General features: G+C 34.7%; 3 protein-coding genes and 2 long non-coding RNA genes across 10 annotated transcripts; 2 read left to right on the top strand and 3 right to left on the bottom strand.

Moving 5' to 3' along the window:
• Positions 1-16,060: 16,060 nt before the first annotated feature.
• LOC131603859 (protein NRT1/ PTR FAMILY 1.2-like) lies at positions 16,061-19,244 on the top strand. 3 transcript variants are annotated; one of them, XM_058876298.1, is made up of 5 exons: positions 16,061-16,353; positions 16,472-16,557; positions 16,648-16,865; positions 16,970-17,511; positions 18,184-19,209. In XM_058876298.1, the coding sequence occupies exons 2-5, from the start codon at positions 16,482-16,484 to the stop codon at positions 19,073-19,075; spliced, it is 1,728 nt and encodes a 575-aa protein (XP_058732281.1). In that variant the 5' UTR covers positions 16,061-16,353; positions 16,472-16,481; the 3' UTR covers positions 19,076-19,209. The 3 variants fall into 3 exon arrangements, with proteins under 3 accessions (XP_058732281.1, XP_058732282.1, XP_058732280.1); XM_058876299.1 differs by lacking the exon at positions 16,061-16,353 and having other exon boundaries at positions 16,360-16,557; positions 18,184-18,656; positions 18,985-19,244; XM_058876297.1 differs by lacking the exon at positions 16,061-16,353 and having other exon boundaries at positions 16,360-16,557.
• A 1,213-nt stretch (positions 19,245-20,457) lies between these two features.
• LOC131603857 (uncharacterized) lies at positions 20,458-21,672 on the bottom strand. The gene is made up of 3 exons (XR_009284536.1): positions 21,538-21,672; positions 21,131-21,376; positions 20,458-21,005 (listed from the first exon to the last, which is right to left on the bottom strand). It is a non-coding gene; the product is annotated as an uncharacterized LOC131603857 (long non-coding RNA).
• Positions 21,673-23,621: 1,949 nt separating this feature from the next.
• LOC131603856 (probable CCR4-associated factor 1 homolog 11) lies at positions 23,622-30,677 on the bottom strand. The gene is made up of 2 exons (XM_058876295.1): positions 29,843-30,677; positions 23,622-24,514 (listed from the first exon to the last, which is right to left on the bottom strand). Exons 1-2 carry the CDS (start codon positions 30,641-30,643, stop codon positions 23,699-23,701), a joined length of 1,617 nt encoding a protein of 538 aa, XP_058732278.1. The 5' UTR covers positions 30,644-30,677; the 3' UTR covers positions 23,622-23,698.
• A 6,362-nt stretch (positions 30,678-37,039) lies between these two features.
• LOC131603854 (putative E3 ubiquitin-protein ligase LIN-1) lies at positions 37,040-52,195 on the bottom strand. Of its 4 annotated transcripts, none has more exons than XM_058876292.1 (15): positions 43,324-45,340; positions 42,923-43,159; positions 42,732-42,817; positions 41,491-42,651; positions 41,044-41,188; positions 40,629-40,883; positions 40,200-40,506; positions 39,802-39,929; positions 39,610-39,726; positions 38,923-39,054; positions 38,728-38,850; positions 38,350-38,460; positions 38,093-38,239; positions 37,664-37,909; positions 37,040-37,538 (listed from the first exon to the last, which is right to left on the bottom strand). In XM_058876292.1, exons 1-15 carry the CDS (start codon positions 44,113-44,115, stop codon positions 37,521-37,523), a joined length of 4,005 nt encoding a protein of 1,334 aa, XP_058732275.1. In that variant the 5' UTR covers positions 44,116-45,340; the 3' UTR covers positions 37,040-37,520. The 4 variants fall into 4 exon arrangements, with proteins under 4 accessions (XP_058732275.1, XP_058732274.1, XP_058732277.1 ...); XM_058876291.1 differs by having other exon boundaries at positions 37,041-37,538; positions 43,318-45,340; XM_058876294.1 differs by lacking the exon at positions 43,324-45,340 and adding an exon at positions 52,049-52,195 and having other exon boundaries at positions 37,042-37,538.
• On the top strand, positions 51,502-52,480 carry LOC131603858 (uncharacterized). The gene is made up of 2 exons (XR_009284537.1): positions 51,502-52,131; positions 52,255-52,480. It is a non-coding gene; the product is annotated as an uncharacterized LOC131603858 (long non-coding RNA).
• The last annotated feature ends 5,069 nt before the right edge of the window (positions 52,481-57,549 follow it).

Genomic DNA, 57,549 nt, shown 5'->3' with positions numbered 1-57,549 from the left:
CGACGTTGGAGTCGGATTCTGTGATAAGTGACAGTGGTAAGGAAACCGGTTTGCAGTATACAGTCGAGTAGGTCAGAGCATCTCTCCTACTCGGAACATCTTCCCAAGTCGGAGGGAGTATCCAGTCATCACCTCGGTGACCAGCTACTATAGTCAGTTGCGACGGTTACGAATATGAAGGAGCGCTGGGACCGTTACAGAGTGTTATGCCTCTTAAAGGAGGGTGATAGAGGTTACGACAATTGCCATTACTGAGGGTCTCCAAGAGTCACTTCATTAAAGTTGCAGTTCATCATTTCAGAGGTATAAACAAGGGCTCTCATCTGAGGGATAAGCAAGACATATTCACTCTTGATCTCACGCATACTCCCATCGTGTAGCTCGAATTCCTTAATCAATCCAATCACCTTCTCAGGTTAACCTATACAGTTGTAACCTCATCAAGTTCGCTTCTGGGAGGTAGTCCAAACGTGTTTTACAGGAACTTTCTCAGGCCACACTACTACACATCCACTCTCATTCTCGAAATGTATGAACCTTCGTCCGGCAGCGATGATCCTCCACTAGACATGACACAAATACTGGTCATGGTGGAGACCTTGAGACAACATAATAAGAACCTCCAGGACAACGTCCAAACATTACAAACTCAAATAGGGTATGACGACGCCTTCGAGGAGGAGCCTTTGGACCTCCAACCCTTGGCAGAAGCTGTTTGGGAGGATGCAGTGCCGAAGAACTTTAAACCCTTGCCCTTTACATCCTTCGATGGCAAGAGCGCCCCTTAGGAGCACGTCATTTCTGTCAACATCCAGATGGCCATAGTCGAAGCTTCCGACTCTCTGAAATGTAAGCTGATGGCAGGGACTTTCAAAGATATCGTCCTGCATTGGTACATGAGTTTGCCGAGGTCCTCTTTCACCGGATACCAAGATTTAACTCGCAATATGGTTCAACACTTTGCGGCTATCAAACTTAGAAAGGTGTCCACCACCAGTATGTTCAAAGTGTGTCAGGGACCATCCGAGTCTCTGCGGGAGTACATGACACAGTTCAACGAGGAGACCATAAAGGTTTCTCACCTAAATCAGGAGATGTTCGTTGGGGCTTTCCAAAATGGTATGAGAGCGGGTAATTTCAATGAGTCTCTGGCTCAAAAGCTGGCTTTAACATGGACGAAGTGATGAACAGGGCTGAATGATACATTAAGGGTGAGAAAAAAATATGGAGAAATGACACTGGGATGCAAAGGAGAGACCTCCCAGCAGGTCGGAGAAGGGTACTTGAAAGGAGAAACAACGACACTTGACGCGTGATCGGAGCCTAGCATGCCCAAGTCGGAGGCCTTTCGATAGCAACTCGAAATCCTTTACCCCACCCAACATTAGAAGAGCCAACATATTACGTGAAGTAGATCACTTGGGACTGGTAGCCAGACCTCCCCGAGCTCAATTAGTCGGCGCGGTAACGGGAAGAGAGGACGACCCTTGGTGCTCCTTTCATCGCATGAAAGGTCACCACATATAGGATTATCTACAACTCAAAAAGGAAATCGAAACACTAATTCAACGCGACAAGCTGTTATCATCCGTTAAGGATGACGGTTCGTCACCAGCTAGAAAGAGAAGTCCTTCTCGGAAGGAGACTGGGACGGAAAAGTCATATACTAAGAAGGGCAAAACCTCAGGAGAAGTGCGCGAAACGCGAGTGCATGACATACTTTGAACACCTTTGCTGGGGGTGGTGAGACCAGCTCGGCAAGGAAACACTATGTTCGGACGGTGATGCACGTGCCATAGGAGGTATCCACTGAGGATGAGGATGGAAAAAAAACTCAGCTGCTGTAAATTTCTCAAGCAAGATGCGATGGGTGTTGTCATACCCCAAAATTTGCCCATACAATTTCTCTTACACAAATACAAATCAATACACAAAGCTCCAAGACACACTCTTCTATACAAGGCTCTAAAACCAGGGTCTGGCTCATTCAAAGGAAAATCAGTGAATCAATGACTCCAAGACATCTCATATGGCTCAATATATCTCACACTATCTCCATGACAAGTATCAATACCTATCTCAAAGCTCTGGTCATTCAAAAGTTCAGAAAGTCAACAGTCGACTGGTTGACCTAAAAGGTCAACTGTGGTCAAAGTAGAGCCAAAACTCCAAATATCTCCAAATGGGCCCATACTTCTTTGATCCAAACATGATTCTAATCTTATTAGAAGACTCATGACCCAATCCCATGCCATTTTATTATTTATTTTATTTATCTTGATTTTTAATTCATTTTAAAATTCAATTTAATTAATTAAATAATAGAAAATCAAAGATTTGATTTTTAGGTCTATTATGTGATGAGAATATCAGGATAATTAAATCAGATTTTGTGATTAAAAATATTGGGAAGAGAATATTGAAATTGGACAAAAAATTAGAAAGATTGGAGGCATATTTCAATCAATTCTTCACAATTTGCAAATCAAGATTCAAGTAGATTCTCTCCACATTTGTTTACCCTAATTCATGTAACTATAAGTATGCAGCTTGGACAACGCATTAGGGGATTTTTTGGGACACGATTTCTGCAGCCAAAGACCACAACCGAAGCACAAAAACTTGAAGAAAATCTCAAACTCGTTTTCCAATTTGCAGGGTGATTCAAAGCTTTTGGAGGATTCAAAAACATTCCTAGGAAACAACTGATCGTTTTCCAATCACAATCGAGACCTAAGGCATCAAGAAACACATCCGAGAAGTCACGGTTTTGAAGCAAGATAGCTATGGCAATGCTAAAAAACCGTGGCCAAAAAGCGTGGCCTTTTCAACGAAGAAGACGAAGCAGGGGGCGCGCAACGTTTTTAAAATTCTGACTTAATTATTTTGTTTATATTCTTCTTTGAGTGGGTCAAGTGACAGCAAGAGATGCATGGCCTAGTGGATTGACGGATGCGTTAAAGCCATCACTTGGAGGGACTCTGTTCGATCCTTCCCCCAGACTTTTGCATTTTATTTTCTTTCTTCATAACCTTTCTAATGCAGGTCCGGTGGGAGCATGCGCACGCTCTTACCATGTGGACTCAGATCCATGCCATCAGGTCTCCACCAAGGTAAATCTGAAGGCCCAGGAAGCTGCAAGAACACCATGTACCTCCAGGCTGCTACCACACCGGATTACAAGCTGAGATTTCTAATTTCTTTTATCATTTTTTTTTTCTTTTTTAAATGACTCTTTTGTTTATATGTTTTGTATAAATGTTTTATATATATCTATAAATCTCTAAAAACTCTTCAAAGAAACTTTTTTTCTCTTTAAACTTTTTATGTAAGAAACATAATTAATTATTATTAATAATTTGTTTTTGTTTTGTTTAAATTAATTTAATTTGCCTAAATTAGTTGTTTAATTTTTATTAATTCATATTAATTGAGTTAAAAATAAGTATTAGGTTTGAGATATTTAATCAAAACCTTATTTTCACCGATTTAATTAATTAGGTTGAAAACCAATAATTAATCTGGCTTTCTTTTTTTTTATTAACCATGGTTAACTTGTGCCTTAATCAGGATTTACGAGGACCATTCCTACACTGAAAACTTTCTGTTTCTTTGTGCCTTTTCAGGGTTATCGACATGGTTCACTCCGAATACGCGCCTGATTCAAAAACCCAAAGTTAAGTATTTTACTTAATTTAATTTAACTTTCTGTTTGGTTTATTTTATATAAGGGTTTGTTTCGCCTTCATCTTGTTTCTTTTCAGGGTTAACCTTAAAGGCGCCCTATCAACCATATCAGATCAAACCAGAGCTAAGTACCTTTGCCTATGTTATTATTTTAAATTTATCTATTCTTTATTTTAGGGTTAATCTTGTTCGCCCTCGAATTAGCCATACACTCACCCTCTTTTGTTTGCCATCTTTTCCTTTTCAGGGTTTGTCAAATACCAAAGCTACGTGTATTGGTAACCCTAACTCTAATATTTTCTGTTTTAATTTTTTAATTATATCCCGCTGGTTTCAATTCCCCTCTCCTCCGCTGGTTACAATTTCCCTTCCCCATTATTATTGTTATACTATTGTGTGGTTAGTAATCTTAGGGAGTGCAAGCCTTAAATCAATGTAGATAATTAATTATAAGATAATTTTCTGAATATAATCACGTGATTGTTGCACACACGCACGCTTTTGGGGTAACCTCTCTGTTGCCTTGTTGCCTGTTGCCTGTTGCCTGTTGCCTTTTGTGTTTTTTTTTTGCAGAATAAGCCATGTCCCTCGAATATGAGGATACCTCAGCCATGCTGCCTCGATAACTAAAGGTCATGCGACCCTAAATGATGCTGCCTTCGATACACAAATATGACCTCGACCCTCGGAAGTTGCCTACGGAAAAAGGCTGAGGTATCTTCTGGCTGCCTACGAAAAGGCTTATTCTGATCCTTACCTTAGACTACCTGCCCTTCTATGGCATGGGACAGTCTTATGGCAAAGGATGCTTCGATGACCCTTCAACCTCCAAACGAAAGGCTTCCTGCCCTCTTATGGTAAGGATAGACCCTTTCATTCTGAAAGGCTAAAAAGAGACCTATCATCTGAGTTTAAGGTAATTGCCCCTAATTGCCTTGCAATGCTCAAACCTTTTTATTATATTCTTTCTCATAATTTTTCAAAAGGGCAACGCTTATTCACAAGCTAAAGTCCCTATCTCTTTCATCTACATTTTCTAAACAAACGAGCAAGCAAAGCAATTAAGAGCCCATGGAAAACCATGGATGCAAAGGGTGCCTTACACCTTCCCTTTGCATAAATTACCCCCCGAACTCAGATTTCTTAAAAGGTTTTTTTTTTCTGTTTCTTTTTGCCTTTCCGAATATAGTTTGGATAAAATAAAAGTCGGTGGCGACTCTTGCTTACCGCGACATTTCGATCGATAAAGTCAGTTCACCGTATTACAGAACTGGCGACTCTGCTGGGGATTAATTTCGATAAAAGAGGGGTTACCTTAAAAGTTTAGGATTCACCTTAAATGTTTTCTATTGTTTGCTTTGCTTGCTTTATTTTTGCAGAGCTGTTTTGGGTATCTTGATGTGTGAAAGATCCTAACCCGGATCTGAGAACCTTAAGTAAATGGCATGAGATCAAGGAGACTGCACAGCGTATACTGATGTGGTTGATCTGATGGCCATCGTTAGTGTGACACATTGGTTTGTCCTGGTGTTCCTTGGGATCCGACCTGAGGAAATGCTTGGCTGCCGCGTGGTGTCATTAAGCACTAATTCGCCCTTAGAACCATAGTTGAACTCGGCCTTGGCCTATAGAAAGTAGCGAGATAGCTGGCTTTGGTTCCGACTGAAGTTGGTTGATACTCGAAGCTACACTCATATGGACTGGACTTTCAGGACCTTTTCGGTCGGCGATTCGATTGCCGAACTGAGATAAGCGCCTTCGAGAAAGGTCAATGATATGAGCTCCCTAGAACCCGATCTTTATATAGGACAGGTTTGAACCAACTAAACTTCAGGGGGAGGGTACATACCTGTGGACCACGTGCAAGCCTAACCTTAAGGCAAAAATGTGTGACTTGTGTGACTTACTTGTGTGTGCTACTAACCCTTCTATTTCCTTGCAGGATTTGCTTGTAGGACTTTTCGTCCTTATTACCTTATGCCTTACTTAATGCATCACATGTGCATGACATCATGACATCATGACATCATAAGCATAACATGATTTAACTAACCCTTTCAAGGATCCTAGGAATTTAGGGCGCACGATTTCAGGTACTCTTATCAAGGACTAAATTCCTATCAAGGGGCAAGAGGATTTATTTTCCTCTAGCCACATACATTCCAATTCAAAGACACAAGTGCCTATTAAGGGGTAAGAGGATTTATTTTCCTCTAGCCATGTACCTTCAAACTAAGAAGTATCCCGAATCGGAGGCTATGACCCACTCGATATGGTGAGCTTGATTCTTAAAGAAGGACGCTTAAAAATGAAAGCCAAGGTTCTTCAGACGAAGCTGTGACTAATTAAATTCCTAAAGTTGCTAACTAAATTCCTTAAAGATCCTTGAAAACATTTCATTTGCATTCATAACATTGCATAACAGGTTTCCTATGATGGGTTTCTCATCCTTCCTCGCTGTTTATTTCAGCATCATGAATCTCGAACAATCAGTTAAGGATCTTCAAGCTCAAAACACCGAGTTCCAAGCCTTGATTCTGAATTTGTCCAAAGGGCAAGAAGAGCTGAAAGCCATGTTGACTAAAAAGAAGAAGAAAAAGGGTAAGAAGACTCGAGTAAAAAAGCTTAGACCAATCTTGCAACTCAGGGATGCTGAAACCTCTGAAGACAGTGATGAGGATGAGCAAGATGATAATGCTAGTATCAAAACCGATGCAAAAAGTAACCACGATTCTGCCAAACTCTCTGAAGAAGAGGAGGACTATTACCATGAGGGCGAGCATCCCGATGACAAATACAAGATGTTAGAAGAGCGTCTGAGAAGTGTGGAAATTCAGAAGGTACCCGGGCTGGATTTTGAAGAGCTTGGACTTGTGCCTGGGGTCATTATTCCTCCAAAATTCAAAACTCCCGCCTTTGCTAAGTATGATGGAGTCTCTTGTCCTAAACTACACTTGAGGTCTTATGTAAGGAAGATTCAGCCTCACACTACTGATAAGAGGCTCTGGATCCATTTCTTTCAGGAAAGCTTATCTGGAACTCAACTCGAATGGTACTATCAACTGGAAAGTACCAACATCCATACGTGGGAAGATTTAGTTGTTGCTTTCTATAAGCAATACCAATATAATTCCGATCTCGCACCAACTCGCATGCAACTACAAAGCATGTCCATGGGACCTAAAGAAAGTTTCAAGGAGTATGCTCAAAAGTGGAGAGATCTAGCTGGAAGAGTCAAACCCTCCTTAGTTGACAGAGAATTGGTCGATATATTTATGAGTACACTGACTGGTCCTTTCTATAGTCATTTATTGGGGAGTTCATCATCTGGATTCACTGAACTCATACTGATTGGGGAACGTGTCGAGAGTGGTATTCGAAGTGGTAAGATTCAAATGGCTACATCTTTAGATACTACAAAGAAGCATTCTAATGGGAGGTCAGATTCCAATGTTGTGTATGGGCAAAAAAGTATAAGCCATGATCAATCTATTGGGGCAGTTCTGAGCTCCACACCGGCGCCTCAACAGGGTCGTCAAAACAAACAAGATAAACCCAGACGTCAATTCACAAAGATCAATATGTCGCTAGCTCAAGCCTTACAACATCTGCAAAAGGCAAATTTGATCACTCTGAGGGATCCTCCTAAAAATCCTAACACTTCTGCTCCTAGTTACAAACCCAACGCGAGGTGCGCATATCATTCTAACAGTCCTGGACATGACACGGAGAATTGTTGGCCGTTGAAGAATAAGATCCAAGATATGATCGACGCTGGTGAAATTGAGTTCGACCATCCTGCAACTCCTAATGTGATCACTGCTCCCATGCCTAATCACAACAAGATTGCTAATACTATGGATGGCTAGAAGGATGAACTTTTTAGATCATTAGATTTACTTTTGTTTGCAATTTCTATTCTGTTTGTTTAAACATTCGACTTATGATAGACATTATCTATTTTAATAATTATCATCAGTGCATTGCATATGTTTGTCTTGAATACATTATTTCGTTATCATTCATTTCGAATCACGTATTTACTTTGCATATGTTTTGTGTTTATTCAACTCCTGCTAAGCTGTAAGCCTTTTGAGGGAGGATGACGAAAACGATACCGCAACCTCATACAGTATGCTTTTGAACGGACTATGTTGACGATGTGCAGGCATTATTTCAACTCCTAAACAGTGGAGATATAAGGATGATAATCCCTCGTTAACCCTTTTGAGCCTAAGTTGTAGGAGTTTTCTTTCTTGAATATTTCAAAACCTGTGATCATAACCTGGGGCATGGTAGTTCTCAGTTAATTTGGTTGTGCATTCTATTTTAAGAGAACCATTCAGTACACCTTTCAACAAAGGTTTCAATCACAAACGTTCAACCGCACGCATCAAAGAAGTGTTGGAAATGTCAATCAAAAGACAATGACGGTTCATCAATCAAACAAGGCAGTCGTTATCTTTCAAAAAGGAAAGAACGAAAAACATATATACAAAGAAAAGCCTGCTAAGTCAAAAATAAAAAAGATGACTTAGGCAAAAATCAAGGCATCCCGCTGACTGTAAGCTCACAATAGACAGTTCAGGCAAAAGTTAGGGATATCAAAAAGATGAAAAAAGAGAAGTCAATAAATTCTTGAACAACACAAAGTTGTGACTACCAAAAGGAAGAAATAACTGCCATATCAGAAGTTCTCATTACTTGCGAACCATCAACATTATCGAAGGCGCAAATCCATAGATCTCTTGGAACTTGAATGCATAAGTCGAATTAACTGAGCTTAGGATCGAAGAACATCACGAAGAGGGGTGGGTACAAATAAACTTTGAGCCTTTATCCTTTGTTTCTTAAACCGTGAACCAAGCCACGTTACAACCTTTGAAAGTCCTAATTGAAACATGGTTAGTTCGAAAGCATACTGTTACCAAAAAGGTATCCTGACTCCTTAAGGTTTACCATAAATGCCAAGTTGATGTCACGTTTTTACAAACGGTATGTTGTTATAAATATCATGTTCTTACAAATGTCATGTTTTTACATCTCATGCTTTAATGTTTTTCAAAAACTCAAGACAAACGTATGCACTGCATCTCATGAATTCATTATTAAACAAATTTTGCTACATAATTTCAAATGTTAGCAACAGAGAGAATTTGCACAGGATACAACTAATGACTGAAAGTTATCCCGACAGACAATATTACTCCAAGAAGCAATGTCTCCTACGTATACAAGGGGGCATGACACGTTTTTCCCAATCAATCTGGGGCAATCAAGTCAAGATTCCAAGAATCTCTCAAAAGCCAAACAGTCAGGGGCATCATCCTAAGTTTACGATTACTAGGGGCATGTCGCCTACAATATACACTTCATAAAGTCCTCACTAGCAGGGGAAAATCTATGAAAGTCCAGTTTGACATCTGATCAATACTTAGTGGTGTGTCCTAACCTAATCCAGGAATGGTAGTTACTATAATACTGGGGGCAACTTTCACCCATGTCTCCCCACAGAGATGGGTTCACAAGATCATATCCCCACAGAGTAATCATTAAGAAGATGTCTTCAAACGCTCTCGACAAAGACATGGCTCCCCAACAAAGTTTACATCTTCAACACTGTTGGTTCTCCAACACTTTGCTCTTCGCCAACATGGTTTATTAATGTCTTTATTCCCAATCAGGGTACATCAAGCTACTGATCATCCCCAAGCAAGAATCATAAATCCCCAGCTGTACTTCTTCAAGACAAGATCAAACGTCAAAATCCCAATGATACAGAGATTTATTTTCTCAAGATACTCCAAATAGCATAACTCATGTTCATACATCATATATCATAGTTAATTCATAACATACATACGTCTCATGACATATGCATAACACTCTCATTCTTTAAAAAAAAAAAATTACAATACATACATCACGACATTGCATAAAACTAATGTTTCTTTTGCAGTATACTTATACATCTTCTAGATATAGTGCAGATATAATCAATTCAAACGATTTAATTCTGACACTCATTCAAGACAGAGATTTAGTTCTGACACCTAATTTTGGATACCTTCCAAAAATGGTTCAGATATAATCAAGACAGAGATTTACTTCTGGCACTTAATTTTGGATATATTCCAAAGATAGCTCAGAGATAATCAATACAAAGATTTAGTTCTGATACTTAATTCCGGGTATTCTCCAAAGATAGTTCAGAGATAATCAAGACGAAGATTTAATTTTGACACTTAATTTTGGGTATCCTCCAAAGATAGTTCAGAGATAATCAAGACGAAGATTTAATTCTGATACTTAGTTCCGAGTATTCTCCAGAGATAGTTCAGAGATAATCAAGACAAAGATTTAGTTCTGATACTTAATTCCGGGTATTCTCCAAAGATAGTTCAGAGATAATCAAGACGAAGATTTAATTTTGACACTTAATTTTGGGTATCCTCCAAAGATAGTTCAGAGATAATCAAGATAGAGATTTAATTGTGACAATTATTTCGAAAATAGTTCAGAGATAATCAAGACGACGATTTAGTTCTGATACTTAGTTTCGAGCATCCTCCATGAATATTTCAAAAGACTTAGATCTAATTCAATTACCACGAACGGTGCTGACATGATCAATCTCCAATAAATTTTCTCTCAAGGCCTGGATGGCATCTTTAAGCCCATCTCCGACAAAAGTCCCTACTTCAGCTAGGGCAAATTTCTTGGTATTCTAGTGTTCAATCATCTTCCACCTTCAGATACCGACTGGCATACAAACCACTCTACATCTTCAGGTTTAAGATAATTGAACAGGGGCAGCTGTCATACCCCAAAATTTGCCCATACAATTTCTCTTACACAAATACAAATCAATACACAAAGCTCCAAGACACACTCTTCTATACAAGGCTCTAAAACCAGGGTCTGGCTCATTCAAAGGAAAATCAGTGAATCAATGACTCCAAGACATCTCATATGGCTCAATATATCTCACACTATCTCCATGACAAGTATCAATACCTATCTCAAAGCTCTGGTCATTCAAAAGTTCAGAAAGTCAACAGTCGACTGGTTGACCTAAAAGGTCAACTGTGGTCAAAGTAGAGCCAAAACTCCAAATATCTCCAAATGGGCCCATACTTCTTTGATCCAAACATGATTCTAATCTTATTAGAAGACTCATGACCCAATCCCATGCCATTTTATTATTTATTTTATTTATCTTGATTTTTAATTCATTTTAAAATTCAATTTAATTAATTAAATAATAGAAAATCAAAGATTTGATTTTTAGGTCTATTATGTGATGAGAATATCAGGATAATTAAATCAGATTTTGTGATTAAAAATATTGGGAAGAGAATATTGAAATTGGACAAAAAATTAGAAAGATTGGAGGCATATTTCAATCAATTCTTCACAATTTGCAAATCAAGATTCAAGTAGATTCTCTCCACATTTGTTTACCCTAATTCATGTAACTATAAGTATGCAGCTTGGACAACGCATTAGGGGATTTTTTGGGACACGATTTCTGCAGCCAAAGACCACAACCGAAGCACAAAAACTTGAAGAAAATCTCAAACTCGTTTTCCAATTTGCAGGGTGATTCAAAGCTTTTGGAGGATTCAAAAACATTCCTAGGAAACAACTGATCGTTTTCCAATCACAATCGAGACCTAAGGCATCAAGAAACACATCCGAGAAGTCACGGTTTTGAAGCAAGATAGCTATGGCAATGCTAAAAAACCGTGGCCAAAAAGCGTGGCCTTTTCAACGAAGAAGACGAAGCAGGGGGCGCGCAACGTTTTTAAAATTCTGACTTAATTATTTTGTTTATATTCTTCTTTGAGTGGGTCAAGTGACAGCAAGAGATGCATGGCCTAGTGGATTGACGGATGCGTTAAAGCCATCACTTGGAGGGACTCTGTTCGATCCTTCCCCCAGACTTTTGCATTTTATTTTCTTTCTTCATAACCTTTCTAATGCAGGTCCGGTGGGAGCATGCGCACGCTCTTACCATGTGGACTCAGATCCATGCCATCAGGTCTCCACCAAGGTAAATCTGAAGGCCCAGGAAGCTGCAAGAACACCATGTACCTCCAGGCTGCTACCACACCGGATTACAAGCTGAGATTTCTAATTTCTTTTATCATTTTTTTTTCTTTTTTAAATGACTCTTTTGTTTATATGTTTTGTATAAATGTTTTATATATATCTATAAATCTCTAAAAACTCTTCAAAGAAACTTTTTTTCTCTTTAAACTTTTTATGTAAGAAACATAATTAATTATTATTAATAATTTGTTTTTGTTTTGTTTAAATTAATTTAATTTGCCTAAATTAGTTGTTTAATTTTTATTAATTCATATTAATTGAGTTAAAAATAAGTATTAGGTTTGAGATATTTAATCAAAACCTTATTTTCACCGATTTAATTAATTAGGTTGAAAACCAATAATTAATCTGGCTTTCTTTTTTTTATTAACCATGGTTAACTTGTGCCTTAATCAGGATTTACGAGGACCATTCCTACACTGAAAACTTTCTGTTTCTTTGTGCCTTTTCAGGGTTATCGACATGGTTCACTCCGAATACGCGCCTGATTCAAAAACCCAAAGTTAAGTATTTTACTTAATTTAATTTAACTTTCTGTTTGGTTTATTTTATATAAGGGTTTGTTTCGCCTTCATCTTGTTTCTTTTCAGGGTTAACCTTAAAGGCGCCCTATCAACCATATCAGATCAAACCAGAGCTAAGTACCTTTGCCTATGTTATTATTTTAAATTTATCTATTCTTTATTTTAGGGTTAATCTTGTTCGCCCTCGAATTAGCCATACACTCACCCTCTTTTGTTTGCCATCTTTTCCTTTTCAGGGTTTGTCAAATGCCAAAGCTACGTGTATTGGTAACCCTAACTCTAATATTTTCTGTTTTAATTTTTTAATTATATCCCGCTGGTTTCAATTACCCTCTCCTCCGCTGGTTACAATTTCCCTTCCCCATTATTATTGTTATACTATTGTGTGGTTAGTAATCTTAGGGAGTGCAAGCCTTAAATCAATGTAGATAATTAATTATAAGATAATTTTCTGAATATAATCACGTGATTGTTGCACACACGCACGCTTTTGGGGTAACCTCTCTGTTGCCTTGTTGCCTGTTGCCTGTTGCCTGTTGCCTTTTGTGTTTTTTTTTTGCAGAATAAGCCATGTCCCTCGAATATGAGGATACCTCAGCCATGCTGCCTCGATAACTAAAGGTCATGCGACCCTAAATGATGCTGCCTTCGATACACAAATATGACCTCGACCCTCGGAAGTTGCCTACGGAAAAAGGCTGAGGTATCTTCTGGCTGCCTACGAAAAGGCTTATTCTGATCCTTACCTTAGACTACCTGCCCTTCTATGGCATGGGACAGTCTTATGGCAAAGGATGCTTCGATGACCCTTCAACCTCCAAACGAAAGGCTTCCTGCCCTCTTATGGCAAGGATAGACCCTTTCATTCTGAAAGGCTAAAAAGAGACCTATCATCTGAGTTTAAGGTAATTGCCCCTAATTGCCTTGCAATGCTCAAACCTTTTTATTATATTCTTTCTCATAATTTTTCAAAAGGGCAACGCTTATTCACAAGCTAAAGTCCCTATCTCTTTCATCTACATTTTCTAAACAAACGAGCAAGCAAAGCAATTAAGAGCCCATGGAAAACCATGGATGCAAAGGGTGCCTTACACCTTCCCTTTGCATAAATTACCCCCCGAACTCAGATTTCTTAAAAGGTTTTTTTTTCTGTTTCTTTTTGCCTTTCCGAATATAGTTTGGATAAAATAAAAGTCGGTGGCGACTCTTGCTTACCGCGACATTTCGATCGATAAAGTCAGTTCACCGTATTACAGGTGTGCTGGTCCACGAGTACGACCCAATGGTGATAAAGGTTTATATACGGGAATGAAGTTTTAAGCGGGTATTGATTGGCTTGGGCAGCTCTGCAGATGTCTTATACTAGGATGCTTTCAAAGGTATGGGTATGGACGCGTCTGAGATGCTTCCTTTCAAAGGCACGCTTGTCGGCTATACGAGCGAGCAGGTGCTAGTGCTTGGGCATATGCTAATATTGAGTGTGTTCGGAAGTGGAGACAATGCCAAGTCGGTGAAAGTAAGGTATCTCATTGTGAACGCTGCTTCTCCTTACAACATTATAATGGGAAAACCAATTTTCAATGCTCTCGAAGCCGCCTTATCCACATTGTATCTAACGATGAAGTATCCGTTATGCGGTGGAGGAATTAGTGTGATTAAGGGGGATCAGGGATTGGCTCGCAAATGTTATAATGACAACTTGAAAATGAAGAAAAAGATAGGAGAAAACCCTTCCAAGGAGGTCAACTTGGTGGATCTCGACACCATGGAGGATCCTGCGCCTGATAGTCTGACCCCTGTGGGGGTTCTGAAGAAGGTGCAAATCGGAGCTGAGGAGTTTCAAACCACGCAAATCGACTCTGGCTTAATGGCCGACGAAGGATTAGGTATCACTCAAATACTAAGGCGGAATATGGATTTGTTTGCCTGGAAGCCTTTCGACATGCCGGAAATTAACCCAGACATCATGTGTCACCAGCTGTTCATCTATCCAAATCATAAAATGGTTTCCCAGAGAAAGCAGGAAAATATAGGCGAGAAGGAGCAAGCCATTGTTGAAGAAGTCGGAAAGCTGCTCAGCGCAGGATTTATTCAGGAGATAAAATACCCCACTTGGTTGTCCAACATAGAAATGGTCAAGAAGAAGACGAGGAAGTGGCGAATGTGTGTGGATTTTACGGATCTTAACAAGTCCTGTCATAAGGATCCTTATCCTTTACCACATATTGATAGGTTAATTAACAACTCGTTAGGGTTCAGATCGTTCAGCTTCATGGATGCGCCTAAAACGACCTCCATGACAAGTCGAAGTAACTATTATTACGTGGTGATGTCGTTCGCTCTCAAAAACGCTGGGGCTACTTATCAGCGGATGGACATGGTGTTTGATTCCCAAATAGGGAGAAACTTAGAGGTTTACATAGACGACATGGTGATCAAGACGCCGGACGGACATAATCATATCAATGACCTGGAAGAAACATTCAGTTTGGTGCGTAAGTTTAACATAAGACTCAACCCGGACAAATGTACTTTCGGGGTATAGGAAGGCAAGTTTTTGGGGTTTATGCTTACTCACAAGGGGGATAGAGGCGAACACACAATCATAGACATGTGGAGCCTGACGTCGAAAAAAGAGGTATAACTGTTGACCGGCAGGCTGGCCGCCCTTTCTCAATTCCTATCTTGTGCAGGTGACAAGTTAATACACTTTTTCTCGACTATCTGAAAGCAGGGCCGATCCTGACTTTTAAGAGGCCCGGGACAAATAATAAATGTGGACCCCTAATAAAATAACTGAGCAATTACTTTTAAATTTTAATTTTTTTATTCTATTTTTAAATTAAAGGTTAATGATTATATATAAATATAAAAACGCAACCGAGCAAAGAATTTGATTAACTTGGTTGATCATTGTAGAACTTATTTTTCAATAGCACGAATTCGATTTCATCTTAAGGATTAGATTAAATTTTTAGATTAAGTTTATGATTCCAATTCTTTTTTGTGAGACACAAAAGTTTTAACATATATAAAAATTGTGTGCGTGTGTGTGGTCTAGCGGTGAAACGCTTGGGTCCTGAGAGTGTGCTTCTCTCAAGGTCTCACGTTCGAAACCCGCGAGGTCCTGGGCTATGGGTCTGCTTGCCCTGGCCCAGGGCCGACCCTGTCTAAAAGTCGGCAGAGTTCAACTTAACGAAGAATGCGAGAATTCCTACACAAGGGTGAAATAGTTCCTGTCATCACCTCCTATCATTGTCCGACCTGAGGTTCACTCTCCCTTAATTCTATAGCTCTTTGTGTCGAATAAAGCTATTTGTTCAGTACTTGTTAAGGAGGAGACAAAGGGGAGAGAGGCCGATATCTTGTTACTAATGTTTTCATATATATCATATCATTTGGTCAGGTTTATTCTCTGCTTCTCTCTTTTCAGCATTCACCAAAAGGTTAAAGATCAAATGAAATAAATTAATATTTTTCTTTTACCAAAATTATTTTATTACAACATATATTTTATTTTGCTTCGACCATTGGAACTTTTGATTGGTCCTTGGATATACATCAACTTAATCTAACCTCTACATTCTACTTAAACGTTATAAATAATTATTAAATATATTAAATACAACAAAACGTAACGTACTTTCCCTTGAACATATATTAGTTTAAGGTGAACCATAGATAAAGTTTTAGAAACCAAAATTCTTCAATTAAAATGAACTTAAATTAATTATTCAACTGGTGCAAAACTAAACTTACTTTGTTGGAAATGACACATGAATTTTTGGAGCAAAATTACAAGAGCAAAATTTTTGAGCAATGCAAAGTGTAACATGCTTTTAAGATTTCCCCAATTTCCTACAAATTGTGTCACACGTTTATTGTCTCTTTATAACTCATATATCTTCAGTAATGGACAAAAAATACTTTGTATTTTTCTCTATGAGAAGAAACTAGTACCCAAAACAAGAATACAATAGTTTTAGATAAGAACAAGGTCTACTACTTGTTTGTAAGTTGTAACAAGGTGAGAAAGATACTCTGTGCGGTGCAGAATGTACGCGTATACATACAGTATGTATACGCATATATATACATTTTAAAATCTATATCTTCTATTGTATTGATCCATATTTTGAGTGTAGAAGAAGAAAAATGGAGCAAAACAAAGACAAAGAGCAAGTTGTAAACAAGAAGCTGGGTGGTTACAGAACCATGCCATTTATCATAGGTATTTGTAAATTATTAAAATGTAACAAAAATTAAGGCTATGATGAATTATGATTATAACTTGTTTTTGGTTTGATTTTTGTTTTATTAGCAAATGAGACTTTTGAGAAGGTTGCAACTGTTGGACTTCATGTGAATATGATTTTGTACCTACTCAATGAGTATCAACTGGAACCTTCAACTGCAGCTATCATAATATTTCTCTGGAATGCTGTATCCAATTTCATGCCGCTTTTTGGTGCTTTTCTTTCTGATTCTTGTCTCGGACGGTTTCGTGTCATTGCTTGCGGAACAATCATCGACCTTCTTGTAAGTTATAATCGATATTGTTAGGCCGAACGTTTTGTCTGTGTCTGTGGTTCGAACATGGTTTGAGTAGAGACATAGTTTAATCTCGCTTTAATTCGTTGCAGGGATTGATTGTGTTATGGCTAACTGCAATCATTAGGCAAGCAAGGCCACCGCGTTGTGACGAAAAGCCATGCACGAGTGCAACAGGAGGACAGTTCTTGTTTCTTTTCTCATCACTTGCTTTAATGGCTGTTGGAGCCGGTGGAATTAGGCCATGTTCTTTAGCTTTTGCAGCGGATCAGATAAACGATCCGAAGAGTACGAAAAATGGGAGAGTGATGAAGAGTTTCTTCAACTGGTATTATGTTTCAGTTGGTGTATCAGTGATGGTTTCAGTGGTGTTCATAGTGTACATACAAGTTAAAGCAGGTTGGGTTGTTGGTTTTGGTATTCCTGTGGGTCTTATGTTGTTTTCTTCTGTCATGTTTTTCTTGGGATCTTTTATGTATGTTAAAGTTAAACCAAACAAGAGTTTATTAGCTGGATTTGCTCAAGTGATTGTTGCATCATGGAGAAACAGACACATGACACTGCCTCAAAACAACTCTGGTTTGTGGTATTTTCAGAGTGGTTCTGTTCTTGTTCATCCTACGGACAAAGCAAGGTACTACTTTGTCCTATTCAATTAAGAATCTATTAAATTAATCCCAGGATTTAACATCAGAGGGTTTGACATGTTGGCAAAGAATTGAGACCTAAGAGTAGGGGTGGAAAAATAATCCCGATCTGCCGGACATGGCCGTTTTTTTCTGTATTTTTTTCGCGGGACGGACCAAGGTTTTAAACTTACACCCTCTAATATGTCCACCCGCTATGTTATTTTGCGGGTGCAGACATTAATAATTTTTTTTACATCATTTAGTCTTTAAGGGTGCAAAGCTCGCATGTCTGCCCCGCCCCGGTCTCATTTTTTCGCGGAATAGATCAAGGTTTTAGGCGTGCACCCTTAACTATGCTCGCCCCATCCCGTTTTTTTTTCAGACTTTCGCGGGGCGGACATGCCCATTTGTCACCCCTACATGAAAGTGTGCTTCTCTTATTGTCTTAGGTTTGAATCCCGTGCTAACAATTCCTATGTCGATCCTAGGTGCAAACATTTTCTTGTGTCGGGCTAGTCCATTCATAACTTTGCTTTGACTTTTAATAGACTCCTGCAAGTGGACGGTGGGATTGGTTTCCCCTCAGATTAGTCGGTCCTAGGGCCGGATACTGAGCTTTAAAAAAAATCTTATATATATTTTTATTATTAAATTGAATATGTTTTGATTCTGCCTAGGTTCTTGAACAAGGCATGCATTATGAAGAACAAAGAGAAAGATTTAGACTCTAATGGTGCACCAATTGATCCATGGAGTTTATGTACAGTAAGACAAGTAGAGGAATTAAAAGCAGTGATCAAAGTTCTTCCCATTTGGTCAACAGGAATCACAGTTGGCATTACAATAAGCCAACAATCATTTTCTGTGGTCCAAGCAAACACTATGAACAGAAAGGTTCACAATTTTGAGATTCCATCAACAAGTTTCGTTGCATTTGGAATCCTCACATTAACCATATGGGTAGCTATATATGACCGTATCATAGTTCCTTTGTTAACAAAATACACCAAAAAAGGAAAAGGACTAACTTTAAAGCAAAGACTCGGAATTGGCATAGCACTCTCATGTTTATCTACTTTAGTGGCTGCATTAGTAGAGAAAAAGAGAAGAAACCAAGCATTAAGAGAAGGGTTAATGAATAATCCTAAAGGTATAGTGAACATGACAGCAATGTGGTTAGTGCCTCAGCAATGTTTGGTTGGTTTTGCTGAGGCTTTCAATGTCATTGGACAGATTGAGTTTTTTTATTCTCAGTTTCCTAAAACTATGTCTAGTATTGCTGTTTCATTTTTTGCTCTTGGACTTGGGACAGGGAATTTGGTGGCTAGTATTATAGTTAAGGTTGTTAAGACTGGGACACAAGGAGAAGGGAAAGTTAGTTGGTTGGCATCAAATATCAATCAAGGGCACTATGATTATTACTATTGGTTACTTACTGTTCTAAGTTTGGTTAATTTGTTTTACTTCTTTTTGTGTAGTTGGGCTTATGGAAGTGTTGAAGAGATCAAAAATTGGGATGAAGAGGTTGATACTAAGATTGATACTAAATGTGAGAAAGAGAATATGTAGTTTAGTTAACCAAAGGGGTTGGTTCTTTTGTATATTTTATGATGATTGTATTGCTAAAAATTGGGATGAAGAGGTTGATACAAATTGTGGGGAAGAAAAAATGTTGTTAATGAAGAGTGTTTTACTTCTTCTTTTATAGTTGAATGGATGTATGTTTGAAAAACTTGTATAATCACAAGTTAGGAAATACTTTTGAATATAAACTTTTACTATCGTTTAGTATTACTATCTTTGGTAGAAATTACCTTAGTGTTTTAGCTATAATATTAATAAAGTTATAATATTATAAGAATTGTGAACTTGACATTGAAAAAATACATTGGAACTACCATGGAAATGAAAGATCCAAAACAAGCAGATAATCAACTTGATTCGAGAGTTTGAGACTCAAAAAAATGAAGGAGGGAAAAAACCATAGTACTCTGATAAGTTGATGTGTGTAGTTAACAAGGTACGACTGTTCCGTAAGAATTTTTATGATGAAAAAATCATGCAAAAAAATATGACTTTTGTGCCGGGGAGATATGGATCTAATTTTTTCATTGGAAGAAACTAAAGATTTGTCGAGCATTTCTTTGACAAAATTGATGAATAAATTGTAGGCGCAATAACAAAGGTGGTTGATGACAGAAGAAGCGTCCACGAAAGGTGCTTTTATGTAAAATCACAAAACTCAAGAGAAAGCAACAAGAAAAACGATGAAACTTTTCCACCACGTCCATACTGTAAAAAAACAAACTATCCTCAAAGAAGATGTTGGTGGAGGCATGACGTCAAGTGCAGAAAATATGGCAACATAGGTAGTGTAGAGAGAATATGCAGGTCAAAATCAGAGGAAGTAAATGTATTCAGAGAACAACAAGAAGAAGATCAATAGTTTGTTGTAACATGCTTTGCTATAAGCAATAGTTTGAGTGATTCATGGTTAATTGACAAATTATATGACAAATGATCATAATCTTTTTAAAGATCTTGACAAAGCCATTGTTTTCAAAGTAAAATATGGAAATGGTGATTTCATCTCAGTCAAGAGGAAATGAATGTTTCTATTGAACACTTAGTTGATCTGAAAGATACTTCTAATGTCTTATATGTGCCTAACATTGACCAAAATTTACTTAGTGTTTCATAACTTGTTTAAAAGGGGTTCAAAGTCATATTTGATTGAAACTGGTTCTTGATCAAAGATGTAAAAGGAATAGATTTATTTAAGGTTAAAATGAGAGCTAAAAGTTATGTTCTAAATCTATTTGAGGAGAGCAAGCAAATTTTTCAAGCACAGTCAGTAGAGCTGAATCATGACATAAAAAACTTGGGCATTTCCATCATGTTGAAATTTTATACATGCATAAATATGCTCCAGTGAAAGTTGTGTCATCACTTGAAGACAACATGGCTGATTGTGAAGCTTGTATATATGGAAAACAAGTAAGAAAATCATTTTCTCACACCACATTGAGAGAGCTGAATGGATTGAACTTCTGCTTGCAAGATCTCATTTTAACGTTGCAATTTGTCCATAGTGGACTGGATTGCAATAAAAGCCGCAATCTCCCCGGGTGAAGGTTGGGCTTGCACCATCTTATATGTTTTTCCAAGCGTGGCCCTGAAATTACTTTACCTCGGCCCCGCGGTGGGCGCCAGGTGTTCTTCATAGAGACTCTAAGATATACCTTAATGATGATGTATCATGATCAAGACTAGTGGTGTTTAGTGTTCCGGTAAATAGAGAAATCTTTTGTTCCTTGATTACATATCTAAATAGCAAATCAATATATGTACAACGCTTTTTTATGTATAAACCTGTGAGCTATATACAGCCCCCAATGAACCTAAAAAATTTGCATTTTTAAGGTTTAATGAATTTAGAATTATAAGCTATATACTTGTCTTCCTGTACAAGTATCTTCTTTTAAGTCATTTCCCAAGCCTGCAATCACCAGAAATTTCTTTCTATTGTTATTCATTTGGAGAGGGTGAAATGCTACATCAAGGTATGAAGTAAGAAAAGAATATAACCAATTGAACTTAAAATTCAAACAAAAAGTTTATTACCTGAATTTGGCCATCTGAAGTTCCAATCACCAAAATTTCTTCATTGCTTTCTAGAGTCATGCAATTAACCTTACAATTTGTACCCAACTGTAACGTGTCAACTCTAATGTGTTTCTTCTTATCCCAAATTTCTACAACACCTCCCTTGCACCCCAAATAAATTAAGTCGGAGCTCACTGCCATAGCCCTCACTTCTGATCCAGTTTGCAGTGATCCAACCATGCTGTAATTGGAATTGTTCCATATCTTGAGGTACAAGCAAAACAGACAGTTAACTATGGTAAGACATCGATCAAATTAACATCAAGAAGCTCAAAGAATTTCTAGGCTTTGGAATTTGTTATATCATGAAACCTGATAAGTATTTAGACCTTTACATAGACCAATATACAGTATACGTGAGATACCTTTATAGCAGTTCCGTCCAAGGAAGAGCCAGCAGCGTATATAAGTTCACCATGAATTTTCAGGGCATGAATAGGATTGGATTTCCCAAGTAATCATTTAGAACCACTTTGAATGTTACTTATTGTTCCAGTGGCCAAATGTATCTCCTGAAATATCACAATAAGATTATTACCATTGTGTTGGGATACCATCACATACTCAAGTTGAGATAGCATAACATTGGACTTAGGCTACATCATACTTCTTAAAACTTGATACCTGAACACTACTGTCATGACATCCACAATACAATCTTCCATGAGCATGAGCCAAACACTTCACATATTTACTAGAATTTAACAATTTGGATTCTCCATTCAATGAATGAACCTGATGAGAGAGAGTAGTAATTATGGTACACAATAACATTACTTTAGTCAATATGTATGAACTAAATCTAAAGCATTTTAAGTATTCGACGGGAAAGAAGCAAATCTGTTCCAAAGATTAGTGGCTTGTCAATATTCCACCTGGGGGTTGATTTTTGGATACAATCAGATAGGAAGGAAACTGCAATATCCAGCTCAGAGAATAGATAAAGTATAATGTTTGTGTTTGAGAGAGCGAACTAGTATTATTTACAATTTTGTATGCATACCTTGACACCAGCCCCCTGTGGAATGAAACAAGTTGTGCTATTGGTTACAACTAAATTATGAATCTGGTCCTTCATATCTTGCACCTGCTCACAATGTATTGTTTCCTTTCCAATAGACCAGACCTGTTATTCAATAAAACAAAACCATTGTTAGCTGGATTCCTAATATTGAGATTAGAACTGCCATTATTTTACCTTTACAGTTCGGTCAAGTGAACCACTCTAAAGTCGGTCACCAGATTCTGAAATCGTCAAGGTTGCCACGGCCTTAGTATGTTCTTGGATCTCTTGCAACAGAAGTAATAAGTTATCTTTTAATGTCCAGACCTTCAAAAATTACAAAGTATTTTCAAGTAAGCTATTTAATCACAGTAATGTTGTCATATGAAGCCAAGAACCAAACGTTTTGCTAATGACCAGGTATATATGTCATGGTACTCTTAAAGCCATTCAATCTTTCAAGCAAATGGCAAACAACATGTCATGAATATTTACTCATTTTTGTGAAACCTTATATGTTTTTTTAGCCCATTTATCTCATTCTAATTTAAATAAGCTATAATAGATAAAATACAAAATATGTCATCTCACAGACCGACATAAAACTTATATGTTTGTTTCAATAATTGTAATCACGACACCTTAAAATTTACAAGGCATATGAAATCCTAAATTTTAGTACCTTGATTCTTCCATCTGTATGGCTTGAAATAACTTTATCCTCGAACCAAATGACAGACAACACTTCTCCATTATCTCTGCAATCTACTTGAATTAGCTCTTTATGTCTCCAAATGTCCTGTTACAGTTAAGAATTTTAAATCATCTGCTATGCTTACACTAGAAAATGGTTCAAGAATACACCAAACTTAACTGTTTTAGACTGATTCTCATCAACCAAAACGTTCAGCATTTCAGATGCCAAGGGAGAAAATCTCTTTAGCTCTCTCAAACCTTTTAAGATATCCTTAGCGTAGGAAGCAGTTAGATCACGTACGCCATCTGAAATTTACAATATCAAGTACAATCATCATATATTGCTGCTTTGCACAACGTGCTGGCTTTTGAACACAAATAGAGAAGCCAAATGTTCTTCATAAAGACTCTAAGATATACCTTAATGATGATGTATCATGATCAAGACTAGTGGTGTTTAGTGTTCCGGTAAATAGAGAAATCTTTTGTTCCTTGATTACATATCTACATAGCAAATCAATATATGTACAACGCTTTTTTATGTATAAACCTGTGAGCTATATACAGCCCCCAATGAACCTAAAAAATGTGCATTTTTAAGGTTTAATGAATTTAGTATTATAAGCTATATACTTGTCTTCCTGTACAAGTATCTTCTTTTAAGTCATTATCATTTAAAAAGATTTATAGTTCAGGCACTCAATTGATCTCAAAAGATTTAGAAAAACAGAATTGAGATAAGCCATTATCATTTAAAAAGAGAAGAAGATATACAAAGAATGAGTATTTAATATACTTCAATTTTTATTACAATTCTCTTATTCTATTTAATAAGCCGTCATTTCTAATCCAAACAGTACTCCAGCATGCTTGGGACCTTCATTATTTTTGAAATAAGTCTTCGTCATTTTTGTGAATGCATGCAACGTTAACAAACTATCAGATGCAGCTTGGTGAGACTTTCCTACCGCCCGACGCACATCAAGTGTGGTAGCTACTCGCTCGAGACCACCGTATAGAGAGTTGCAGAACTTCATCATGTATTTCATATCATAAACACTTTTTCCAAATAGTACTTCTACCACGTTTAAAAAATCCTCTAACTTATTGGGTAAATTCATTCGGGTCAATATTTTCACCAAATATCCGAAATCATAAGCACTACTAAATGTGACCCAAATGATTGATTTGTTGAAAACAAGTATAGAGGAGAACATTAGATCTGCGAAACGCCTTGAATCCACACCGTGATATAAATTGCGCTCAAAGTTGATCCCTTGACGGCGAAGCATATCAATAGAATCTTCATTACAAGGATCACGATTAACATCAAAATCTTTGAAATTAAACTCCCAAATGTAGCAATGATTGGTTCCAAAATCAGGAAGGCTTCCTTCTGGATCAGAAAGCGTAAGACCAAGTTGGATGAGCTTAAGCTCATCCACATTGGCCTTCAAGAAACGATACTGATCAGATGGCTGAAGATGACGGTGGTCAGTTTTGGGGGAATGAATAGCACCCGGAAATTCTGTATCCATTGAGATGAAATTGTATCGATGAATAGCGTGACGAATAAGACCAAATTCATATTCGAGATTGTAACCCCACACGTGACGGATAATGATTTCTTTGGAATTGTTCATGTTGAGTTTGTTAATTGCGAAGTGATTTTGAAGTTTAGTTGAAACAGAAACGAGAGACGAGAGAGCTATGCAAATACTATTACTAGGTTGTGTGTGATGTTATACGAAGATGTTTAGCTGCTTTTATATTAAATTAAACACGGAAAAGATTTGGATAGTGGCAAAGATTTGATTTAGTATTAATTAATAGATTTGGTATTAATTAATGTTATTAGTTAAAGTGTGTGGAAAGTGCATTAATTAATGAGAAAGTCAAGTTCTGTGCTACAAATATTCAACTAACCAATCATTTGGTGGACTCTTTCAACAATCTATCTAATATTTATGAACGGAAATTTTCTTCTTAATTCAGATTTTTTTATATCAATAAATAAATTTAAAATATTTGTATAAAATGCATCAAATTAAATTATTTAATGATACTATTTTTTATTAAGTTATTTTCCAAAATATTTTAATAAATAATTATTTGGTGGGTTTTGATTGAATATTTCAATAAATACTTCAAACATAAAGATGTTAGTCTTTTATAAATTAGAAAAAAATACTTCATTTATATATATATATATATATATATATATATATATATATATATATATATATATATATATATATATATATATATATATATATATATATATATATATATAAGTTTACTCCAAAAGATATTTATTACAAAAATTATCACTTAATTTTTATTGTAGCTTTTTTGGTGTCACTTTTATTGTAATTTTAATTATTATTGTTTCGATTGTATTCTTCCATTAATTCAATTTATCTCTCTTAAGAGTGTCACTATAATAATTTATTTTGTACTATTTTACAAATAAAATTAACATTTATTTTTTTATTATATTTATTTAGTTGTGCAAAATAGTGACAATTAGTATGAGATAAATAAATAAAAAATTCCGAATAAGGCCGATATATACAGAAATGAGAATAGATACGAAAATATTTGTTTACTAAATCAATAACTATTTAAATGGAGATGAAACCAGAATAAATAAACTAAGGCTATTTTTTACAAAGTCATTTTTAATCTCCAAAAGATGACTTAAAAAAGTTGGAGAATTAAATATAAGGCCTAAATTAATTTTAAAAAAATTGCATAAGTATTCCCCCTCTATAAATGTAAGAAAGAAAAATGTCATATTTATATTAGTTTCGATGCAAGCATTCCAATGCTTTCTTAACTGCTAAAATAATATATTAGGGCCCGTTTATTTTAGATTTTTTTAAAAAATAATTTTTATAGTGTTATCAAATATATTAGGAAGAAACTAAAGATTTGTCGATTGATGAATGCATTGCAAGAAGCAATAACAAAGGTGGTTGATGACAGAAGAAGCGTCCACGAAAGGTGCTTTTATGTAAAATCACAAAACTCAAGAGGAAGCAACAAGAAAATAGCAAGAAAAACGATGAAACTTTTCCACCACGTCCCTACTGTAAAAAAACAAACTATCCTCGAAGAAGATGTTGGTGGAGGCGTGATGTCAAGTGCAGAAAAAATGGCAACATAGGTACTAGGTAGTGTAGAGAGAATATGCAGGTCAAAATCAAAGGAAGTAAATGTATTCTGAGAACAACAAGAAGATCAATTGTTTGTTGTAACATGCTTTGCTACAAGCAATAGTTCGAGTGATTCATGGTTAATTGACAAATTATATGACAAATGATCATAGTCTTTTTAAAGATATTGACAAATTAAGCCATTGTTTTCAAAGTAAAATATGGAAATGGTGATTTCATCTCAGTCAAGAAAAAATGGAATGTTTCTATTGAAAACTTAGTTGATCTGAAAGATACTTCTAATGTCTTATATGTGCCTAACATTGATCAAAATTTACTTAGTGTTTCATAACTTGTTTAAAAGGGCTTCAAAGTCATATTTGAATGAAATTGGTTCTTGATCAAAGATGTAAAAGGAATAGATTTATTTAAGGTTAAAATGAGAGTTAAAAGTTATGTTCTAAATCTATTTGAGAGCAAACAAATTTTTTAAGCACAGTCAGTAGAGCTGAATCGTGACATAAAAAACTTGGGCATTTCCATCATGTTGAAATTTTATACATGCATAAATATGCTCCAGTGAAAATTGTGTCATCACTTGAAGACAACATGGCTGTTTGTGAAGCTTGTATATATGGAAAACAAGTAAGAAAATCATTTTCTCACACCACATGGAGAGAGCTGAATGGATTGAACTTCTGCTTGCAAGATCTCATTTTAACGTTGCAATTTGTCCATAGTGGACTGGATTGCAATAAAAGCCGCAATCTCCCCAGGTGAAGGTTGGGCTTGCACCATCTTATAAGTTTTTCCAAGCGTGGCGCTGAAATTACTTTACCTCGGCCCCGCGGTGGGCGCCAGGTGTTCTTCATAGAGACTCTAAGATATACCTTAATGATGATGTATCATGATCAAGACTAGTAGTGTTTAGTGTTCCGGTAAATAGAGAAATCTTTTGTTCCTTGATTACATATATACATAGCAAATCAATATATGTACAACGCTTTTTTATGTATAAACCTGTGAGCTATATACAGCCCCCAATGAACCTATAAAATGTGCATTTTTAAGGTTTAATGAATTTAGAATTATAAGCTATATACTTGTCTTCCTGTACAAGTATCTTCTTTTAAGTCATTTCCCAAGCCTGCAATCACCAGAAATTTCTTTCTATTGTTATTCATTTGGAGAGGGTCAAATGCTACATCAAGGTATGAAGTAAGAAAAGAATATAACCAATTGAACTTAAAATTCAAACAAAAAGTTTATTACCTGAATTTGGCCATCTGAAGTTCCAATCACCAAAATTTCTTCATTGCTTTCTAGAGCCATGCAATTAACCTTACAATTTGTACCCAACTGTAACGTGTCAACTCTAATGTGTTTCTTCTTATCCGAAATTTCTACAACACCTCCCTTGCACCCCAAATAAATTAATTCTGAACTCACTGCCATAGCCCTCACTTCTGATCCAGTTTGCAGTGATCCAACCATGCTGTAATTGGAACTGTTCCATATCTTGAGGTACAAGCAAAAGAGTCAGTTAACTATGGTAAGACATCGATCAAATTAACATCAAGAAGCTCAAAGAATTTCTAGGCTTTGGAATTTGTTATATCATGAAACCTGATAAGTATTTAGACCTTTACTTAGACCAATATACAGTATATGTGAGATACCTTTATAGCAGTTCCGTCCAAGGAAGAGCCAGCAGCATATATAAGTTCACCATGAATTTTCAGGGCATGAATAGGATTGGATTTCCCAAGTAATCTTTTAGAACCACTTTGAATGTTACTAATAGTTCCAGTGGCCAAATTTATCTCCTGAAATATCACAATAAGATTATTACCATTGTATTGAGATGCCATCATATACTTCTTAAAAGTTGATACCTGAACACTACTGTCATGACATCCACAATATAATCTTCCATGAGCATGAGCCAAACACTTCACATATTTACTAGAATTTAACAATTTGGATTCTCCATTCAATGAATGAACCTGATGAGAGAGAGTAGTAATTATGGTACACAATAACATTACTTTAGTCAATATGTATGAACTAAATCTAAAGCATTTTAAGCATTCGACGGGAAAGAAGCAAATCTGTTCCAAAAATTAGTGGCTTGTCAATATTCCACTTGGGGGTTGATTTTTGGATACAATCAGATAGGAAGGAAACTGCAATATCCAGCTCAAGAATAGATAAAGTATAATGTTTGTGTTTGAGAGAGCGAACTAGTATTATTTACAATCTTGTATGCATACCTTGACACCAGCCCCCTGTGGAATGAAACAAGTTGTGCTATTGGTTACAACTAAATTATGAATCTGGTCCTTCATATCTTGCACCTGCTCACAATGTATTGCTTCCTTTCCAATAGACCAGATCTGTTATTCAATAAAACAAAACCATTGTTAGCTGGATTCCTAATATTGAGATTAGAACTGCCATTTTTTTACCTTTACAGTTCGGTCAAGTGAACCACTGTAAAGTCGGTCACCAGATTCTGAAATCGTCAAGGTTGTCACGGCCTTAGTATGTTCTTGGATCTCTTGCAACAGAAGTAATAAGTTATCTTTTAATGTCCAGACCTTCAAAAATTACAAAGTATTTTCAAGTAAGCTATTTAATCACAGTAAAGTTGTCATATGAAGCCAAGAACCAAACGTTTTGCTAATGACCTGGTATATATGTCATGGTACTCTTAAAGCCATTCAATCTTTCAAGCAAATGGCAAACAACATGTCATGAATATTTACTCCTTTTTGTGAAACCTTATATGTTTTTTTAGCCCATTTAGCTCATTCTAATTTAAATAAGCTATAATAGATAAAATACAAAATATATCATCTCACGGACCGACATAAAACTTATATGTTTGTTTCAATAATTGTAATCACGACACCTTAAAATTTACAAGGCATATGAAATCCTAAATTTTAGTACCTTGATTCTTCCATCTGTATGGCTTGAAATAACTTTATCCTCGAACCAAATGACAGACAACACTTCTCCATTATCTCTGCAATCTACTTGAATTAGCTCTTTATGTCTCCAAATGTCCTGTTACAGTTAAGAATTTTAAATCATCTGCTATGCTTACACTAGAAAATGGTTCAAGAATACACCAAACTTAACTGTTTTAGACTGATTCTCATCAACCAAAACGTTCAGCATTTCAGATGCCAAGGGAGAAAATCTCTTTAGCTCTCTCAAACCTTTTAAGATATCCTTAGCGTAGGAAGCAGTTAGATCACGTACGCCATCTGAAATTTACAATATCAAGTACAATCATCATATATTGCTGCTTTGCACAACGTGCTGGCTTTTGAACACAAATAGAGAAGCCAAATGTTCTTCATAAAGACTCTAAGATATACCTTAATGATGATGTATCATGATCAAGACCAGTGGTGTTTAGTATTCAGATAAATAGAGAAATCTTTTGTTCCTTGATTACATATCTACATAGCAAATCAATATATGTACAACGCTTTTTTATGTATAAACCTGTGAGCTATATACAGCTCCCAATGAACCTAAAAAATGTGCATTTTTAAGGTTTAATGAATTTAGTATTATAAGCTATATACTTGTCTTCCTGTACAAGTATCTTCTTTTAAGTCATTATCATTTAAAAAGATTTATAGTTCAGGCACTCAATTGATCTCAAAAGATTTAGAAAAACAGAATTGAGATAAGGCATTATCATTTAAAAAAAGAGAAGAAGATATACAAAGAATGAGTATTTAATATACTTCAATTTTTATTACAATTCTCTTATTCTACTTAATAAGCCGTCATTTCTAATCCAAACAGTACTCCAGCATGCTTGGGACCTTCATTATTTTTGAAATAAGTCTTCGTCATTTTTGTGAATGCATGCAACGTTAACAAACTATCAGATGCAGCTTGGTGAGACTTTCCTACCGCCCGACGCACATCAAGTGTGGTAGCTACTCGCTCGAGACCACCGTATAGAGAGTTGCAGAACTTCATCATGTATTTCATATCATAAACACTTTTTCCAAATAGTACTTCTACCACGTTTAAAAAATCCTCTAACTTATTGGGTAAATTCATTCGGGTCAATATTTTCACCAAATATCCGAAATCATAAGCACTACTAAATGTGACCCAAATGATTGATTTGTTGAAAACAAGTATAGAGGAGAACATTAGATCTGCGAAACGCCTTGAATCCACACCGTGATATAAATTGCACTCAAAGTTGATCCCTTGACGGCGAAGCATATCAATAGAATCTTCATTACAAAGATCACGATTAACATCAAAATCTTTGAAATTAAACTCCCAAATGTAGCAATGATTGGTTCCAAAATCAGGAAGGCTTCCTTCTGGATCAGAAAGCGTAAGACCAAGTTGGATGAGCTTAAGCTCATCCACATTGGCCTTCAAGAAACGATACTGATCAGATGGCTGAAGATGACGGTGGTCAATTTTGGGGGAATGAATAGCACCCGGAAATTCTGTATCCATTGAGATGAAATGGTATCGATGAATAGCGTGACGAATAAGACCAAATTCATATTCGAGATTGTAACCCCACACGTGACGGATAATGATTTCTTTGGAATTGTTCATGTTGAGTTTGTTAATTGCGAAGTGATTTTGAAGTTTAGTTGAAACAGAAACCAGAGAGCTATGCAAATACTATTACTAGGTTGTGTGTGATGTTATACGAAGATGTTTAGCTGCTTTTATATTAAATTAAACACGGAAAAGATTTGGATAGTGGCAAAGATTTGATTTAGTATTAATTAATAGATTTGGTATTAATTAATGTTATTAGTTAAAGTGTGTGGAAAGTGCATTAATTAATGAGAAAGTCAAGTTCTGTGCTACAAATATTCAACTAACCAATCATTTGGTGGACTCTTTCAACAATCTATCTAATATTTATGAACGAAAATTTTCTTCTTAATTCAGATTTTTTTATATCAATAAATAAATTTAAAATATTTGTATAAAATGCATCAAATTAAATTATTTAATGATACTATTTTTTATTAAGTTAGTTTCCAAAATATTTTAATAAATAATTATTTGGTGGGTTTTGATTGAATATTTTAATAAATACTTCATACATAAAGATGTTAGTCTTTTATAAATTAGAAAAAAATACTTCATATATATATATATATATATATATATATATATATATATATATATATATATATATATATATATATATATATATATATATATATATATATATATATATATATATATATATATATATATAAGTTTACTCCAAAAGATATTTATTACAAAAATTATCACTTAATTTTTATTGTAGCTTTTTTGGTGTCACTTTTATTGTAATTTTAATTATTATTGTTTCGATTGTATTCTTCCATTAATTCAATTTATCTCTCTTAAGAGTGTCACTATAATAATTTATTTTGTACTATTTTACAAATAAAATTAACATTTATTTTTTTATTATATTTATTTAGTTGTGCAAAATAGTGACAATTAGTATGAGATAAATAAATAAAAAATTCCGAATAAGGCCGATATATACAAAAATGAGAATAGATACGAAAATATTTGTTTACTAAGTCAATAACTATTTAAATGGAGATGAAACCAGAATAAATAAACTAAGGCTATTTTTTATAAAGTCATTTTTAATCTCCAAAAGATGACTTAAAAAAGTTGGAGAATTAAATATAAGGCCTAAATTAATTTAAAAAAAATTGCATAAGTATTCTCCCTCTATAAATGTAAGAAAGAAAAATGTCATATTTATATTAGTTTCGATGCAAGCATTCCAATGCTTTCTTAACTGCTAAAATAATATATTAGGGCCCGTTTATTTTAGATTTTTTTAAAAAATAATTTTTATAGTGTAATCAAATATATTAGGAAGAAACTAAAGATTTGTCGATTGATGAATGCATTGCAAGAAGCAATAACAAAAGTGGTTGATGACAGAAGAAGCGTCCACGAAAGATGCTTTTATGTAAAATCACAAAACTCAAGAGGAAGCAACAAGAAAATAGCAAGAAAAACGATGAAACTTTTCCACCACGTCCCTACTGTAAAAAAACAAACTATCCTCAAAGAAGATGTTGGTGGAGGCGTGATGTCAAGTGCAGAAAAAAATGGAAACATAGGTACTAGGTAGTTGTTGCACCCCAATTTTTGACCTCTGAGATCCTATCATTTTCTAAGTGTTATGATCGTTATTGTTATACCCCAAAATTCACCCGCGTTCTTTTTTTTTTTCAAAAAAAGAAGTCAACAGACTTCTGTCTAAAGATTTGGAGTTTTATACAATCTTGGATTTTTATTTCATAAATATCCTGATTTTATGAATACTCAATTTTTAGAATTTTTTATACAGTATTTTGGTTCGCTGTTAAATTTATTCTTACATAAACGCCAAATACTGTTTATCACTTCATACACTGTTTATTTCAGATTTATTTTCAGATAAATAATGCTGACGCAGTTGGTACAGAATTAAAATTTGCAGGCGCGGAGTCTGGGTTTCAGATTATACTGCCAGTTACCAATCAAACCCGCTATCAGCGCAATTCTCCGTGTTTGTACCATCAGTAAAATCAATTTTTCGCACTTCAAATTTTCAAGATTTTGTTCTAGAAGTCTTCTGATAATCACGTGATCAACAGAGACTCAACACTGCACAAAAATCAGGTACGCCTAACTGTCTCCTACATAAACAGTCCCTAACTAGGGTTTTTGTTTTTTTTTTCAGGAGAACGAGTTTTTGAGACCTCAAATGGATTTCATGGATCTCCATATGTCTCAAAGTACCACCAGGCAAATTTTCAAATTTCGATTCGCTCGGACGCACAGTCAACAGCTCAAACAGTCAACAGACGACCAATTTGACCAAAAAGTAAACAGACAGTCAAAAATGCAATTTTTTGTCAACATCCATATTTTTTCAAAAGATTCATCATGTGATCAATGGTTGATCATAATTCATCAAGAAAAGTTCAGAAATCGACAAAACTCAAAATTGCAAAATTAGAGTTTTTTACCTAAAAGTCAACTGAACTTTGACCGACCATAACTCTCTCATAATTTATCAGAACAATTCCAACCAAAGCTCATTCTTAAGGAAATTCAATTCTCTACAACTTTGATGTTGGGACCAAGGTCAAGAAATGCTTCCGCCTAAGAGATATAAGCCAAAACATTACAGGTCATTTTCAAAGTCAACAAAAAGCAGTTTTTTGTCAAAGCCCATATCATCAAAATAACTTCTCCAAATGCAAAAACGCTTCCAAAGTGGCTTGTAGAGGACATCTTGGGCTTTCCAAAAAGTAAAAGAACACTTTCATAAGATCAAAATTGAGAGAGATATGCCTTGATGAAGTTGACCTTTTTTGGAAAAATGCATGAAACAAGTAATGACCAAAATTTGATTTTTTTTCAAAAAGGCCAATTCTTTTGTGATTCAATCTTGATTCTCATATGTTTAAAGATATTCACAACATATCCATGATTCATGACATTTTTATTTCATTTTAATTAAATTTTATTCATTTAAAGTTTAATTAAAGTGAGATAATTCAAAGATATTATCCAAGATGCTCATGTGGTGCAAGCAATGACCATTCAAGATGCTTAAATATATTATTGCAAGATTGAAGAGAATAATACTTGAGTGTTTTAACCATGGTTAAGAAATGCACTCATTGAAAATATTCCATTATCATATTTTTTCCACAAAATCAATCATGAAAATTCCAACTTGCAAGGCTTCCATATCAAATAATTTGCCTATAAATAGAACTTCATTTTCTTCATTCAAGAAGAGAAAAAAAGGGGGAGGAACACAAAGAACAACAACAATCACCACAAAGTCATAGCTTAAGTTTATATTTTTGCAAAAGTTTCAAGAAACTTGTAAAAATCAAGGCTCATTCAAATAGCCACTTTCAATCAATTTCAATCACTCTATTCCACTCTTGGGACATCATAGAGTAAGTACAATGTAATTTTTAATATATAGTAGTGTTAGGAGTTCATGAATTAAAAACTCCATATTTATGCATATTTTCAATTTCTCAAAAAAAAAATGTTTTAATTTTAGTTTTAAGTTGATAAAATGTTTATTTAATTTTTAACATAAAAATATTTTATTTCTTTTCATAATTAATTTATTTTGCTTAATTAATTAGTAATCATGTAAATATTGCTTTTTAATTATTTTCAACCAATCAAAAAACTCCAAAAATATTTTCCTTTTAGATTTAGGTTTATATTTTTATAATCTAATATTTGACATAAAAACATTTTATTTTTATTCATAGTTAATTTATTTTGCTTAATTAATTAGTAATTATGTGTATATTTGCTTTTTTTAATTATTTCTAACATATCAAAAAATTCGAAAAAAAAATATTTTATTTTGTTAAATTAGGTTTATATATTATATACTAATTTTATACATAACTAGATTTATTTTTCTTGTTAAGTTTAATTATTTGTATAATTATTTGTTTAATTAGCTTGTTAATTAACTTAAAATCAATTCTAAAAAATCACAAAAAAAAAATAAATTAAGTTTAATTTGTTTTATATTTATTTTTGTATATTTTTTGATATTATTTCTTATCTTTTTCTTTGTCCATAATCGGAATAAAAAATCAAATATGGCAGAGATTGTATGCAGTTGATTTAAGACTTTTAGAAATTTATCGTGTAGTCGCTATGATTCTATCAAGCTTCTGATAAATTTTCATTAACTTTAAATCCGAGATCATCATTCACTCACCATCGATCTTCACTAACATCGTGAATATACTTGACTATCTTCAAGATGATTCGCGTGCTAACATACTAACAATTGACTTTAATTTCCGCATTTTATTATATTGTTCTTTATATTTCTTGCTTTATGCTTTATTTTATTATTTATCATATTTATGTTTCTGTTATTTTTTCTTTGTCCATTTGGACATATTATTTATGTTTCTGTTATTTTCTCTTTGTCCATTTGGACGTATTATTTATGTTTCTGTTATTTTCTTTTTGTCCATTTGGACGTATTATTTATGTTTCTGTTATTTTCTCTTTGTCCATTTGGACGTATTATTTATGTTTCTGTTATTTTTTCTTTGTCCACTTGGACATATTATTTATATTTCTGTTATTTTTTCTTTGTCCATTTGGACGTATTATTTATGTTTCTGTTATTTTTTCTTTGTCCACTTGGACATATTATTTATATTTCTGTTATTTTTTCTTTGTCCACTTGGACATATTATTTATATTTCTGCTATTTTTTCTTTGTCCATTTGGACATATTATTTATATTTTTGCTATTTTTTCTTTGTCCATTTGGACATATTATTTATATTTCTGCTATTTTTTCTTTGTCCATTTGGACATATTATTTATATTTCTGCTATTTTTTCTTTGTCCATTTGGACATATTATTTATATTTCTGCTATTTTTTCTTTGTCCATTTGGACATATTATTTATATTTCTGCTATTTTTCTTTGTCCACTTGGACATATTATTTATGTTTCCGCTATTTTTCTTTGTCCATTTGGACATATTATTTATGTTTCCGCTATTTTCTCTTTGTCCATTTGGACATATTATTTATGTTTCCGCTATTTTCTCTTTGTCCATTTGGACATATTATTTATGTTTCCGCTATTTTCTCTTTGTCCATTTGGACATATTATTTATGCTTCCGCTATTTTTTCTTTGTCCATTTGGACGCATTGTTTATGTTTCCGTCATCTTCCCTTTGTCCACTTGGACCATATTTTTACCTTTGAGCTAAAACATTAATAATCAAGATAAAACTTTAAAAAAGGCACTTTGCACACTTGCACCTCTATGGTTTTCCCTCTTATTTTTTTTTTAATCATACCATCATTTAAGAAAAGTATTAAATGCATAGGAAAGGTCTTATAAATTGAGAGTAGATAACTCCTAATTACTTGTTCAAACATTTTTATTTTCAAACAACGTATTTTCAAAACTTCTCATCTATTTTCAAAACTTTCATCTGGTATTTGAAGGGCATTATTCCCAGTGAAACTCTTCAGAGACCTATGTGACCTATTGTCCATCTTCACTTCTTCTATTTTCAAATCAACAAAGCATTTAAAAAAGTGAGCTAAGCAATTAAGAGCCCATGGATAACCATGGATACAAGGGTGCTTAAAACCTTCCCTTTGTATAACCAACCCCCCGAATCCAAAATCTGTCAAAAGGTCTTTCCTGTTCTTTTATGCCTTTCCTAAATGTTGGATAAAATAAAAGTCGGTGGCGACTCTTGCAATAAAAAAAATATCAAAAAAAAAAAGAAAGAGCAAGGAGTCAGTTCGCCTCAAAAAACCGAGTTTACAGTAGTGTAGAGAGAATATGCAGGTCAAAATCAAAGGAAGTAAATGTATTCTGAGAACAACAAGAAGATCAATTGTTTGTTGTAACATGCTTTTGCTACAAGCAATAGTTTGAGTGATTCATGGTTAATTGACAAATTATATGACAAATGATCATAGTCTTTTTAAAGATATTGACAAATTAAGCCATTGTTTTCAAAGTAAAATATGGAAATGGTGATTTCATCTCAGTCAAGAAAAAATGGAATGTTTCTATTGAAAACTTAGTTGATCTGAAAGATACTTCTAATGTCTTATATGTGCCTAACATTGATCAAAATTTACTTAGTGTTTCATAACTTGTTTAAAAGGGCTTCAAAGTCATATTTGAATGAAATTGGTTCTTGATCAAAGATGTAAAAGGAATAGATTTATTTAAGGTTAAAATGAGAGTTAAAAGTTATGTTCTAAATCTATTTGAGAGCAAACAAATTTTTTAAGCACAGTCAGTAGAGCTGAATCGTGACATAAAAAACTTGGGCATTTCCATCATGTTGAAATTTTATACATGCATAAATATGCTCCAGTGAAAATTGTGTCATCACTTGAAGACAGCATGGCTGTTTGTGAAGCTTGTATATATGGAAAACAAGTAAGAAAATCATTTTCTCACACCACATGGAGAGAGCTGAATGGATTGAACTTCTGTTTGCAAGATTTCATTTTAACGTTGCAATTTGTCCATAGTGGACTGGATTGCAATAAAAGCCGCAATCTCCCCGGGTGAAGGTTGGGCTTGCACCATCTTATAAGTTTTTCCAAGCGTGGCCCTGAAATTACTTTACCTCGGCCCCGCGGTGGGCGCCAGGTGTTCTTCATAGACTCTAAGATATACCTTAATGATGATGTATCATGATCAAGACTAGTGGTGTTTAGTGTTCCGGTAAATAGAGAAATCTTTTGTTCCTTGATTACATATCTACATAGCAAATCAATATATGTACAACGCTTTTTTATGTATAAACCTGTGAGCTATATACAGCCCCCAATGAACCTAAAAAATGTGCATTTTTAAGGTTTAATGAATTTAGTATTATAAGCTATATACTTGTCTTCCTGTACAAGTATCTTCTTTTAAGTCATTTCCCAAGCCTGCAATCACCAGAATTTTTTTTCTATTGTCATTCATTTGGAGAGGGTGAAATGCTACATCAAGTTATGAAGTAAGAAAAAAGTATAACCAATTGAACATAAAATTCAAGCAAAAAGTTTATTACCTGAATTTGGCCATCTGAAGTTCCAATCACCAAAATTTCTTCATTGCTGTCTAGAGTCATGCAATTAACCTTACAATTTGTACCCAACTGTAACGTGTCAACTCTAATGTGTTTCTTCTTATCCCAAATTTCTACAACACCTCCCTTGCACCCCAAATAAATTAATTCTGAACTCACTGCCATAGCCCTCACTTCTGATCCAGTTTGCAGTGATCCAACCATGCTGTAATTGGAATTGTTCCATATCTTGAGGTACAAGCAAAAGAGTCAGTTAACTATGGTAAGACATCGATCAAATTAACATCAAGAAGCTCAAAGAATTTCTAGGCTTTGGAATTTGTTATATCATGAAACCCGATGTTTCTAGCAAGAATTAAGTATTTAGACCTTTACATAGACCACTCACTATACAGTATATGTGTGAGATACCTTTATAGCAGTTCCGTCCAAGGAAGAGCCAGCTGCATATATAAGTTCACCATGAATTTTCAGAGCATGAATAGGATTGGATTTCCCTAGTAATCTTTTAAAACCACTTTGAATATTACTAATAGTTCCAGTGGCCAAATGTATCTCCTGAAATATCACAATAAGATTATTACCATTGTATTGAGATACCATCATATACTCAAGGGGATAGCATCAGATTGGATTTAGGCTACATCATACTTCTTAAAACTTTATACCTGAACACTACTGTCATGGCATCCACAATATAATCTTCCAAGAGCATAAGCCAAACACTTCACATATTTACTAGAATTTAACAATTTGGATTCTCCATTCAATGAGTGAACCTGATGAGAGAGGAGTAATTAAGGTATACAATAACATTACTTCCGTCAATATGTATGAACTAAATCTAAAGCATTTTAAGCATTCGACGAGAAAGAAGCAAATCTATTTAAAAAATTAATGGCTTGTCAATATTCCACTTGGGGGTTGATTTTTGGATTCAATCAGATAGGAAGGAAACTGCAATATCCAGCTCAGAGAATAGATCAAGTATAATGTTTGTGTTTGAGAGAGGGAACTAGTATTATTTTATAATCTTGTATGCGTACCTTGACTCCTGCCCCCTGTGGAATGAAACAAGTTGTGCTATTAGTTACAACTAAATTATGAATCTGGTCCTTCATATCTTGCACCTGCTCACAATGTATTGCTTCCTTTCCAATAGACCAGATCTGTTATTCAATAAAACAAAACCATTGTTGGCAGGCTTCCTGATATTAAGATTAGAACAGCCATTTTTTTACCTTTGCACTTCGGTCAAGTGAACCACTGTAAAGTCGGTCACCAGATTCTGAAATCGTCAAGCTTGTCACGGCCTTAGTATGTTCTTGGATCTCTTGCAACAGAAGTAATAAGTTATCTTTTAATGTCCAGACCTTCAAAAATTACAAAGTGTTTTCAAGTAAGCTATTCAATCACAGTAAAGTTGTCATATGAAGCCAAGAACCAAACATTTTGTTAATGACCAGGTATATATGTTATGGTACTCTTAAAGCCAGTCAATCTTTCAAGCAAATGAGAAACACCATGTCATGAAAATTTACTACTTTCTGCGACACCTTGTATGTTTTTATAACGCATTTAGCTCATGCTAACACCAAATTTAAATAAGCTATAATAGATTAAATAAGAAAGGATAATGCTAACATGTGTCCTAAAGGCACAAGTTAAGAACTAAATGTAGTAAGTTTGTTTTGGAAATTGTGCCATGATGTTATAAAAAGATTAAAATTAAATTTTTTACAATTTATTTCAATATAAATTTTCTATTTATGGATTTCTTAACATGTGCCCTTAGGGCACAAGTTAGCATCACCCAATAAGAAATATATTATTTGACAGACTGATATAAAACTTATATGTTTGTTTCAATAATTGTAATCACGACATGTTAAAACTTACACGGCATATGAAATCCTAAATTTTATTACCTTGATTCTTCCATCTGTATGGCCTGATATAATTTTATCCTTGAACCAAATGACAGACAACACTTCTCCATTATCTCTGCAGTCTATTTGAATTAGCTCTTTATGTCTCCAAATGTCCTGTTACAGTAATGAATTTTAAATCATCTGCTATGCATACATTAGAGAGTGGTTTAAAAATACACCACACTTAACTGTTTTAGACTGGTTTTCATCAACCAAAACGTTCAGCATTTCAGATGCCAAGAGAGAAAATCTCTTTAGCTCTCTCAAACCTTTTAAGATATCCTTAGCGTAGGAAGCAGTTAGATCACGTACGCCATCTGAAATTTACAATATCAAGTAAAATCATCATATATTGCTGCTTTGCATAAACATTCATGCTTTTGATCACAAATATAGAGAAGCCAAAATAATATCATCTTATCTTAATCTGTTGAAAACTGTATTTTGAGTAATTTATGATGCCAATGAAAACTGCAAACTTGATACTATTTTCCTTCGTAGACTATTTCTTTCTTATTATTATCATCTTTCTTCTCTAATTTCTTTAAATCATGGTTGTAAAAAATTGCTATATTTGTGAAACTTACCAGAAAAATGAAGAAAGCTGTTGAGAGCAAGCATAGAGAGGATTCGGTGTTCTATGTCCTTGGCAGAATTTAATTTATTTACGAACTGCTTTAGCAGACAGACACGGGCTGCTCCTTGTATCCCTGTATCTGGTAGAATGGTCAGCATGTTTACGAGCCACGTAGCGGAAATAAAGCATGCTGAACGCAGTTCTGGAATTCTGCTCTTCATGCCATCTGCCAAAGCTTCAAAGAGTATACCAAACTCGTGGCTAACTAGAACAGATGCAATTTTTCTTTCCCAATCATCTGCTGCCTTCTCTTCTTCCTGTTGATTCCGAGTACAGATAATTGTTTTTAAAATAACAGAAAAGAAACAATTAGCCATCAAGAATGCTTGGGAAGCAGAGAAAAAAAACTCAAAATACTGCAAGTTTCAAAGAACTTTACTGGAATTGTTTCGACTTCTGAGAAGTTGTTGATATGGTCCTCCTGTACAGCACTTCTGGGACTTTTGTCAATACCTGCACGTTTGAGAAGGACTTCTCTGATAAGGGGCTTTCCAAAGGAGTTGAACCTCCCCTGCAGTGACATAATTGTATCAGCAGCTGCTAACTGGGTAGTAGGGAAATCTGAGTTCCCCAGGCATGAAATAAGAGTATCTATCGCCTCTTCACGGTAAATGCTCATCATTCTTGGTTCAACCTAAAAATGGCAGGATGAATGTTAACTCCCTATTACCGGAAAAACAGCTTTTTGCATATGCAATTTAAAGGGAGTAATACATAGAGTGTAACTAGAAATCTAAAGTAGTTCCTATTTTTAAGGTTTAGCTAGTACTACTTATAAATTCCAAGATTCATACCAGAAGATCAAGTTGGAGTAAAAGACTAGCCATGACTGGCCTTTGATCTTGAAGGGCTGTCTGCAAATAAATAAGAAGAGTGTGCATTGTACTAAAAGGTCCTTCTTCCTTAATAATGTGGAGGATTCGTTCATTGAATGTTCTCCTAGAAGGAACCAATACAAAGCTATTAGACATAAGCTAAAAAATACATTAGTTACTTCGATGGCAAATAATACTATAGAGGCTCTAAACTTGTTAATGAATAAAAGTCGGAAAATAGTGAAGTTTACTATTTGATGTTATCAATGCATTGTGCTTTTCAATAAACATTTTCAAATTCTTAATTCTTTAATCCGTGTCTTAGCAGTTAGCACATTAGTTAGCTAATAGTTTCTCCGTTTCACTGGAAAAATAAAATTAGATACTAGTTTGGTTAGCATATTCATGAATATAAAACAGATATACCTATTTAGTTTGATCAACTCAGAAAAAAATTCAACAATCTTGAAACGTTCTGCATCTGTTGCACTGATGAAGCTTTCAAGAATAGGAGACAGCTCTGCTTTATCTGCAATGGTGTTCCTGCAAGTTCCATCCTCTTGCATGCATCTCAATAAGATCTCCACTGCAGCAATCCTCTCCTCTGCCCATTCAGCTCCCAAACTTCCAACAACAGCTTCAATTGCTTTCTCAGAGAACATAGTTTTGACAATCGAAGACGCAATTATCTCATCGCTGCCTCCAATAACCTGTGCCAGTAGAAGAACCGCTGCTGTTCTTGGATTTAAACACATCTTAACCAAGTCTTCCTCTTTCTTAATGAAAACTTCTATGAGGGACTCCACTATGGCCATCTCGGTAAGAGTCACAGTGGGAGGGTTTAGGACATACAATAGCACAACAGCCTCAGTCAACCCTTTCTTGAAAAGAGCCATTATACATTCAACATCGGTATCCACACGTGTGAGAGTCTGAATAACAACATTGTCTCTAGACCCCATCTCGGCCAGAAGAAAAACTGCTGCTTGTAGGACCTGGGGTTCAACAGAATTGAAAAGTATCTCCATAAACCCGTTAATTATTGGAGGTTTTGATAGCATGCTATGGATATCCACTCCCATATTCCCTCCTCTCCAAAGCTTCTCAATTTGAAGAACCGCCATTTCAGATTCCTGGAGAATCTCTGACATGTACAGGTTATTGATTGCACAGCGTAACTCACTAATCATCCCATCAGCGGTGGCTTGTGCTATGACACTATTAGGAGAAGCTGAAGGCATTGTTGTCTTTATTTCTTCTTCGTTATCTTTGAATGGACTCTCACATGTTGGCAGGACTGAACTGGGGTTGCATTCTTTCCAGCTGGCAACTAATCTTTTGAGCACATAATTTGTTTTAGGTAGCTTGGTATTTTGCAGCTTCTGGCGAGTTATAGGACAAGTTATGTTCTCTCTATTGAACCATTCCTCGATAGCTTTTCGTTCATATGTCTGACCAGTCTCAAGAGTCACAGGATCATCAAATATATTACTAGTTATTGGACAGACAAAGTCTTTAGGAGGCGTTTGTTTCCCACTTCCATTCAGCAACGTGTTTTCGTAATCTGCCATTTTATTATCCGGGAAGCTAGAAGCAGGAAGAATCCAAGTTAAAGAAAATGTAGCAGACAGCAAAATATTGAAGAATGGTTTTTTAATAAAATATACCCCATGGATTCTTTCAAGATAGCTAGCATTTGTTCCTGGGTTTGGCTTTGTTGAGGCTCCAACAATGCTGTATTTTTGTCTTTTTCCTACAAGACATAGTCAGCACTTAGGATTAAAAGAACTAACTAAAACCACAAGCATAGAAAATTCAGTCCCTATTGGATTTCCCGTCTCTAGCTGGCATCAATTACCTCATTTTCAGCTTCAGAATCTGAAGAAGAACAAAGCGAATTCTCATCTAAAGAAAATTGAGTTTCAGGGCCTGAGTTTAAATAGACTGGTGCTATCCAATTTTTTGAAGATTTTGGGGGATTGACATCAAGGACTCTAGGAGAGACTCTTTGAGGATATAATGGTGCCTGGGAGGATCTACTGCTGGAATTGCTGCTCACAAATTCAATAGACGTATCCCTTTCGGACCACATTGGCTGCATGAATCAGTGGAAAAGAATAAGGAAATGATGAAATGCCCATAAAATGCATATGCTATGCATAAAATTAACACAATAATGAACAAACATAAACACTGGTAAGTTGAATTGAAGAAAAGTAACAAATTCGTAAATAAAGAAAAAAACAACATTACATTTACATTATACCGTCCGTTCTTTAACACAGGCATTTGCATATCTTCCATTCTCTGCTCTCGGCCACCACCATTGCTATCTTCTGCAGCGCTCTTCAGTATCAGCAAGGGTGGAGTAACCGTAGTATGTTCATCTTTATTCATCAAAACCTCTTTAAAGTACAAAGCAAGAACCCTACAGTTCTCATCTAGAACCTCTTCGTACTCTCTTTCCAACTCCCTCAGCTTCGAGGCTTGTTCACCGCTCACATTCGACAACAACTTCGCGTAAGGCATAGCCACAAACTCGTCTGAGTAGTCTCCAGTATCGCGGCTCGTGGTTTCACTAGTGGATGGCAAAATCAGCGTTCTCTGTTCATCGAACCATCGGTAAACAGGAAAGAGATGGATATAAAATAGGCGCTCGTAGAGAGATGGTGCTATTTCAGATCGAGCGAGGGAAGGATTCAAATGGAAGATTCGGAGGAGACTGATGGCGGATTCATCAGAACGGTTACGGAGGATAAGAATGAGGGAGAGGATGAAAGAAGAGAGGGGAAAATCATGGAGAGGAAGGAGAAGCTTCTCGGCGAGGGAGAGAGAAGAGGAACGAATAGACGAACTGGAGGATGAAATAGCGCTTTCAAGAGCGTCTGCAGCGAGGTTTAGTTGTTTTAGGTTTACTTGATTTACAGGAGTTTCGCGGTGGAGAGTTTCAAGGAGGTGACGCCGGAGTTCTGATTGATGAATCACGCCGGTGATGAATGCCGTTACGTAGCGGAGGATCTGAGCTCTTGTTGTGACGGTTACGGAGTTCATGGCGGTAGTTTGATCGGAATGAGAGTGCACTAGTGGAGTAAGAGTTTTAGACGTTAACGGAAATAAACAGTATTAACTGATTGATTCAATTTGCGGGAATGAAAAAATGGGAACGGGACGGCAGTTTGCGTAATGACCAATTTACCCTTATGATAAAGTCTTTGAAATTAATACGACAAAGGTAATAGTGGCGATAAAAAAACGTATAGATTATGGTTTTCTTATTTAATAAATAAAAAAATGATGAAAAAGACAAAAATATTAATAGTAACTGCTAATTGGCTGCATCTTCTTCATAGACGTACGCGGAAGGAGAGTAAATAAGACCAAATAGGGATATTCTGGTAATTACTGTATTAACTTTGAAAACTCGCGGCAAAACGTGAAATAGTGGGACCCGTTTTGCCGTCCAGCCGGCTCGGTTTAACAGTTAATCACGTCACGCGGGAATTATCAGAACTTTGGTTTCTGGATTTTGGATTCATGTTTTTTTTTTCCTTTTTGTAGTAGATAATTTTTTAGTGTAGTTTTTTTTTTTTTCCAGGTATGATCTTATTGTAGTATTTTAATAGCTGGATTTTTACTAGTTCAACTTTGTTTGATTAATTAATATTTCTGAGTCAATAATTAATTAATGTTTCATTTTCATCAAAAATATCTATTAGTTTATGCAAAAATGAAATTTTTAGTTTGCAATTATTTTTAACGGTTAACAAATATCAATATTGTTAGATTTAGTACAATTTCAAAGTTTGGATTCTGGACTTCACGATTTTGCGTGTAAGTTTTTAGTTTTTTTTTGTTTGTTTGTTTGAAAGCAAGAGATATTGATTAAATGAGTCTTTTGTCCCGAGTGGACAAGAAAATACCAATAACGGTCATATCGATGAAATCATCAATATTGGGGCATAAGATGATCCCATAGATTAGAAGAGCTAATGTGGCGTTGAAAGTCGTCCAATTCTCTACTTTGGTGAAGACCAAGGCTTTATCTTTCAAGAACTTTTTTTTTAGAAACCCTTAACACTTCCTTTAGTTTTTAGGTTAGGAGTAACATCCTTCTTTTCCATGTATAAAGCAGTGGCTATCATCTGATGATTAGGAAGTTTCCCATAAATCTGTGATGGGAGCTCGATCCTTCACATAAATGCCCGGACTATGTTCAAATTCTTCTAAAGTTGGTGCTAGTTGAAAGTCTTGAAAGGTGTAACATCTTAGGGGAGAATAAAAAATTGGGCCAAAGCAATGATTACCCATGCATCAACCTCTGTAGTTAAAAGATTAAGGAGATTCCCAATTTCAGAGGTCTTAACTTGAAGGAATAGGTGTTTCTTCTTTGGGAACTCATGTTCTTCTTATATGCTCACAACGCACTTACAACCTTTATATTCCCTGAAAACAAAGAAGTGCACATGCTAAATTTTTTATGATAATGCAATGCAATATTATGCATGGTTTATGGTGAGGGTTTTGAATAGTCTGGGTATAGTTGCTCATGGTAGATGGATTTTTAGGTGTAGGATCTAGGGTTTTAGAAGGTTCTTAGAGTCATGGATCTTATTTGAGAATATTGTCTCCATAACAAATTACTCATTAGTCAACAATACCTTTAATGGGATCTACTCTAAGTGAGGTCTTCGCATCCACCAAACGAGGCATACATCTCGAAGGCCAACACTACACAACCATCGATTCCATGGTTCTACACACGGTTCCCAGATTCATGGACCCTATTTGAAAATATTACCGCCATAGCGAATTACTCATTAGATAATAATACCCTCAAAAGGATATATTCTGAGTGAGGTTTTCACATCAACCAAACGAGGCATACTTCTCGAAGGCCAATACTACACAATTATCAGTCCTTATAACAAGTTTAGGGTTCTAGACAAAAGGTCCCCATAGTCATGACCCTATTTGAAAATATTGCCTCTATAACAAATTACTCATTAGACAATAATACCTCCAAAAGGATCCACTTTATGTGGGGTTTTCATACCAAACCAAGCGAGGCATAAATCACGAAGGGAGATACTACATACCCACCGACTTAAACTTAGGTTTTTTCTCGGATTCGAGTATATAGCCTTTCTCACATTGTGCCAGCAACTAGAAAATTCCAATCACGTCATATAAGAAATCATACAGCAAATGAATAAACAATAATAATAACATATAAGAAATACATGATTAAAAGATGGTAGAAGAAAATGAATAAAAAAAGTCAATATTCATCGTAAAGTTAACTAAACTAGGTTTGACTCTCTTGAGTTCCATTGCTGAAGCGGCAGCTGTCGCGGCGCGAAAATACCCGAGTGTACGAAAGCTAAAAAGTCAACAAGAGTCTCTGATAAGTGACAAATTGTAGTTATTTTCGTATATATTTTTTGGCACTTATCGTCTTTTTTTCTTAACTTGTGCGTGAATTCACACATTTTAGTTAGATTTGTACATATTGTGTATAATTTGTGTTTTTTATTCATTTATATATCTTTTGATAGTTTTTATGTCTTTTGTAGGTATTCATGCATGGTTGGAGCATTGAGTAATAAAAGCCAAAGGCTAAGCTTCAAGATTGCAATGTTTACCAATTTATTAAAGAATGAGGCTCAAAATAAGGATGATAAAAATCATCAATTTGGTTTTCCATTTAGTCATTGTTAGTTACAACATTGAATAAGCTTTTCTACGCTTCAAACCGGGCGCAAATCAGAGTTACGATTCTCAACTTATGACCGAAACAAGATTTCATATTGCAGCAGACCGCGCTTAGCGAGCTCTCCGTGCCGCTAAGCGAGATATGAGATTTCCAGACTAGTTTAAAAGGGTAAAAATCACATTTTTAGGTCACGGGTTGAGTATTTTTTTAGTCCCAACACCATCAACATCATTTTTTGGTAGATTGAGGCTTAGAAACAACATTGGAGCTTGCATATGGATGATCTGGAGTGGATTGCTCATCAATTGATGTTGACAAACCGAGAGATTTTTGGTTCATTTCTCTTCTTCTTTGTGTATTCTTTATTTGCTGGATTTGTATGTATATTTACTTTGAATTCATGTATATTTGTCGCCCATGTCGTTATATAAAATCTACTTTACAAATTTGTGTTGATTGTTGTCTTAGATTTTTGCGCTGTGCTCGGGGTTTAGGTTGTTATAAACATATACTGTTCAAATCCTTATTTAGAATGATTATCTGTTAGTTTCAGGATTATAGAGATATATTTAGAGCTAACAATCTTTATGGGTGTCGAAGCTTAATGCTTCAGTGTTAGTTGTGTCGGTTGAGAGATCGTTGATACAAATGATATGGATGTTTGTTGTGTTGTTGAGGTTGGCTGAGAGATCTTCGCCGAGATGATATAGTAGTTCTCTCTATTTTGGGTTAGAAATGACTTAGGGCGTGATCGATGTTGGATGATACTGACGAGTATTGTAGGTTGAGTATAATTGATCGATAAATTTAAGTTTGTGTGAAGTAGATTATATGCAATGCTTGATAAGTTTCTTCTCTCGGAAGAATGAATTCTTTTCTGTTCATATTTACTTTTCCATTTTTATGCTTTACCAATTCATTTCAAACTCATAAACACGAGACTTGTCAACAAAAATCAAGTATCACTGATCCTTGTGGAGACGATAAATCCCGGATAAATATTTCCAAAACTTTTGTTTCTTGCCGCTTTATCGCTTCAACAGTCGCCACCGAAGTTAATTTTTAAAAGGGAAAAATCGATAAAACCCTAAAAGAAAAAATACGGTCGTCATAACCAAATTCAGGTTCAAGAGTCGATTATGCGTGCGGAAGGTATTAACACCCCAAACATCTGTTGTACTCAACAGAAACTGTTTAGTTAGTTTTGTGAATAAGAGTGTTAGCTTATGTTATTTGGTTTCTTCTAAATATTTTTGTGTGTTTTCAAAAACGACTAAAAATATATTTTTTTATTAAGGCGCTTAACAAGATTGCGAGTCTTGCTCCTACGTATCCTTAGGTGTGATTAGGAATTTAAAGTTACGTAGTTCTTAGTAGAAAATGAGTGTTCGTTGGTTGATTTTAATGAATGATATTTAGATCACATTCTAGCGGTTAAACGTTGCTTGTTGCTCGCGAGTGGGAGGATGAAGCGTTCGTTTGCATCACGTTTGAATGGATAAAACATCATTTGTTTATGAAAATTTTTGGTCTTGCTAAAGCAGAAAAAGATGGTTTGATGAGTTGAAGTTGCTTTTATATGGATGGATATTACATCAAACTAATCTTTGTTCATCCAATTCTTTTATGAAATATGTGAGGTGAATTAAGTCATGATTCCTTAAACAAAGAAAAGTATTCAAAAAGGCAAGCTATTACGGCTTGTGTCAGACTACTCGGGGACTAGGATGGATATTACGTCTAACTAATCCTTTTCATCCACTAAAGAACAAATTAAGTTTGATTAATTATTGTACTTTGAATGGAAAACGATTACCCGAAAGATAAGCTATTACAGTTGCATCTAAATACTCAGGGACTATGATGGATATTATGTCCAACTAATCCTTTTTCATCCGGTTTTAATTGTTAAATATTATTCGGTATTTTTAAGCTTTGACTTAATTAAGAGAGAGATTTAATTATTTATTTGTGAGAAATGGTTTGATTTATTTGAGAAACAAAATATTTATTTTCACTTATTTTGCTAATTAATTCATTTAATTAATTAAAATATTAAATAATAAAATAGGGGTGTGTTAGGTGCCAAATTGTGTTAATATTTAGTTTAATTAATGGCACCTTTCGACTGTTTTTATCGTATATTCGTACAATTCCCTGAAGTTTTAGATAATTATTTATAGTTTATAATTTTAAGCTTTCTCTTATTGATAATATGTGTTTTAGTTGTGATTTTGTAGGTTTTAGCCATTTTTGAGAAGTTTGGAGCTTGTTTTGACCATGATAAGAGAGTGTTGGGCAGAAGTATCCGCGCGTCGCGCGGAGATGTGGGCGCGTCGCGCCCTGGGTTAAGATATTTTGGAGCTTCAAAGCAGAGAGTTGCGCGCGTCACGCGCATGGGTGGTTTATATTTCTTAAGTGTACTGGCGCGAAGCGCGCTGGAGGGCGCGACGCGCCCTAGACAGAAAATTGTTTTACTATATAAAGAGTAATTCTGATTTTTGGAAAGAGACTTGACATTCTTAAGAGCTCATAAACCCTAAACACTGTAGCAAACTAAGAGTTGAAGATTAGAAGCCTTGATCGTCGATTAATCGCCTTTGATGCTTGTTGATCTTCATTCTTTACTTCTTGAGCAAGCTACCATTCTCATGGATAGCTAAATCTCTTTTGTATCAAGATAAGATGTAATCTTCCTAGCCTTTTGTATGTGTTCTTGTGAATATATTATGTATGAACATGTGATGATCAATATAGATGGTTTAGTTTGTTAAGTAAAGATTTTCTTGGGTATAAGTGTTTGAGACATCAATATATGTATCTAGATCTAACTTTATCATCTATCAAACTATAAATTGCAGACATGGATTTAGCGTTTGATGTTTACTTAGTATCGGTTTTAAAACGTTATTTGTATTGTTTAAAGGATGGAGAAATCGTCGGTTAAACAATACGGTAAATCTAACTATATCATTGCGGACACGGATGATATAGGCGTCGATACGTAATTATGTTGATCGTTACCATGTTCATATACGTATATTTATAAGGAGACATACAAATTTAGGTCGATGAAATCGAATCTTGATTCATTTTCTTTAACTTAGAACTTTCATTACTTTACTCTTTGCTACTAAAAGTGTTGAATGATCTTTTGCAAACCCAAACTTAAAGTAACATTAACTCACAACAAAATAGGCTATAGAACGGCGGTGATATCGCAATAATCCCTGTGGATACGATATAAACGAAAAGTACACCACAATACTCTTACAACAGGGTGTAAATATTCATGGAGTAGTATAAACAGAAAAAACTACAATGAGCTTGAAGCCCAAATGGAAAAAAAAAAACAAAAAGGTAAAAGGAAGCCAAAATGAGAACAAGGGGTGGCGTGCCTAATACATGCATGGGCTTAGCGAAAAGCCTGATACCTTTTCCTTCGTACCATTAAGGGGTGCAAAAAGGAAAAGACAATTTCTTTATAGACCTCCTGTTTTCTTAGGGACTGTGGTGAAAACCCTAAAATACCCTTATATTTCAGAACTGCATCTCCGAAGGCACCTTTTTCTGGAAAGAAAGTGATTTCGAATATGCACTTCCGAAAAAACCATTTTTAAAAAAAAGGTGCATTCAGAGATGCACTTACGAAATAACCCCTTAGGATATTTCGGAAATGCACTTCCGAAATATCATCACAATCATTCATCTTGCTTTCAAACATACACTTGCAGTCACTACACAAACCTCATCTACAGCAAATCAAAATAAAACCAATATTCCGGACACACTTACAAGCTTTTGTAAATCTGGAAAATAATCTTTTTGGTTTGACTCCAACAAGGCTTGTTGATGCTCTTTTTCATCAAGTTTTTGATATTTACAACAATACTCTTTCTTAAAATGTACCACCTGGTATAGATTACTTAAGCCTAACTTCATTCATTTGCTACTGTACCCATCGGTGGTCTGGATTTGGTAGCTCAAGAACTAAGTATACATAATATGCATTTAGCCATCAAACATGAAAGATTCAAGACGCATAAAATTCTGAACACACTTACAAGCTTTTGTAAATCTGGAATAATTGATCTATTGAATAACAGATAGAAGATAACAGAAAGAAAAAAAAACGGGTCTTTATTTCGGAGAAGAAGAAGCCATGGCCGTAGAAGGTTTTTGTTTTCGGAGATACATTTTCGAAAACACTCAAAAATGAGTGTTTTCGGAGATGCATCTCCGATATAATTATAAATATGAAATGAGTGATTTCGAAGATGCATCTCCGAAATAAAGGAGTAATTTGGGGCTTTCAGGAAGGATCCTCACCCCTTTAAGGTTTATAAAGAAATTGTCAAAGAAAAAATAAGGTTTGATCAACAAATTATCAAGGGCCAAAGAATGGAAGCCCATCTGACTGATGAGTCAAAGGAAAGGGAGAGATTGACTATTCACTCAAACGTGGCCTTTGGATATATCAAATGGCTCAAGTTGAGTCAGGATCAAACACACCTGTGATCATCAAATCTACTTACTAGGTTGTCAACGCCTAATCAATGGTCCATCATTCAAACTGCCAGAGTGGTCACTCATGGGGATCCTATATATCCCCTTCACAATGATCTACAATAGGCCAATTAGAGCTTGAAATGTGGAAGTTTGAATTAAAAAACAATAAAAAAATCAAAATCTAATGATTAGTGAGATGTATTCGATGACTCTTGTTTAATTTGGAAACAACTCTTCCATTCAACTCTCAAACTCTCGTTCTCATGTTTAATTTGGAAACAACTCTTCCATTCAACTCTCAAACTCTCGTTCTTTCCATTACTCTTGAACTCAGATAAAAAAAACTCAAACATCAATGCACTAATTAAAAGGAAATCAATACAAATATTAATTTTGAAATGGATGAATTAATATCAATGGAATCCAACGAAATTGAAGAATCTGAAGGTCCTAAGGTTGAAACCAAAAGAGCTTGATCTGTTCATAACTCAAGGTTTCAAGCAAAAATAACAATTGAAACACGTTTAGATCTATTAGGAAAGTTTCTGAGAAATTACATGATTGAACGCAAGCCGGAATCAATGAATCTGTGTTCATGTTCTTGAGTGTTCATGAACACTCATGAACACATGAACCCTAGATATTTCTCGAAATTTGAATTTTGAGATATTTCATAAAATTGTTTGAGGGTTTGGATATTAAACAAGTGCAAAAACTCAATTATGCCAAGAAAACACTAAGATGATGAAGATTAGAAGTTACCTGAAGCAAAAAGCTCAACAACAATGATGAACAACGATGAAGTTTCCAGTGAAATATGTGGAATCCGATGAAGCTCCAGCAAGGTAAAATTTCACTTCCCTTTGCTTTTTCTGCTCGTTTTCTTTTCCTCTTTCTTCTCCTTGAATTTTTCTACTTAAATTATCAATTAATCACTGTGAATTTTCTGTGATTATTGTGTGTGCTAGGCTGTTGAAGTTATGATGAAAGGTTTAGATGGCTGCAACTCAATGCCAACCTTGGAAGTTATTCATAAACAAGAATAACTTCACAAGCTTGCAGAATTGCTCGAGCTGTAACTTGTGAGAAGGAGGCTATGGTGAAGATTTTTTCTGCTCAATATTTGAAGTTTTATGTCTGCTGAATAGAGTGAATTCAATAGGTTTAGATAGGCTAGATTAGGGTTGCGAGGTGTGAGCAAGTGAGATGAAAAAGAGTGAGAGGTTTGGATATTTTGAGGGAAAGTTTGTTGCAAATCCGTGTGAATCAAGTGAGGGAAATGTGAGGTTTGTTATGAGCACATGTGAGCTGTAATTTGTGAAGTTTGCAGCCCTGATTTTGTGGGATTAGGAGGGAAACCATGTGCGAAATTCGTGTGATCCATGTATAATGCTATGTGATGGTTTCATGTAATGGTTGTAAAGTTAATCATGAATGAATGAAAACCATTTATTCATGGATAATTCAACTTTGATTCTTTCCCTTTCATTTTGTTTTTGTTTGAATTTGGGATGAAAATGATAATAATAATATGATCTTGGAATGTTATGTAATGTTAATTCAAATTTGTTCATGTATGGTGATGATTCAAATTTGTTCATGTTTTGGTGACTTATGGATTTCAACTTTTGTTCATTTTTTACTTTGTTTTATTAAATTCTTGGATAATGGTGATGAAGAAGAACAAAGCATGTACATGGCATGAAGATGATAACATGGAAAATGATGATTTGTACTTTTTGTTTTATTCAATTTTTGTGTTGACTTTTAATCTTCACTCTTGAATGATGAAGTGAATGTATGAAGAATGAATGAGAAAAATGTGTATGGCATGACATTCAAATTTGTCTTATTCAAATGGTGATGACATGTAATGATGGAATATGATGGATAAACTGTGCACTTTAAATGAAATGTAAGATTATTTAGTTGACTTTTTCTTTGACTTTACAAAATGAATGAAAATACATAAAATGCACTTAGATCAAATTAGATTTTCTTTTAAATGAACCAAAAGTTGACGTAGTGATGCAATAGTATAAACATATGGCATATACATGATTGATGACATATGAAAATTGGATAAAAACATGAATGAAAAAGAGTGATGAACTTAACATTTAAACGCTAAGTTGTCAAGCCAGAATACATTTTCTCAAACTTGTTGTACAAAATGTCCTGAGGATTTTTCGAATTTAATCCTTTAAGTGAACGGAAACTTGTAATTTAATTTACTAAAAATACCAGTTAACAATAGCATTTTAATGTTTAAGCTTATATTTGTGTTAGATCTTGTATGCTAAACATTATTTCCGCTGATTATATATGTACAAACCTATAATATTGTATTCCCATTCAATTAATAAAATTTCATTCAAAACACCTTATTATGAATTGAATTCATTTAATTTACGCATTGTACGTTAGTGGCTTTGTTAATCTGATTTTGACTATATTGCTTGGTCATTATGCAACATATGATGTCGGTCCATAACACACATTCTCTTAAAACTCTAAAAAAAACTTCCGCTTATGCGCATTTTGAAAACATTTTTTGAAAATAGTTTTAATAGAGGAAGGTTTATTCTACTCCCTCGTCTAGACCATTTTGCTCCCATATTGAGCCCAACAAAAGCTCTTATTCCGAAAGACATCAATGTCTAATCAAGACTCTTAAAATTTCTTCTACCAGAGGGCGGATTAAAGACGAACTCGGGAAAACTATTGTTCTATGACGTATAAACAATGGCTTGAAGGCAATTGTTTTGGACTGCCCACAAGGCTCACGAAGAAGGCCTAGTGGCAAGTGTTGAAAAGAAGGAACACAAAAGAGGTGGACCCTCATCCCTGCCGAGGAAACACGATCACACCATCCATCATATCTCTATCTGTTGGATCTAATTTAACAAAAAACTAAAACAAGGTGCCAAACCACATGCACACGGTTTTAACCGCCGATACCATATAAAGACCAAATCGGACCATTTCAAGTAAGTATTCAATTCATTATCACTCTAAAAATACTTTTTGCTCCTTCATTGACTTGTATGTTGGAGTATTAACTTTGCAAATTCACGACTCTCCACTGTACTAGAAGATCAATCAACCATAATAGAAGACAGATCTGTCAAATTTGAACTTCATTCCATCACTTCATCATCGATTTCTAATTCCTGACTGAAACAATATTTCTACGAATAAGGTCATTCAAGTGGAAGAGTCATGTTATGGGTGACCATATTTAACTTGTCATACACCTGATGTTGGCTCCATACTTTAAACAGAGAGAGATAGTAGACAATAACAATATGGAGATTCATCAAAGTAGTGTTTAACTTCTATAATTTATAATTCATATGTATAAAAAAGATTGATGGCAAAATAACATTAATAATATTTGGGACAATACCTATATAAAGTACATGAGTAGACGACCGTCAATAAAACCAAAAAAAAATACAAGAGGAAATAACTACAAGACCAAAAAGAAACAAGCAACAAAATGTCAGCTCTAGAAAAATCGTCATCTAAGAACTACATCCTAATGAAGGATCAAGTTAGAGTTCAAGATAGTTGGGCCCCCAACATCAAATCACAGACCACTAAAAAAAGAAAGAAACGCACTCTCAATCTAGCTGAATTCTCAATCTCCTATGATTAATCTAAAGGATATGATTTTGAAGTTGTTATGTGAAATTGCAAGAGTTTTCCACAAATCTACCAAAAAAAAATATTCCCGCGTCAAAAATATATTTTTCTTCTCTATTTCTTTCACGCTTGTTAAAATGCCTGAAAACAAGATCTCATTATAAACCCTCAAAATAATATAGACCACAACATGTCAAAATCATATAAAAAAGATTGATAACTTAAACTTTTTTAAAAAAAATTATCCACTCAGATTTCACAATTTAAATGTATAAAATGTTCACTTAAAAATTTTCTTGATCTGTATACATCTAAATTATAAAAATTAAATGAGAAAATCCTTTTTTAAAAGTGATTATTCTATACTTTTCTTCTCCTTATAAGGAGATGGAGGGCCAAACACATTTTTTAGGAAACTCTTGTGAAAAAAAGTAACTTTTTTTTAAAGACAAAAAATTGAATAAAAGGAGCTTGTAAAAAAGGAGTAGAAACCAACTTTTTCGGAGCTTAAAACACGTAGTTGCGGTTCGAATCCCATTGAAAATACTTTTCTATAAAAAAATGGCACTAGTACAATAGACCGTAAGTTTTTCAATTTTTTATATGGTTCATAACATCTAGCGTTATATTTTATTTTTTCTTTTTTTTTTCTTTTTTTCTATCATTTTTGTAGATACTAGTATTTTCCAATTTTTTATTCATTTTGTATATTATATCTTGTTTTATTGTATAATCATATTCAATAATAATATTATTAATTTCTTATACTATACACTAAATTATATATGTTAATACAACAATTAATAAATACACATTATATTTATATATAGGGTCAGGATGAAATGACAACAAGATGTCAAACTTAGTAAAATGACATCTCTGATAACTCTTTACTTCATATCCATATAACAAAATTCACCGTTGGTGTCATTTGATCCTAAAAAAATAATTATAACCAAACAACTTTAATTTTATTTTAAAAGCTCTTATTTTTAACTTTAACTTTAAAGTAACTTTTAAGACTTAAAAAAGTAGGGTCAAACGAGCTCTTAGATTGGTTAATTTGGAGATAATCAAAATTAACCTTAATTTTTTTAGGACTTTTAAAAATGTTATAAAAAGCTTTTTCTATCTAGAAATCAATCATAAGCTTGAATTATTTGAGTATAGATCCGTGACATCTATTACCTATATGTTAGTTTTTGGTGAATACCTAATACCTATATATGTCCAGTATTGTAAGCAGAAAAATAATGCAATAGATGGATCAGAAATCAAAAGAGAATATATAGGTAAGAAGGTAAAGACAGGAAGGAAATGCTATTCTACTGTGTTATTTAATTATCGGAAAATAAATGAGAAAAGATTGTTGGGTCATGTGCATGTTGTGTGCACTAGAAAGAAATTAAATATCACTGCACACGACAAAGATTTGGATGTACGGTAGAGACAATAATATAGTATAGTACCTCTATCTGTCACCATTCCTTTGTCCCTAGATATTTGTTATGGTGAGCTAGCCCAACAGAATACTATAACAGTTTTTCGTTTCCAAGTCTCTGCTCATTCAGGCTAATCTTAAATCGAGATTTAAGAGATTGTTTGTTTGTTTGTCGAACTATACAGTTTAAGGGAATGTTTGTCTCGAATATAGAATTAGTGAGTGTATGTATATTAATTAATTGTTTGTGTACCAGAACCATCAGGTGAGAGTGATCACAGTTCCTACACCACCATTGAAAGATAAGTTAATCTTACACATTTCACTAACTGATCGCAATTGAAAGTTGTATGTTAATTAAAGTATCTATGATATTTATCTTTATGGTGTTATGACCACTATGAATATTGTGAGCATGCTTATCATTTATTAAGCTATGATGCATCCTCGAATATTCTCGTCCATGTTAGCAATACCTCTGGTAGCTCCGCTGGTTCTTGCCAGGAGATTTCCAACCAGCATCAGAGCAAGCATGACATCATGGATTTTTTTGAAATTTCTGAATCTGGTATTGCTGGAATTATCTTGATTAAATTAGAGATATCCTGCATTGGCCTAATACATGTTTGTGCTTGGTAGTAAAAAAGGTGAAGGTCAACAACCGACGTTTGGTACTTAAGATAAATATGTCATTTCCTTTAAATTCCTAATAACTTAACGTCGTATGTTTTCTTGAAACTAGTTTTAGTGTTATTTTTTGGTTGTGATGTATATTGGTCGGTATATCTTCTCTCAAAAAATTCTGGTATTCTATGTGAGCTGCGATGAGTGGTCGTTGATACGAAAAGTATGATTTGGGTTAATCTCAAAACACAAGAGGGAGAGGGAAAAGTATGATTTGGGTTAATCTCAAAACACAAGAGGGAGAGGGAAATTAATTGTGTGTGATTGAAAATCCATTTTCAAAACAAAATATTTTACAAAAATCAAATTAAAAAAGCTTTTGTAAAACGAACAAGTAAAAGCAGCGGAAAAAAAAAAAGAAAATGGAAATGCAACGGAAACAAAAGACTATAAATTTAAGAGTTTAGGGATAACATAAAACCCTCGATGACTTACTTATTTCTTTAAGAATTCCTTCTTAAGAGTTTTCACCTTAAATTTTTTTAACATG

The sequence above is a fragment of the Vicia villosa genome, linkage group LG5, assembly GCF_029867415.1.
Source record: "Vicia villosa cultivar HV-30 ecotype Madison, WI linkage group LG5, Vvil1.0, whole genome shotgun sequence".
NCBI classification, from domain to species: Eukaryota; Viridiplantae; Streptophyta; class Magnoliopsida; order Fabales; family Fabaceae; genus Vicia; species Vicia villosa.
This window is presented reverse-complemented; position numbering and strand designations above follow the sequence as displayed.

Excerpts from the sequence above, each read along its gene's own strand:
- LOC131603854 (XM_058876291.1), bottom strand. The coding sequence starts at position 44,115 with ATGAACTCCGTAACCGTCACAACAAGAGCTCAGATCCTCCGCTACGTA. Across the intron at positions 42,818-42,922 it reads ATTCTGAAGCTGAAAATGAG|GAAAAAGACAAAAATACAGC; the intron begins GTAATTGATGCC and ends TATGTCTTGTAG. Across the intron at positions 40,884-41,043 it reads TACTCCAACTTGATCTTCTG|GTTGAACCAAGAATGATGAG; the intron begins GTATGAATCTTG and ends TGCCATTTTTAG.
- LOC131603859 (XM_058876298.1), top strand. The coding sequence starts at position 16,482 with ATGGAGCAAAACAAAGACAAAGAGCAAGTTGTAAACAAGAAGCTGGGT. Across the intron at positions 16,866-16,969 it reads GAACAATCATCGACCTTCTT|GGATTGATTGTGTTATGGCT; the intron begins GTAAGTTATAAT and ends AATTCGTTGCAG. Across the intron at positions 17,512-18,183 it reads CATCCTACGGACAAAGCAAG|GTTCTTGAACAAGGCATGCA; the intron begins GTACTACTTTGT and ends GATTCTGCCTAG.
- LOC131603856 (XM_058876295.1), bottom strand. The coding sequence starts at position 30,643 with ATGAACAATTCCAAAGAAATCATTATCCGTCACGTGTGGGGTTACAAT. Across the intron at positions 24,515-29,842 it reads GAGTACTGTTTGGATTAGAA|ATGAACAATTCCAAAGAAAT; the intron begins ATGACGGCTTAT and ends AACAAACTCAAC.